The sequence below is a fragment of the Abramis brama genome, assembly GCF_963993115.1.
Source record: "Abramis brama genome assembly, chromosome: 9".
Taxonomy (NCBI): domain Eukaryota; kingdom Metazoa; phylum Chordata; class Actinopteri; order Cypriniformes; family Leuciscidae; genus Abramis; species Abramis brama.
The window spans coordinates 3,480,309-3,552,397 of record NC_139971.1 but is presented as its reverse complement, the minus strand read 5'-3'; the positions used below and the strand labels follow the sequence as shown (position 1 = coordinate 3,552,397).

Genomic DNA, 72,089 nt, shown 5'->3' with positions numbered 1-72,089 from the left:
GTCCTTGCCGGCGTCCACCATGAAGTCGATGTTGACCTGGTCCATGATGATGGTCTCACCTTCAGGGGTGATCGTGGTCCTCAACAGCTTGCCGTAAACCTGACTGCCGATCATCAGGGTCTTGCGCAGGTTGGCCACGCGGATCTGGAGGCAAAGAGTGCCTTTTTTAGGGCAGATAACTGCGGATTCGCTGAACGTTATGGTCTTGGCTCTCTTCTTGGGGAGGGCGATTTTTGTCATGACCACACCGCACCAGAAGCAGTTGATTATGGCACCCATAAGACTCTGAATTATAATCAGAGCCACGGCTCCTGTGCAGGCGTTGGTCACGTACAGATTGCCGTAGCCGATGGTGGTTTGGGTCTCCAGCGAGAAGAGGAAAGCGTAAGTCAGGTCGGTCACACTATAGACGCATGGCGTGTGGTTACTGGCTGGATTCTGCCAAGTTAGATCACCGTTGTCTCTGGCGATCCAGTACCAGATGAGGCCGAAGATGAACCAGCTGAGGGTGAAGGACGCCACGAAGTGCAAGATGACGAAGCGCCATCGGGTCTCTACGAAGGTGGTCCATATGTCGAGCACATAGGCGAAGCGGTTTCTGTGCATCACGTTGCCAAACTCAATGTTGCAGCGGCCATCTTTGGTCACCAGGCGATATTTGCGAACCCTCCGCTCCGACATGTACTCTTTCAACACCTCTCTCACGGAGCGAGTCATTTTCGGGATCTGTCTGGGAAGAGAATCAAGCGATATTTGTTACAAGAATCAAACCAAGATTTAATGCAAAACAGCAGAACTGTGGCTTCATTGTGATCCTCTCCAGTCATTCTGTTGCTAAAGCGTTTCAAAGAGGACAGAGAACGTGTTGTCCAACAGACTGGAGTATTTAGGGATAAACACTTGCTATTGTTATGCATGAGATAAGATAGCCGAATCCGTCCACATACTGTATACGTGCATGTGAACACATATTTTGCAAACAGTAAAGAATTATTTTGAATCTGGATCATTTCAAATAACATTCCCAAGAACACCTTTCAGTTGCATTGTTATTAGCAGCTGATGCTCTTTTTGCATTTTGTGACTTTTTTCTCCAGGACGGCCTGGTTTCACAAACAGGTCTTAGGTTAAGCCAGGATTAGGTTTTAGTTCAATTAGGACATTTAAGTTGCTTTTATAAACGTGATATGGAAGAAAATCAAGCAATACTGATGTGCATCTTGAGATAAAACAATGACACTGACATATTTTAAGATATATCAATGCAAGTTGCTTTCAGTTAAAACAGCTCAAATATGCGTTTTAGTCTTTAATCTAGGCTTAAGCCTTGTCTGTGAAACCGGGGGTATTAGAGTTCATTTGAAACTAGCTATAATTTCCCAGGCTGTGCTTAGTGCAAGAAGCAAAGCATGAGTGAGTGTGTTATCATTAATTAGCCGAAAGCCAATCTCTGAACTCTATGCAGAATGAAATCAACACTGCTGAAGTGTTTTGAGTTCATAACATAGTAATTTGTAAGGAACCGCATGGAAATAAGTCTTAATTAATTATCTGCTACTGTAATCATAGTTTCATTTAAGTGTTCATTTCAGCTGCAGTGAAGCCTATGTTTAGGTAGGTTTTTCCAAAGTCACTTATTTCCAATGAATGGTGTTTAAAAGGCACACTTGCATACCGGTGTTCGAAGATCCTCTTAAAATATGAGCACAATTAAAAAAAGATGAACTATGCATACAAGTGCAAATTAGTTGCATAAATAAGCGAATCCAAGCACTCAAGCAAGAATTTGGTCTCACACCTGACTGTGTTTCGCTGCAGGCTTTGATTCACGATCATTTTACTCCCCTTGACACATTCTGAATGTTTCTTTGTACTTAATTACAACAAAAGCGTTGATAAACGCAGGTGTCGCATGGCAGCGTGTTCAGGGCAGTTAGCTACGGGTAATCTCCGCTTATCTGTCATTTATGAGCGACTGAGTGCTGCTCGGTTTGCTCCAGATCCATTTGTTCCATCTCCGGAGTGTGCTTAATGTTTAATGCAGAGTCTATTAGAATACACATCAACTCTGTGCCGAAGCTCAATTACAGCACAGAATAGCAAGTGTTCAGCCCAGCCAGAGGAACCCGCAGTTCCCATCCACCACCAATCATCTGCTGTGCAGATTTATGAATTTAATGTTCCCAAAATACCATGAGGAATATCGGTGCTGATGACTGAACCAGACCGCACTTCAGATGAGCAGAGATTTACATTACAGACCAGACACACGTACTGTAAGAAAAATGTTCAGCTTACCTAGAGAAGTCTGACCAGGTGCGAATCACAAACTTCTTCAGTCGCTCACCGGCTCTCTTGCTTGTTGTCCTCTCTTTTAAATGTGAGCTAAAGCAGGAAATTGGAAATGAACATGTGTGTTACTCATTAATAAGCTGTGTCCCTCCTCAACTGTTTCACACTCCGCTACTCTCTCTTTCTCTCTCTTTCCATCCAGGTGTCTGTGACAACTCATGCCCAACTCTTCCCTTTTCTAGACTTCCCTCCTACTCACACAGTCATCCATGTTTATGTATACACAAGTCGACGAGTGTATACACACAAATGCTTTACACAAGGGGAGCATGAGGGGGGAACTTACTTTCGCATACTCGAGAAGGAAGTACGCATCAACACACGTACACACTGCCTCATGCTTGATCGGGGCGCCCTGGTACCCCTACAAAATCACTACTTTTTGCTTTACCATAAATATTCATCAGCAGTGATGGTCATGTTTAATTAAGCGATGCGTGCAGTGATAAATCAGGATTCTGGGAATGTTTCGGGTCGCCAGCCGGCTGCAAATCATAAAGGTCACAGGTCACGCTTTGCTGCACCTAAAGAGGATTTGATTTCGGGGATCTATAGATGAATATCTGATGTGTGTATTTGCATTTTTGTACATTTGGATACACACCAAAAGAGTGAAAATTACAAAACCGTTATGAGGGACTCTCATTTGTTAGCAAATGATGTTGAAACGTTTTTTTGATGTGCATATGAACATGCAAAACTATATGTGCGCTAGAAACACCCTTTACTTGTGAATTTTGGCAAATATTAATGAGAACCCGTTTGTATTGCACATCGGATCTGATTCAAAGTCTAGAACAAATAATAATCATTCCATTCGAGTTTAATCAAGTCTCTCAGATATTCAGAATCACACTCTTTCTTCTAGCAGAGCAAATCAGATCAGAAATGTGATTCTCTGATCTTTTGTTCTCTGGACAGAGAGTAAAACATGACGGTGGTTTCAACTGAGAACTCAAAGCATTTCCACAGAGACTGAAGTCTGCTGACATTGATACTGTCCTTTGACATTGAAATGAGGGGCTGATGATGAAATCGCTTCCTAGAAGTCTTCACTTGTTGTTTAATACAATCAAATCATATGATTAAGAGTTACATATTGTATTATGTTATACAAAAGTTAGTTCCTGCACTTAAATCTGATTCTAAATTGAATTGGGCCCTTTCACACCTACCTTGTTTGATCCGGATTTTCGGACTTTTCAGTTTGATCCGAATCAAAATTACAGGTGTGAAACCTAAACATTATATAAAAATATCAGATCTGTCTTCTGCTTCGCCCTGGCCGCCCGATGGACTGTCTTCTGCTTCGCCCTGGCCGCCGGCTAGACCGTCACCCCCTGTTCCGGTTTCCCTTCATGGACCTGGTCCCCCATCCCTCCCCCTGATTCTCCACCGTTCTACCTCCCGCCTGGACTCTTGTTTTGTTTTGTTGTATTTGTCGTCTTGGAGCGTCTGGTAGCCGCTCCGTAGAGGGGGGGTTATGTCACAGTGTTGGGTTTGTGTTCCCCGGGTGTCCAGTAGATGTCCTCCTTCCCCGGTGTCACTTACATCATGAACTACGTTTCCCATCATCCTGTCTGGCTATCACGATCATTGCACTCAGGTTTTCCCCGTCATCACTGCACTGTTTCCCCTCACCTTGTTAGTGTCTGTGTATATATATCCTGTTTGTGTCAGTGTTTGTCACTGAGTCCTTGTATGTATCACACCATTTCCTTAGTTGGTTCTTGTCTGTGGCTTGTTTTGTTCTTTTTGGATTGCTTCTTTGGATTTTGACCTCTGCATGGACTGGATATTGATGTAACGGATTTCCCTTAATAAACACATATTGCATTTGGATCTAAATTACCTCTGTTCTTGTGTGGATCGTGACACAGATGGCCTTCCATAACAAACCTTCAACCAGTCTATTCCAATAAGCGATACAGTTTGGCCTGGTGACAATGTCTTTTTGAAGTAATGAACGAATAGTTTTATTAACATTTACGACTCTGGGAGCAAAACTATTTTTTTCCCAACTGCAGTATCAAATAAATCAAAGGAAGAAAGGGGCGCAATACTGGTTTGGGTATTATCTCTGAATAATGCCAAGACCCCTGTGGGAATCGCATCCAAGACCAAATTGAAAATGTGAAACCAAACCAAAACTTACCGAAAGTATTAAAATGCATCAAAACATGAACTTTGGTTTGGACCTTGGTGCGGACTTTCAGGTGTGAAAAGACACGCGAAAGTTGTTCCTCCATTGTTTGTAACTAAATAGACAAAATAACTTGCAATATTGTTTTTAAGTTTCTAAGAAATGAAAATATGAAATGTATTTTAAATTTATATTACAATAATATTAGACTCACAATTGTGATTAACAGCGATATTCGGATAAAAAATAAATATTAAAGATAGTTCACCCAAAAATTCCATCATCTAACGAATTTTGAAGAATGTTTTGGTGACCATTGACTTTCATGGTAGATATATATATAAAAAATACATTTCTCAAAGTACCTCTTTTGTGTACCACACGACACAAGATTAAAGAAAGCCATACAGGATTGGAATGACATGGTAAGCCATCCCTTTAATCATAAAACTAGCAAAGAACGATATTCAAAGCAATGCAAAAATGCTTTGATTACTATAATGTGAGCTTCCATATGTCATCACAGCTCATTTCATGATTGGATTTCAAATTGGCCTTGTGTTTTCTAGTTAACTGAATCAGTTTAAAGCAATGGTTATTTAGAGTTCAGAGAGCCTCCAGCATAAACACAGATAAATGTTTCTGAAGTATTACCACACTTTTGGTTGTTTTTACATCAGTATTCTGTCTTGTTACAAGGATTACTTTGGGAAGAACTGGGAGAATTTTCCCTTCCGGCAGTGACCAAATGACAAAATTTGATTTAGCCTAAAAGATTATTCACTGGATGTTCACAGCTGTTGTTTAAATCACTATTCTGGAGTGTGTTTCCCGTATAATGACGTAACCCTCTGCTTAGTACGATGCATCGTTGTAAGAAATCAAATAGCTGGTCACGACTGTTTCACGAAACCGTATTCTCCTGTCAGTCATTCGGCTATAATCTTCATTCAGTTCAATACCTTTGTGAGCTTTGACATGCCGAAGACCAAATTTACCTCAGCAAAGCTTTCAATGGAAAATCCATAATAAGCTTTTCAATAATACCAAACCACAACATGTTGCCTTAGGCTGCCATTCAAGATCGCTGATCCAAGAAAGAAGTTTTTCCACACTGACTTTTTGTGTAAACAGCAACAGTTGAAAAGTTTAAAATCCGTTTCTATACAACAATATGCCTGTTACTCTATTTAGAAAATGCTGAGTTTCTATGGCCTGGATGTTTTACTTCACAAATTATTTTGAAATGCATTTCTTTTCATGCATAAAAATTGCCATCAGGACTGAGCAGAACACGTTTTCATGAAAACCTCCCAGCTTATAAAATGTCACCAATAAGCACTGAAAGGACTGTAAACTCTAAACTGGAAAAATGCCTGACTTTTTGAACCTTTCCCTCATTGGAATAATTCACAGAAGCATTGCCCTCTGAGTCGAGGTGGCAAAGTAAAGTTTCTCTTCACCCTTCTGTGATCATAATGATATAATCACCTGTGCCAGGTGGCTGAGGGGGTATTTCACTATTGAAGTGTGAACGTTAATGACCAACTTAGTTCCATTGAACGACTCGAGTGAGTCACACGCTCCGGGCGACGCTCCCACTCATATTTTCTGCTTTTGTTGCCTGCTTTTTTGACTCCTAAATAGTTACCGTAGCTTTTCGAGCCGTCCGGTGGATAATTTGAGCACTCGGTCGGTGGTCGAAAATGAGAGCCAAAAGTCATAAGCATTATTTGTTAAGCTAAAATCTATTTAATAAGTTTTTTATTAAAAATTTTAATAATATGTTTTGTATATCATTTACTTCAAGTCCTGGAAATCATTATCATTCATGGCCAATGTATCATTCTTTGTAAAGGTTTCTATTGGTACATGGTTCGCTCTAATACCAGCAAAAACCTGAATTACTCCATAAACCAACCTTGACCTGACATAAGGGGATCCAAGGAAACAAGTCATGCCTTTAACTGTCATTGAATGATAATGCCTTCATTTATTTTGGTGTTTTGCTAGTGGACTTAAAGGGATAGTCACCCAAAAATGAAAATGGTTTAAGGGTGAGTAAATTATAGGATAATTTGTTTTGTTTTTTGGTGAACTATCCCTTTAAACAAATGACTGTTTAAAATGTGCCAAATTAAAGTTCATTGTTCTCCACTGCTACAGTATTGTGTTGCAGTGTCGTGAAGGGCCTATAGCTGTGGGGTGGAAAGGGTGGGAGGAATCATGCATGAGTCAAACTTTGTGTCATCAAGAACTCATTTCATACCGAACACACAAACTTCCAGATTTAAGAATTGAGCCATCCTGGACTATGCTGTGGACCAAACTGATACTGTACAAATTGTTTCACTACATAACACTGACAGATTTGGGAGACACATTTATCTAAAGCAACGTACTGTACATTGCATTCAAGGTGTACATTTCATCAGTTCATGCCTTTCCGGGGAATCGAACCCATGACTTTGTCTTTGTCAGCAGCATTTATCACTGTTTGAGCTTCAGATCCAGAGAAAATGAACATCAAATGTGTGATCATTTTTGTGTGAATTTGTAGAGAAAACCTAATGTATTTTCACAAATGTATTGTCTTAATAAAACATGCACACAGCTTTGAAACTTAAAATATCCAGTCTCTTTTACAATTGAATTGATTAAAAAATGATTCCGATTCATTTGGAGCAGCACTCATTAGATTATTGCTTATTTAAAAATCTAAGTAGTTTGATGATGTTATCCTATTTGTTTTTGCGCCCAATAATTATTATTTTTTAACTGAAGATATTTCATTTTAAATAATAATCCAGTTCTTTTGTTACACTCTCAGAATTTTTTTTTTACAAAAGCTGTCACTGGGACAGTACCCTACAAAAGGGTTCTTATATGTACACTTTTGGTACCAATATGTACCTTTGAGGGACTAATATGCGCTCTTTAGGTACAAAGGTGTACCTTTTGAAAAGGTACCGCCACAGTGACAGCTTTTGTACCTTTTTTTCTGAGTGTAGAATAGTTTGTAGTGCATTTGACTACTTTTTTTTTTTTAGCTTGAGTATAGCTGAACTACTTTAAATTGCTTTTTGTCCTGACTTAGTTCTAACAAATCTGGCATTTCATCCGTGGATAGAAAAATTTGAGGTAAAAACTGCAACTCACCTTCCTTTAGTGTGGAGAAAACAGCACCTCAGTCAGTCAACACAGGGTCCATTGGCACTTCCTTCTTAAACATTGCGCTGATTCTGCATTTCAAACCTCTTTTTATATTAATACTCAGTTTCTGAGAGTACAAAGAGTTCATAAAATAGATACATAGTACTTTATAATGTGCCAGAACCTGTTCAGATGCTTGGTTGGCTTGATAAACGACAGCAGTCAGAGCTGGTGTCTGGCCAGCAGAAAGCTGTCAGTATAAGCAAGGCCAAGGACGCTTGGCAAACAGCGGCTGTATAGTTGCCAACAGCTCCTTGTTTAATTCAAGAAAGGAAAGCATCTGAGAAAAAGCCTGATTTTCTGCTCTATGTCTTGCATGAAACATCACCTCTTAAGAATATTTATGGAACCTGCAAATGGAACCATTGCAATTCCGGTACTTTCTGAAAGGTGTCACTGCTGAGCAAACACACACGACTGATGCTTGCTAGTTCATTGTTCTCATGAATAATCAGCTTCAAGACTTCAGAGTTGCACATGTCCTCAGTCCTGAATGCAACTGTAATATCTGGATTCTCTGCTGAACAAACCGCTAATGCGACAAACTAATCCTCTCTTCTGATAACAGGACAAGCGTTCGTGTTATACTCTCTTATGTGGGCGCTGAACAGCACTTCAAGCTAAAATGAAACAGTCCAGTGTGATTTATTATCAAACTCAGCTCAGAGGGGGAGTAAAGCGCACTGGATTATTGAACACTATAGTCTGACAATATTCATTAGTAATGTTGTCACCTACAGGAAAGTGAAGAAAATATATTAAAGTGATAGTTTACCAAAAATGAGAACTCATCATGTCATCATTTACTCGCCCTCATGTCGTTTCAGACCTGTATGAATTAACAGTTTTGGTGACCACTGACTTCTGTTGTATAGACAGAAAAAAAAGTTGTCAAAATATAATCTTCCACATTACATACATGTTTGATTCATGCTCCACGGGAGAAAGAAACTTTGGTTTGGAATGACATGAGGTTATTATTGTTAACTAAAACTAAAACCATAAAAAAACAATAAAACATTTTCATTACATTAACTGGTCTCATTTAATTTTTGTTACAAGCTGTTCACACATTGGTTAAAAAAAAAAAGCGATGAATACATGAAAATTATTACGTATAGCCCCTTCGAGCTGAAGTAGGCAACTAAAATAATTAAAAATAAATAAAATAATACTAAAATAATAAATAATAATAATGTCAAAACAGAAAACAAAATTACTAAAACTTTAACAGAAAATATAAGAATAAAATCAATATCAATATATTAACAAAAACTATAACAGCATAGGGTGAGCAAATCATGACTGGATATTCATTATGGGGTGAATTATCCTTTTAAAGCCTGACATGTTCACAAAAGGCATTCAGTGTCAATATAATTGTCCTTGTTCTAAGTAATAGTCTCTTAACAAAGCAAAATACAGACAATAAAGCGTTTTCTGTATGATAGAACATTAGTAAAACGTAGCATTATACAGAGGAAAATGGCAATGCGTATTTATATGCAAAATTATTCATGAAGGTCCTAGTTGTAATTATGATCTGAAGGGATGTTCAGGTGCAACTTTAAAGTTTGCAACTGATAATTATGATATTCTGACAGCATGAAAGCAGCATTAGCCTCCTCCATATAGGACTATTGGGAACATACTGAAAGCACCAATGATGCACTAGAGATAATCCTGTGTTTAACAATGTTTGTTTTTACAGAAAAGCAAATGAATAGCAAATCAGTTGAAATGGTATTACATAAACACTGAAAACTAGCTCAATGCAAAAGACGTCTGCAGTGAACACATCACAAAATTTCAAGGGCATGTTGTAACATAAAATATGACGCATATTTTCGTACTGACGAAGACAAAAATTGGTTGAAAAAAAACCCACCCCAACCTCAAAGTTGTGTTATCACATCAACAATGATGCACATTTCCCTGTTAAGAGAATAAAAGAGATAAAATATGCCATGTCACTCTGGTGACAATAACACTTGCTTCACACACGGACAACAAATGTAACCGAGCCTCAAAGACTGTGGCATTTGCAAATGAATTGTAACACAAGAAATATTTTTTTTTTAAAGTATTCATCCCTATAAATCAATATTTGGTAGAACCACCTTGGGCTGCAATTACAGCTGCAGTTTTTGGGGGGTATCGTGTCAGTTTTAAACATCTGAATCATGCATTTTTTTACCCATTCCTCTTGGCAAAACTGCAATTTAATTAAAGTTGCTCAAGAAATAAATTGTCCAAGCTCTGTCAGTTCACATAGGGACCATTAGTGAATGCTAGTTTTTAAGTCTTGCCATCAGATTGAGGTCTGGCTTTCGACATATAGGTTGCTTTAGGAGCATGTATTAGGGACCGTTTACACAACATCGTTTCAAACTAAAAACTGAAAACTTTTTATGTGTTTGATTTTACACAACAGCAGCGTTTTAGCGGCCTGAAAACGCGAACATTTGGAAACAGGTTTCAAAGTGCAAGTATTTGAAACCACTGCCATTATCTTCTCCTCATAAATTACAAAAAAATTGTGAAAATGGTTTCATCATGCATAAGCATATTACGTGTTCAGTTTATAGGCAGCAGAATACAGCGGTTTAGTCGGTTTCGGATCTGTGTGAACGGGAATAGTTTTGACGGAGGAAGGATTTTGAAGGATTTCTGTTTTTAGTACATCACTGTCGTGTAAACATACCCTAAACGTCATTGTCCTGACATTGTAACTTCCACACCAGTCTCAAGTCTTCTGCAGACTGACATAGGTTTTCTCAAGAATTGGCCCATCTTCCCCTCAGTGACCATCCTGTTTGAGTGTGGGAATAAAGTGATTCATGCATTTGGAAAATGCTTTTATCTAAAGTAACTTTCTGAACATTGCATTCAAATTAGATATTTATCATTTCATGTATGCCTTATTATTATTAATTCATCATTGTCATTAGGATATGTATCAAAAACTTTTAAGCTGGCTGTTTATTAAACCTCTTGATCCTGGAGAATTAGTTAATTACACACTGATATCGAATCTCCATTTTCTGTCAAAAATACTAGAAAAGGCAGTATCCGCACAACTGTGTTCCTTCTTAGAAAGAAATGGTATCGGTGAGGATTTCCAGTCAGGATTCAGACCGTATCGTAGTTTCTGTCTATTAGTGTTACTGGATCTTAGTGCTTTAACCCTCTGGGGTCTGAGGTGTTTTTGGGGTCCTTGAGATGTTCTGACATGCCCTGACATTTGTGCTTTTTACAGTTGCTTATAAACATATTAATGGCAAAGGTGTAATTACACTCTATTTATCACAAATAATATTATCACTACCATAATATGTGAGCAACATGTACTGTATGTACATGTTTGTATTTTTGAGAGAATAATGTTTATGCATGGTTATTGAAAAAACAAAAATAATGTTTCTGAAATAAGGCCACAACACTTTTGACTAATGGATGTTGTCGCCTAGAGTTTTTGCTTCAAAATGATCTGAAAATCATCCTGCCTAATCACTCACACAGAACAATACATTGATTTAAATTTTCTAAGACACTTTTTGTTTAGAAAGGCAATATGTGTGGGGGCGTGAATGATCATGAATAATGCTGTGATTCACACCTGAGAAGACAATGACCCGCATGATGAGCTGCATAATGAGCATTTCGGTCAGGTGTGTCACTGAGAGGGAACTATTAGAAAGAATGCGAGGACAAAATAAATATACATATACATACAGTGAGGAAAATAAGTATTTGAACACCCTGCTATTTTGCAAGTTCTCCCACTTAGAAATCATGGAGGGGTCTGAAATTGTCATCGTAGGTGCATGTCCACTGTGAGAGACATAATCAAAAAAATTGATTATCTATTTATTTGTATGATACAGCTGCAAATAAGTATTTGAACACCTGAGAAAATCAATGTTAATATTTGGTACAGTAGCCTTTGTTTGCAATTACAGAGGTCAAACGTTTCCTGTAGTTTTTCACCAGGTTTGCACACACTGCAGGAGGGATTTTGGCCCACTCCTCCACACAGATCTTCTCTAGATCAGTCAGGTTTCTGGGCTGTCGCTGAGAAACACGGAGTTTGAGCTCCCTCCAAAGATTCTCTATTGGGTTTAGGTCTGGAGACTGGCTAGGCCACGCCAGAACCTTGATATGCTTCTTACAGAGCCACTCCTTGGTTATCCTGGCTGTGTGCTTCGGGTCATTGTCATGTTGGAAGACCCAGCCTCGACCCATCTTCAATGCTCTAACTGAGGGAAGGAGGTTGTTCCCCAAAATCTCGCAATACATGGCCCCGGTCATCCTCTCCTTAATACAGTGCAGTCGCCCTGTCCCATGTGCAGAAAAACACCCCCAAAGCATGATGCTACCACCCCCATGCTTCACAGTAGGGATGGTGTTCTTGGGATGGTACTCATCATTCTTCTTCCTCCAAACACGTTTAGTGGAATTATGACCAAAACGTTCTATTTTGGTCTCATCTGACCACATGACTTTCTCCCATGACTCCTCTGGATCATCCAAATGGTCATTGGCAAACTTAAGACGGGCCTTGACATGTGCTGGTTTAAGCAGGGGAACCTTCCGTGCCATGCATGAATTCAAACCATGACGTCTTAGTGTATTACCAACAGTAACCTTGGAAACGGTGGTCCCAGCTCTTTTCAGGTCATTGACCAGCTCCTCCCGTGTAGTTCTGGGCTGATTTCTCACCTTTCTTAGGATCATTGAGACCCCACGAGGTGAGATCTTGCATGGAGCCCCAGTCCGAGGGAGATTGACAGTCATGTTTAGCTTCTTCCATTTTCTAATGATTGCTCCAACAGTGGACCTTTTTTCACCAAGCTGCTTGGCAATTTCCCCGTAGCCCTTTCCAGCCTTGTGGAGGTGTACAATTTTGTCTCTAGTGTCTTTGGACAGCTCTTTGGTCTTGGCCATGTTAGTAGTTGGATTCTTACTGATTGTATGGGGTGGACAGGTGTCTTTATGCAGCTAACGACCTCAAACAGGTGCATCTAATTTAGGATAATAAATGGAGTGGAGGTGGACATTTTAAAGGCAGACTAACAGGTCTTTGAGGGTCAGAATTCTAGCTGATAGACAGGTGTTCAAATACTTATTTGCAGCTGTATCATACAAATAAATAGTTAAAAAATCATATATTGTGATTCCTGGATTTTTTTTTTTAGATTATGTCTCTCACAGTGGACATGCACCTACGATGACAATTTCAGACCCCTCCATGATTTCTAAGTGGGAGAACTTGCAAAACTTGCAAAATAGCAGGGTGTTCAAATACTTATTTTCCTCACTGTATATACATATTAAACAATCCCCTTTGAAGGCCATCTCAACATGACAGCCATCAGCACAGATCCTCAGCACAGAACACAAGAACTACACACAGGGCCGGTTCTAGACATTAGGAGGCCCTAGGCAAAATTCATGTTGGAGGCCCCCCACCCCCAATAAAAAAACACTTGAAACAAATATGATTCCTAACCTTTTTATTTATACAACATTTAATTTTAAAAGCGGTATATTTTTACTTACACAGTACATAAGTTTGGACACATTACTATTTTTAATGTTTTTGAAAGAAGTCTCTTATGCTCATCAAGCCTGGATTTATTTGATCAAAAATACAGAAAAATTATATAGTGAAATATTATTAAAATTTAAAATAATGGTTTTCTATTTTACTATACTTTATATTTCTGTGATGCAAAGCTGAATTTAGTGTCACGTGATCCTTCAGAAAACTTTATAATATTCTGATTTATTATCAAATGTTAGAAATGGTGCTTAATATTTATTTTATAACCTGTGATACTTTTTTTCAGGATTTTTGATTATTAAAAAGTTTTTAAAAAGTCTTCACTATCACTTTTTATATATTTAACACATCCTTTCTGAATATTCCTGTTTTCTTCTGTATTTTTGATCAAATAAATGCAGGCTTGTAGAGCATAATAATAAACTTCTTTCAAAAACATTAAAAATAGTAATGGGTCCAGACTTTTACCGGTACTGTATGTACATATTAATCAAACTTTATCTAAGGTAATCTCTTTTTTGTTTAATGAAGATGTTATTGTTGTTATTTTGCTGTTTTATTCAATTTATTCACAGTTCCAGAATCCCACTTCAGTAGATGAGCATAAGTGCTTTTATATTGCATTGCTACCTTAGATATGCTATACACAAATCAAGTGGAAGAGAAAGACACGATCGCTACTGAGCAGAAAAAAAATATATAAACTGATATTATTGGCGTAATGTCAGGGTATAATCTAATCATCAGCAGAATTTAGAAGATAGACCCAAGATATGAGATCTTTTATTTGAAACATTTAAAAATGTTGTAGTGTGTTGGCTTTTTAACTTAGAATACAGACGTCTTGTCTTTTAATTTTGTAGCTTTTTTACTGGTCAGCTCCCGACGCGATGTTATTCATTGTACGCGCAAATTCAAAGCGTCGTGTCTGGGCACTAATGACGCTCGCGCTCTTTTAAACTCGTAATAAAGCGGTGAATGATTTTTCCAGAAATGACGCTGATCTACAGTACAAGTTTATAATACATTGTAATCACTCCAAAATAGATGACGACAACTCACACACCTGCATTATGAGCTGTGCTTCTTTGTGTGCTTTTGCCTCGCAGCACCTGATGGATGCGTTCGTTACACATACTTTCAGAAGCCGGCACCCGCTTTGTAACGGACACATTAATTGGTTTAACTGCAGTAATGTAACAGTCTATGGTTAAGATAAACATCGTCACTATTTTTAGTTAATTAATAAATATTGAAATAAATTGTAGATAGGACATTTGTACATTTTTTTTCTTTCTTTTTTTTCTTTCCCTCTGTCTGGGCCCCATGCCGCTGATCGGGCCCTAGGCAAGTGCCTAGTTTGCCTTTGCGTTAATCCGGCTCTGACTACACACATCCTCTGCACACATCGTCTCCATTCCAGAGTGATGAATCCGATCTTCAAGCAGAAGGAACTGGACGAAATATGTTGAATGCTACCGATCCACAATCTGTCTTGTGATGCAGCCTGAATCATAATCACACCATGTCCGTTCATTGGCCAGAGGAGAACTGGCCCTCAACTGACTCTGGTTTCTCCAAAGGTTTTTGTTCTCTATTTCTGTCACTGATAGTTTGGGATCCTTGCCACTGTCGCCTCTGGCTTGCTTAGTTAGAGACACTTAATATTCAGCAATATTACTGACACCATTATATGAGAACTGGACTGAGATGGACGATGATATCACTGTTTTCTGCAGAACTGCTTTATAGATGAATTGAACTCATTTCGTAATTGATGTACTTGATGACGTACAGAGTTATTGAACTGAAATGAATAAACACTGAACTGATTTCAAGTGAATGATGACTGTTTGCTATTGTATATTGTTTTTAGTGCTGCTTTACAGCAGAATTGAATTCTGTTTGCATCATTGAATCTTTATTTTCCAGTTTATCACTGTAAAGCTGCTTTGAAACAATCTGTAGTGTATAGAAATAAAGGTGACTTGACTATTCCATTCAAAACCATGACTTCACCATCACTTTTTTTAAATGAACAAAGAAAGATGTAAATGCCTTTGTTAGTTGGTACTGTACCTTACAATGTCAATAGGAAAATGAACTTTGTATTTGATGTTATAACATTCCCCAGGGCCGTGTTATTTATTTATTTTTCCCCTTCGTGCACTTCAATAGGAAAATATGCATCATAGTTTATGTCAAACATTTGAAATCCTTACCTCAAGGGTTTTTGCCTGCAGACTATTTTTAGTGATGTATTATTTTTGTGTTTATTTTAACCGGCATAATTTTTTCTTCTGAAGTATTGTTTTTATATCTGTTTGCCATGGAATAAAAAAATACTTTTGATGTCACTGTAAGTAGTATCAATGACTTGTTGCACAATTTATTTATAGTTGTTCTTTGCAATAACGTACTAGTGAATCATTTAAAATAAGACCAGGAAAGTGCGTTAAGTAAATAGGGTCAGTTTGAATGTAATATGTTCTCTTTGTTTTCATGTGTTGTCAGATGGCATTATTCGATTTAATGTTAATGTTACAATTAGCTGTTTCATATTAAAAGAGAGAAGTGACAAAAATGAAAAAAATAAACCTGACAAATAACACTCACTTGCTGCACTAGATCTAATAAGACATGGCCAAAGTAAAATTAAACACGTTTTTAACAATTTAGTAGGTCTATATAAATGTGTTTCATTTTGTTCCTGTGATGGCTGAATTTTCAGCAGCCAAAAGAAGAAAAAAACTTCCTGATCCCAAACTTTTGAACAGTAGTGTATATATGTGTAGAGATGTCCCACAACCTCATGATAAATTGATTTCTTTGCAAACCTACAGTCGCTCAACTTGAGGTAAATCCAATCAACTTTGCCAAAAGTGTGTTTCACAGAGGACTATATGAAGGACCTTTAGAAATGTTCCAGAATCACCAGTGATGCACTGGGGGACAAACTGTGCTGTTTTTATCCCACAGCAAAAAAAAACCTTCAGAAAGAAAATGGTAAATATTGCAATAAACAGTGCTGCAAATGACCGCTGACAAAAACACTAAACAATAGGGTTTGAAGGGTATGTTATAACAGCAAATATGATATTTTCCTTTTTGAGGAAGAAAAAAGGAAAAAAATATATATTTAGCATGACCCAAAAGAGTATGTTATAACATCAAATATGAGGCAAACTTTCCTAGTGATGATGCATGAAAAAAAAAAAAAAAAAAAAAAAAAACTAACAAAGATATTAATGTCCTTGGTTCATAAAAAAGAAAAAAAAAACTTGAAATAAATAAATGTTACTAAACAGTATTAAAATATAAAATAACATATTTTAAAAATTAAAAAAATATATTTTACCTAGTTGCCAAAGTTGCCAACATTTCTAATTTTCTTTGATTTAGCTTGATGTACTAAAATAACTTAAACTATAGACATAAAAATAAAAAAACTAACAAAAAACTATATATATATATATATATATATATGTACACACACACATTACATTACATTACATTATTACACATAATTGAGCTATCAAAAATGTATTTAGCTTGGCTAATTGCTCATAAAATATTAAATGTGAGAATAATCTGGTATTATTCTAAGTGTTATAATTAATGACAGAATTTTCATTTTTGGGTGAATATCCCTTTAAGAGAAACTCCTTTAAACTTTAAACAGAATAGTTGACATTAGCAAGCCTGTCATCTTATATTGCACTATTGAATTACAAAGATGGTCAATCCATTTTCTGAAATCACATTTTGCAATTTTACTTGACATTATTTTCTTAATTTTCTAAAAAAAAAAAAAAAAAAATGTTGTTTCAACTTTTAAAAAGTAAGTATTTGTGCTGCCTTAAAATGTTAAGTTTAGTCAACCTAAAATGTGTGTAAAAACTGACAACTTGGATATTTGAGTTGACTTAAAATCGTAAGGCAGTACAAACTTTTGAAACAACATTTTATTTTGACAGTATACTGCAATTTTCACCCTTCACTCAGCTCCAGCTGCAAAACGAGGTGCATGTGTACTTGTTTTACTTACTAAACTAACGGAAAACACATTATTTACTTCTCTTAAATGTGTGAAACAAAATGTTATTTGAAAATAATTTCATAAAAGGCTTTTTAAAAGCCTTTATCTAGTTCAAAAAGTCTTAGAAGACTGTTTTTGGTTCAGGGTTGAATACCATGCATCCTCTTTTTGATATCGTCACCTTCCTAAAATAATTGCCCAAATCATTTTCATTTTCAAATGACTTAGGCAATTATTTTTCGGAGTTCGGAGCAATCATAGAAAAACACTTAAGAAATGTATCCTCACTGACCAATGATTACTTGAAACACTTGGAGAAATGACCAATGGTACTGAGGGCAGATTGACTTGAACGTTAACCAGCTTGTCAGAATCACAACACTGCCATATATTCCACATGCATATTAAGTAGATCAGTCATACATTTAATTTTTAACTAACTATTCATATAATTTTATATATTTGTCCAATGAATACTGTTTGTATTTTATAGATCTACTACACAAATAAGGTGATGTTTTTCCTTATGTAGTGTGTGGGAGTAAATGACAAGATCCTGACCACGAGCAACATTTCTACCTGTACAAAACAAGAACACAAATGTACAAAAAAAAAAGACAAACAGCCCACACAATATGAGCAGTCTGGTGATATGGATTGCATTGCTTCAGTCCTCAACAGTCTTTCTGCTTAAAGCAACTTAACCAACAAGCAGTTCTTGCTGCCTCTTATACATAAAAAGGAGATTCCTAAGTGAGCACTTTCAAGCACTTATATCTGAGGTTCCTCACAGACTCCCTGCATTTACACTCCATTTTCTGCATTCAAATGGTAATTCAATGCTTAGTCAAAGATTCCTTTAGACAAACTCCTGCTGGAAAACAGCTCAAAATGATCTAACAGACTGCATGGTTACACAAAAACTCCACTGTGCGTGTGCGTGTGCGTGTCCCCATACCATTCAGTCAATAAGTTGAATATTTTAGTGGAAATGTATCATTCTTCTGCTTCAAAAGTTACATTTCTCCATATCGCTTCTCCCTCTAAAGCTCCTAATATAAATGTTCACTGCTTTTGCTCACTCAGCTGCTGAATATTCAACACACACTGCATTTGCTTTCCACTGACCCGTCTTGGAGACCAGAAACTCCCCTAACTAAACATCTAGAAACATTAGGATACTGTATTTTGTAAAATTCAAATAAGCTTTACATATGTTTATTGGAAAGGGTTTAAAAGCAATGTTCTTCATGCAACCATAAACTATTATTGCACATGCAATGATTGCATGACAGGCGGTAGACAATTAACTCTTTCACTGCCAGCGTTTTTGTAAAAAGTTGTCAGCCACTTACCAGCATTTTTGATCATTTTCACAAATGTTTCAGTTTTGTTTGAATATCTGAATATGCAATGAATAGAGTAGATGGAGTAGATCGAGTCCATCAACACCTCCAAAGTTTCACAGTCCTGTAGCTCGTCCTGGGTCGACATTTCATTCATTAACATTAGGCACTTTTGATTTATATGCTGTATAATTTTGATCGCGTTATTTTACATATGCATCTGCTTACATATGCTATCGCTTGTTTCTGCTTCTTCTTCACCTGTGTTTTCATCAGGAGATTCAGTACTCTTTCAGAATATGTGTAATAGCGCCCCCTACCGTATAACAGTGAAATTTTCCCCTGTGGGAACGTGCCACTGTCCCGCTGCGTTAGGCATGAGGACTGCAGATGTGAACAGAGATATAAACTGCAATGTCTGTAATGTAAGACGCCTTGTAGGACATTTCTTTTTTCCCCAATGATAGACATGCCATTGTCATTACTGGAAGCTCAGAGGCCGGACTCAATGTGATGGGGTCATGTATAAGTCCGGGACTACATCTCCCATAAGTCTGTGTGGTAGCATAATATTTACTTTGGCACACACTATAAATAAAACAGTAGCCTAGTGTATAGCGCGCTCTAGTCTCATCTCTCATCCATGCATTGGATCTTCAAACAAGCGTGTGCTAGTATCAGGTCACCTTCATTTAATGAGATGTGGGCATGAGGAAGGTATGGGTTTTGTCATTGAGAACTCCTTGATTATTGATGGTGGAAGGCCTGATGACAGTCTTATGAATGATGAACTATGCTCTTTTAAAGAAGAATACCTCTCTTTCTATCTTTTTATTTTATTTTATTTATTTTTTTGTGGTGAATTACCCAGTTCTTTTTGGAGACATTGTGTTGATATTATTGTACATTTTTGATCGATTAGTTTTTTTGATTTCATGGCGGCCGCAGGGTCTCCTCCATGCGTGTGATTGGCACTGGTGATTTGTGCTTCTTTTTGAGCGCTGTAAATTCTGTGCTGGATTGGAGTGTGAATTGTGATTAGTGGTTGTATTTTTTTCTCTTCACACTTACTGCCCTGTTGAAGCCCTGTGGATTGTTGTGAATTTCTGTTTTATTCTCTTTCTCCTTGAATGAGATTTGTATTAGTGTTTTAGACATTTACTATTTTATGCAAAATCTGGTATCTGTTCATTGTAATATAGATTTTACAGTAATTTATTTAAAAAAATGTATTTTACAGTGTAATTGTTACACGTTACGTTTGTAGTAACTATAGTAATAACTATAAATCATGCATAATTACATGCAACTAATCCTTAAACACACAAATGGATGTCAAATGCAAAAGTCAACACATTCATCCAGACAGCAACAAAGTGTCGGCCCAGATCCGGCCCACATCTGGTACATGTGGAATCCTAACCGAACCAGATGTGGACCGGATCTGGACCGACACTATGTTGCTGTCTAGGCTCAGTACATTCTGCAGTTCACTTCAACCATATTTGAAAGAGTATAGAAGTAATTATATAAGTGTGTCAAAAAAGCATGCTTAAGGTTTAATTGCTAACTAATAGCATTTGAAAATTGAAAATATAATTTAATTGCAATTAACATGCAGTGAAATGTCAAAAAAAAAATATTACATTCAGTTTGCACTGAAGTAATATATTATTTTAAGTATATTATTTCCATAATAAGGACTCCTTTATTAAGAAGGATTTGCCAAATTTATAAATGTAAATAGCTTGCTTATTCCATGAACAACTAAAATGAGCAACAGCTCAGAAAAATAAAAGTCACGCAATTCAAAGTCTGAGAGTTGTTCTCAATGCTTAAAGGTTCATTAATTACATTTGTGTTTCGCCAGCTATGAGCGCACAGTTATGAATTACTGCATGTTGACTGATGAGAAAGTTAAATAAATCAAATAAGAAATTCTCTTCAAAATGTCAAAGTTTGATGGTTTGGATTAAATCACTCAAATTACAAAACATGTCTAGACATGTAATTGGCAACAACCCTGACAATTTGTGATTTAATCATTTTTGAGATTTCCCCAGCCTGAAGCCTTCATTTAATGTGTACACTGTTTAAGCATTTGTCAGAAGTAGCTACAATTGATTTATTTAGCTTTAAAAGACACTAAAATAGACCTTTCACATCAAAAATATTGATGGCACCATACCCATGCTGTGCACTTCTGTTCCTCAGAGCCCTGAAACTACAAAATGAAATAAAATCAGGCATTTCAACCAATGCTGTGATTCACTACCATTGCACCCGAGTAGTTAACTGACCCCATGGCACTGGCCAAAGAACTTGTTTCATCCACATTTTCTACTTCACATCATCAGCACTGTGAACAATATCATTCCCTCTCAGCATCCAGGCTATATAGTGCTCCGTGAAGACACTTCAGCATCAGCCAATCATTCTCTGGGCTTTTTCATCTCTGCACTGTTAACATTCCTGAAGTGCAAATGAACAAATAGTACAACCTCCAACAACAAATGACACGGTCTAACCGATGACACCTCAACGCCACCGTAACCCCAGCAGGAGATCTTCAATCGTTTCCATTCTCCTGTTTCAATCGTCACCTTATGTTCACAGCTAATTGAACACCTGGAGCCAAATCCCCACAGTGACACACAATTAACCCTAAAATGCATATGTGCATTTGTTTTTTATTTTTGTCTCTTTGCACATTCCATGAATTCATTAACTATGCCTTTGATCATGTGAGATAATATTTATACATACTCACTGGACACTTTATTAGGTACACCTTGCTATAGCGGGTTGGACCCCCGTGGCCAGTAATAAATAATATATATAGGTAATATCATGTACTTGTTTAGACATATACAAAGAAACAGTAATTAAAGCAATTTACTGCAATTTGCCTTATCTTTACCACTGACACTTTTTTTTAATAATAATAATAATAATAATAATAATTGGCTGTCCCCAATGGGAAGTGTAATCAGATTTACTGGGTAGGGGTGGTGATTTAGCTGTTTTCTTAGGGTTTTAAATGTATGAATATAAAAATGAAAAGGCAAAATAGTTGTGCTAAATAAAGATATCCTCTGAAAACAAATATTCATAGACTTCACATAGAGATCACAGCAAAGCAAATTACTGACAGCCTGATACACGACAACGCTTTTTTTCACTCTCCCTTTCATTCTGTCTCCATCATCTATTCAAATTTATACCAGAGAACAATGATAGAGAAACAGGTCAGAATGTGAAATAAAATAAATGCTGGGACAGTCTTGAATATTACATCTGCTAAACACGTTCAACTCTACATATTACGGAATGGTTCGACTTTATTTAAACATAATTTACACACTGATACACATTGCATTGATTACAGCTGGCCTCATCTAACCAGATTAAATTAAAAATGAAAGATTTAAGACATACTGCATTGACATACTGTCTTTCCTTTCCTACCACCAGCCTTACGTCTATATAACCTTCCTCTCAATACTCTAGTGATCCAGTGAAAAAATAAATAAATAAATTACAAGCTTGGAGTAATGAAGGACCAAGACCTTGATTACACTTAGAGGATTGATAACCCATTGAAAATGTTTATTGATTTTGCAATTACAGGGTCGGTTGACTGATGCAGCATCGCATAATGCTTTATCACACATTTAAAAGAGAGCAAATTAAGTGCTGTAGTGTTTCTTCATTCACAGTTTGTTCTCGAAGCATAATGCTGATCAAAACAGACTGCTATTTTGAGTTTAGAAGTCTCTTAAAAGTGATCCAGGCACAATGTAATGTAAGTCTGCTAACTTCAGAACTTCCTTAAAATCTGCTAAATATCCAGATGTGGCGAGCAGGACGAGGCCGAGGGCGTGATTGATAATGAGTCTCTCATGTCTCTCACGGAGGAGCGGCGACAGTGAAGGACGAGAGAGGACCAGGCCTGGATTTTATTTTTGTTTCTGTTTTATGTGGCAGCAGTCATCCGTGAGGGGCTGTCGCCTTTACTTTCGTTTTCTATTTGTTTATTTATTTATTAAAATATGTTGATTGTTCGCCGGTTCCCGCCTCCTTCTTCCCATAACATCGAACATTGCTACACCAGTGTAGCCATTATGACTAGTGTGCTATCAAAACATTTCTCAGTTTGTTTTGTGCATCCCAAACTTTAACTGCCTATAACTGTCTGTTAGCATTCCCGTTCGTCTCACAGGCAGCCAAATGTGTGCAACCTACTTTTTACCATTCATTCATTCATTCATTCGTTCATTCATTCATTCATTCATTCATTCATTCATTCATTCATTCATTCATTCATTCATTCATTCATTCATTCATTCATTCATTCACTCACTCACTCACTCACTCACTCACTTATTTATTCATTTGTTTACTTATTTATTTGTTTGTTTGCTTGCATGCTTGTAAAAGCATACAACTCTAATTGACAATTTAACAAGACATGACAGCTCACAGTGACCAAAAAGAAATAGACTGAATCATTTTAAACATTGCATCCCTTGTGAAAAAAGTGTGCTTACTTGTACTGAATGTGCACTTATACTGTACTTTAAATCTTAAAAGTTTATATTTATAAAAAAAAAAAAAAACCTAAGTGTCTAAAAACATTGTAAGTGTCCAAAGACATTCAGTTTGCAATTATATTCATTTAAAAAAAAATGTTTAAAGTGTACTTCTTTTTCACAAGGGACATAATGTTCCTTCACATCACAGGCTCCTTTATTCTGCCACTCCGTCATGTCAGTCAGTGCACACTGTATATTCGGTCCTCTGTGCACACGAATCAATAAACAACATTCAAGCTTTGGATTGGATTCCTGGATTCCTGTGTAAGAAGAAGAATTGGAATCCTGTGTAAATGCATTTATGCGACTATGTGCAGCATTTAGAAGTGTGAAAACAATATGTACAAATTAACCACATTATAACGTCAAAAAGGGTCCCACGCACAAATTTCGGGACCCGCCTACACCAGAGTGATGCCCTTTACACCAATGGCCACCATGATCCAATACTGGACTCATTGGTTTTACATTCCCAGCCAACATTTCAAAGTGGAAGCAATGTAGGCACAGGTTTGCAGTGTGTGTGTTTAGGCTCACGGTTTTGGCCCCAAATGGGTTTGTTCCATGTTGACCCATTCTGAATAAATCCTATTAGGGGCCCAAACCTTAAGACCATAGTGTGTCTACACCATGAAAGTTGGCTGGGAATGTAAAACCATCGAGTCCAGTATTGGATCACGGTGGCCAGTGGAGTAAAGGGCATCCCGCTGGTGCCTGCACTGAAACACATGCGTGCGCAGTTTTACTTCCAACAGAAGCTGCAGAATCTACTGGCGTTGGGCGGAGACGGGACATGATGTCGTGTGTGTGACTGCATGTGTTTGTGTGAGACTGCAGAGTCATAAATCAGAGTCCCTTCGCATGTTGGAAGTGCGTGGGGAGACGGCCTCATGTTTAACCTTGCTGTAGTGCTCCCTGCCATCCCGAAACATCTGCTCACCTCAATCTGACGACCTTGCAGAGTAAACGTCCAACTTTATCTCTCGCAACACACTCTCAATCAGTCCTGCCCCTCCTCTCGGCTTCTGTACATACAGTATCTTCCAGAACTGCGCTGTGGTGAATCTCACCCTCAGGCTGTTCTTAAGCAAAAAAAAAAAAAAAATGAGAGGAATTGATTATCCGGCACATCTAGCACGATTCCTTCTCTCCCTCGTCTCGTTTTCACGCAGTTGCGTAAACCTCAGCCTGCAGAATCCAACTCATCACGCACTAGGATGCTTCCACACACACACACACACACACGAGTACGAAAGGACAAATCCTGCGAGGGGGGACGGAGGAACAGGGGGATGTGGGGGAGGAAACATCCTCTCATGCTCACTTTCACATCCCTCCCTCCCTCTCTCTCTCTCGCGCTCTCTCGCTCGCTCGCATCCTCCAGGAGAGCGAGGTAAGGAGGTGGTGGAGCGCTGTGTGTGTGTCGAGTCAGTGAGGCTGTTGAGATGAGCACATCAGAGCTGGAGTCAGAACAGAGCGCAGATGCCCTAACATGACACCGCACAGATACCTCTGCGCTCCGATGAAGGTAAGTCTGAGAGGAGCGAGAGAATAGAGTCCGATTGTGTCACCGTTGAATGGGGTCTCGATGCCATCGTGCCTCTTGAGGAGGATCTGCATGCTGAGAGGAACAGAGAGCCGGCGGGGATCACAGGATTACCCCATCGCCGACCCCTGTCCCATTGATACGCCGAGCGTTTGCTCCTCATCCACAATGCCATGGATCTAAAACGCCTTCCAGCGCGCGAGGTTGTGTGTTTCCCCAGCGTTCCCGGGTTAGAGAGTGAGCACGTGTTTTAGTGCATTGCAGGAGTTTCGCAAGCCTTGTCAGTTGCATTGCAGGAGAACTTGCATGTGAGTGCATGCACGTGTGCGTTTACGTGCGTGTGTGTGTTGCGGCGATCGCACACTTTCTAGAGGAGAACCGAGTGAATGTCTGTCGGCGGGAGTCATATCGATTCTCTCTGATTCTTGCTTACAGGGGTATTAGTCCTCTCGCCTGGGGCTGCGAATACAAACTGAGATTTTCCTCCGTCTAGCCTCTCTGGTCCTGTCACACTTAAGAGTCTCCAGATAACTCAGCTCGGAAAGCAGGGAACAAAGCGGGGGCTGCTCGATAAAGGGGAAGATTATTAAAGCCAGCTCCATCGTGGCTTCAAGCAGAGGGAATGAGTGCGAGATTGTGAATTTTTCATAGTTTGCTTGCAGCTTGCCTAGCTAATGTGTAAAATGTGCTGTTTCACTTTTCCTTCACTCATGTCATGTTTAAATATACATGGAGTTACTAGAAACACAAACATTATGCAAATTTTGTATCCTCTAACCTTACGCTTAAACTTAACTCTCACTCTTCTAGATTTTCCTTAAGACTTTATTTAGTATGTTTACTAAGCAGTTTTTCCCGTGGGGATTGTTGGCTGTTGCTCATAAATGGGAGTGATTTTAGTTTTTACTATCCTCATGGGGATATGTGTTCCCTACATTATAGGCAAAGCCTGATCAACACACACACACACACACACACACCTAAGCACATAAATGCAGTACTGGACTTTTCAGCCTTATCCATTTGCAGAATTGTCAGTGTTTGCCAGAGTTTGCGCATCATTTAAGCCAATGGTCGCCATGGCACAGTTGATTCTGATGGAGTGACCTTTGACCTCTTTGACTTTACGAGAATTCCCTAAACTCTGAGCAAAACAGCTGCGTCACACACACCAAAGGCCTTACTCAATTACCTTCTGCCAATTTTACTGCCAGTGTGAATTACTAAAGGGAGAATTATTTACTGACCCAAACTAGTATGACTTGAATTTATCTGTGAATTGCAAAGGAAGAAATTTGTTTTCAGTGCAACTACAATTAATGTGGGATGAAATTATGTTCCTCACACAGAGCTATGTTATGGCTTCAGAATATAGTGCATGTCACATGGAATATTTCTTATAATGCGTTTGTGTTCTTTTTGAAGCTTGAAAGCCTCAGCAAGCTGTTTCACTTGTTGTTCCATAAAAAATAAGTTGAGCTTTATTTATTATTTTTGTTTAATGTGGTGTTCCATGAAAGAAGCCACCGATTTGGAATGGCATGAGGATGAGTGCATAATGGCATCATTTAAATTCAGAGCTGGGCATAACATATTCAGCAAACTGAGCACAGAAAACACTTGCAATCCTGACCATGCAGCAGAAATACGCTTCTCTGAAGTCACGGTCAGGCTAATTGTTGAGTGATCTTACACTTCACATTTGTGGAAGTCCCAACTGTCACTGAGTTACCTTGAAAGAAACCGACTTCGCACACACACCGCGTAACTGTGTTTGTGTTGATGTGTGTGTGGACGTGCATCAAATAGTAAGTTGCACCTCATTTGCTCCCAAAGTCCGTGCTCCATTTGTATTGTGTTAGGTGAGATCCGAGCAGAAAAGTCCTCAAGCGCAATCCATCTCCTTGTTCATAATTAGATCAAACTTCTGTCTAATACATTCAGAGTATCTTCGCATCTGCTGCAGTTTGAGAGGAATTCTATTTCCTGCTGCATTGATCCGTATGCTCTGAAAGGCTAGCGGTTTAAAGGACAGGTCTTTAAATTAAATCTTATGGTGGGTCATTCATCTTATGCTGTACTTTTTCAACTTTGCTCAGGTAATTCAACTTTATTACTTACAGCTTAATTATTAAGAGAAAATAAACAGGATGGAAATAAAGAGCTGAAGTCAATGGTCAAAATTCTGATATGATCATACTGATTTATGTTTATCAAACAGAATACAGTGTTTTGCAGTTATAACAACTAATTCCACGGAATATCACCGAATCCATTGAACTTACTGATGTTTGTTTTGGCGGTTGTTTTCACATCAACTGATGTCACTTCCTGACAGATGATGTCATTGAGGAAATAACTCTTGTTAAAGAGATATTACAAAGGATTTTAAGGATGGAAATTGAAATTGAAGACAAAATATCCTTTAAATTGATAACAAAAATACATTCGTAGTATACCAACAACATTGTCAAAACAGTGTTTTGCAAATAACATTTTGATTATAGAAAGTAACAAGGGAAGAAACACCTGTTTTTCTTAGAATTTTAGCAAATATTGGGAAATAAACTGAAAAAAAAAATGGCAACATACAAGTGAAATATATTTTCTCTTATGTATTATTTAGTTCTACCTCATGATATTGTGATAACAATAAACTCTCTTGACAATACATAAAATACATCATTATAATTATAACAAATTATGCATATACATAGAAAATAACGAGGTAACAAGTCTATTCAGCCTGAACAAATCAGACAAGACTTAAGAAGACAAATAAACCAACGAAAGACTAGAATACACAAGGAAACCAAGAAATAAAAGACATGAACTACACCGTTAAGACATAATAAAATAAAAGACATGAAACTCTGCAAGTAACTTTGTTCAAATGAGAAATAGTTAACCATTCCCATCTTTGTCAGACATATCAAGTTGGACTTTTAATGAAAGCTTCAGCGTCTCCTGCATGTGACCTCATGTAAAAACACCCGAACGACTCCAGCATTTAAAGGTGTTATAACCACTTTTAATCTTGTTCCTCCACTTTTTTTGCAAGAGAATATAAAGGTATGAATTGCAGAGAATTGAGTTAATTGAGTGATTAGTTACTTTGAAGCTCTTTCGGTGTTGTGAGTGTTGCCATAGAAACGAGTCATTTCTGAGTCTGAGGATGCGAACAGCTCAGCGTAGACGTTATGGTAATTCTCAGATATGTGAAAGCAGCATCACATTTGAATGTAGATCTTCTTTTTACACTCCAGCCTGTCACCGCAGCTCTGTGACTTATAGAGCTGACGTGAGCAACACAGTGGGAAGTATCGGCACTCGTAAAACAGACGATCCGCTCTGTGCCGTAACAGAGAATCACTCCTTCACCTTCTGCCTCATAAACACGGCAGGCCTTACGGTTGTGTGTGCCTGTGTGAAACTGACAGCGTGCAATAAAAGCAGACATAACAGATAATGAAAAGGCAAGGTGAAGGAACAAAAGGTGTGGCTAAACGGCAGATTTATAGTTACATTCAGGCCTGGTTTCTGCATCGAGATGCATTGCGCACGATGCTGCCGACACACTTACGCAAACAAATCAGAGATGCATCACAACATCTGATGTGTATCTGAAAGAAAACAAGCTCAAGCCTTCGCTAAATATAGCAGGTATTGATTTTTAAGCATGAAAAGATGTGCTTGGAGAAATATTACAACAAACACAATCAAAAGTTTTCCAGACGCTTTATTTTAGCTGCATCCAATCTCTGCAATAAATAGGACATCTTTGGCTGTGAAAGACTGCAGTGTGTACATGTGTGTGTACTTGTATAGTTATCTTTGTGAGGACCAGTTTGGGTTTTAAACCATCAGAGTGAGCTCCCCAATTTCTGACAGCCTTTACAGGGATTTTTGAGGGTTAAGGTTAGAGTCGGGATAAGGTTAGGGATTGCATTATGTCAATGAATGTCCTCACAAAGATCAATGTCCTCACATCATACAAACGTGTGTGTGTGTGTGTGTGTGTGTGTGTGTGTGTGTGTGTGTGCATGAGATTGCATCAGTCATTCAGAAGTCAAGAAGGTGATCAATGTCAAATCGATGAAGCACCATATACATTGTTATAGATGTATATTACATTGGTATACATTGTTGCAACATTAGAAATGTGAGACATTTGTTCTGTGATGCTTTTAAAGACAGAAGAGTTTCAGGCCTTTTCCAGTTTCTCCCAATCGTGTGAATTCCTAGTGAGATGACTGGATTTTACCCACAAAAAATATCACCTTTTTGTTACAAGATAAGGTTGAGGAATAATTTATTTTTGTAAAAGAATTTTTTTTTTTTTACTTTAACAACAAAATATATATTTAAACTGAATACATCCTTCAGGGCCAGATTTACCAACACAAACCCGATTTTGACATTAAAAAACTACTGTTTAAATTTACTAAAGACATGCAGTGAAACATTAGCACTGAAAAGGCTTTATTTTTGCGTCTGATGTAGTTGCATATGCATTTGTAGGAGTTTCCCTTTCAGACGCCAAATCTATGGGAGGAGAGTATTTAAATGAATCACGCAAGGTGATTTACTAAGGTTTGCGCTATAGTCAATTTACTGGTATATGCGACATTATTTACCGCCCAAAAAAGCACGTCTTAAACCAGACGCTAATTTACGCCGCAGTAAATCAAGCGCAGAACTTTCCACCCCCATTGGCGCTTTTATGGAATTGCGCTCTCAAGCTAATTTGCCCTGTTTAGTAAATCTGGCCCTTTGTATATAATGAGGCATATATTTCAACAAAAAAAAAAATGTTTTTCCTTTTTCGCAATACTGTTTTCTGTTATTGAGCCGTGAATGGAAATCCAAACAGATTGCATCATATAGGTATCCTGCTTGCTCAGTGTAGAGAATAAGAGCTTTGATTTCCAGTACAGTGAACTCTGATGTACAGTGTGTTTGTGCAGAACAGATGGTCTGTCTTCGGGAGGATCTGCCGGCGAGTGAATGCGCTGCACCAATCATTTCACGTGTGCTGACATTTTGAATATTTCCCAGAGATTCCCCAGAGATCCCAGTCCATTATCACTGGATTACAAGTGTTCCCAAAAGAAAAGGATTTAGCAGTTTCTGTTTGCGCACCACTTTATCGACAGACTTAAGGTGTTTAAGTGGCCTCGTTGAGGCTGTGATTCAGTGATCGAGGAATGCTAATTAGGGCAGTTGGACACGGCGCTCACTTTGGCAGACCCGATGCTGCAAATCACTTCAGGGAGCTGACAGGCCATCTGATAAACACGGGAGAGAGTGTTGAAGAGCCTGTTCTCTACTTAACACAACCCACCCCCAGCAAACACACACGTACACATCCAGTCAGGACCGCCTAGAGAGCACGGCCTTGTTAGCACTCTTGAGTGAGTGTCATTGGACCAGGGATGTATGCATTCATGCACACCCTATAAAGCCTTTTGGAGTGGGTGTGATTTGGCCACCGATGTGAACTTCCCGAAGCATCACTTGCGTTGGTGTGGGACGGCGAGGAAGGTCGCTGTCATGGCGCCAGTGCCGGCTTAGTTTCAGCCACTGCTATTCCTGTCACTGATAGGACGCTCTCTCTGAGACGCACTCCTTTCATTAGGCTAATTGTCCTTAGTGTGGACAGGATGTCTTCTTGAAGGCTTGGTGTCATTCAGAGTGATAGGGACACTAATACACACTTGCACGGCTGAACACACACTCGCAGGCGAGTGAATGTGGAGCTGGCAGCAAGCCGCGCTGGATGCTGTTCGTTCCAGGGGCATTTTAACTCATTTGCCCCGACTAACCTCAAAGTGTCATAACAGTTTCAGATATAGACAGCCGAGCCATCATCCGCTGTGTGTGTGTGTGTGTGTGTGTGTGTGTGTGTGTGTGTGTGTGTGTGTGTGTGCATGCACGTTCAAACACATTCGCACTCACACCAAAGACGACGCTGCAACAAGGACATTGACGAAGTGTCCGAACGCAGGGTATGTTCCAATCTCTCATAAAGTAGACTTTGTTTTTTAGGTCCCGCTGACCTGAAGTTACGACACATTTGCATGTTTGTGGTTCTCATTATATGCAGGTAAACAAATAAACTAATTGTTTTCTAATAAGTGTATTATTTCGACTTAAATCATTTCAGTTTTATATTTTAGGATTTAAAATATAACCCGCTGAAGATCCTTTTTTTAAAGGGATGGTTCATCCGAAAATCTACTTTTTATCATAATTTGCTCACCCTCAAGTCATCGCAAATCTATATGAATTTCTTTTTTCTGTGAGACACAAAATTGTGCAGTTATTCTTTTCAATGCAATTTCAATGCAAGAGGACTAGTACGGTGAGCGGGAGGGGACATGTTCCGATCACTTACTTTTGTCGTGGCCACAAGATATTAATTTGTAGGAACGTCACATTAACTCATGGGAACGTGATAATAAGTCGTGGTTGCGAGATCATTTTTTCGAGGTAACGTCGTCTTTATGTTGTGGCCACACGATGTAAAGTCGTGGCCTTGAAATCCTAAAGGAACGACATATCTTTCTAGTGGCCATGACTTCATATGTTGAGGGAACAAAATCTATTTCTCGTAGCCACGAGTTAAATGCATAAACAACCTGCGTGACCTTAGAAACCTGGAATTGTCAGAAATGGATAGGCCTATAATAAGATTTATTTTTAATTAAGAATGACAAAATAAGGGCGGAATTAAGAAATAATTATATTAATATATTAATGCCTATAGTCTATAGGCAACATCGGACGTAATATAATAGGCAACATGTTAAAATAATAATTTCTTAATTATTATAGGCCTATCCATTTCTAATAATTCCAGGTTGCTATGGTCACCCATGTTGTTTACGTATTTAACTCGTGGACAAGAGAAATAGATTTCGTTCCTTCAACACATGAAGTCATGGCCACGAGAAAAATATGTTGTTCTCTCATCATATGATCGCAAGGCCACAACTTTACATCGCGTGGCCACGACTTAAGGATGTCGTTCCCACGACTTATTATCACGTTCCCACAAATTAATATCTTGTGGCCATGACAAAACTAAGTGAACCGAACATGTCCCCTCCCGCTCACTATAGACTATAGCTTTTAAGCTTATAAGCTTCAAAAAAGGATGCATAAGTATCATAAAAGTTTTCCATGACAAACTATATTTTACATTTTTGGATAATGCCTTTTCCACTTGTGTGCATGACTCCCCTTTAAAGCTTGACAGCTTAATATTTGTTCATTATGAAATTATTCGTTCAGGCAACTGCGTTTGACTAGTTGGGGCAACATCTGGGGGAATTCTTTTAATCTATTTGTGACAGTGCCATTATTATGACCCTAGGTTATCAAACACTGAAAAAAATTATAGATTTTTTTTTTTTTTACGCATTAAAGCTTCACTGTGATGTTGCAGGGCATTCCAATGAATTTTTTAATTTCATCTTCTACAAAAGGCCTTATGAAGTGTGTAGGCAGCAGTGATTTGCACAGGGACTGTGTGGATTGTGACACTGCTACAGAAATGCTATGTTGAAGAGTCGAGAGAGGAAGCTCTACGCTGTTTGTTTTGATGACTCTTCAGAATTGCTTACTCCTGCGAAATAAAAAGGGAAGAGAGCAAAAAGCGCAACCCCTCACTGCAGGACATGGATGAATGAACTCATCTCTGAGTAGTAAAACGCTCCGCCGCAGCGTGAGCTCGATTCCTCCTCCAGCAGTCATTGCTGTCCCATGTGTTTGAGTAGATCGGGTTGTTGGACATCTCTGGGACTGCAGTGTGTTGTTGACAAAAACACGTGGGTCATTCCCCAGACATTGCAGGAAATGTCTCTCTTTGCGATAAAGCAGCTGGTCCTATTTGTTTAGGGAGGTTTCAACAGCCCTGCAGTCTGATGACAAATCTGCAGGTCTAGCGCATGAAGTGTTTCCCAGCATGTTGCGCTGATCTCCTCTAAGAGGCAATGATGAAGGGGTGAGAGCGTGTGTGAGAATCCTCCCACTAAACCCTGCCATTCAAACACTAATTAGTATTGATACAAGTGCACGCCTGGAGTGTCTCACTCACGGGACAGAGATCACCTTTCAGACTGAAAAGAAGCTGATGTTGACAAATTATGCGGCGGCTTTTTTTTCCAGTGCAATTAAAGCAGTCTGACAGCCAAAACTGTTGCTGTACAAACATAATTTCAGCCACTTAGAGATGTTGATGCCGGTCTGAAAGCAATAGAGCATTCGAGAGCTGACTTTTTTTTTTTTTTTAAAGCCTGCATTCTCCACCATATAAATATCTCACCAGAATAAGTTTCCATGAACAGATGTCGCATGTGTTTTGATCCAGTGATGCAGACAGAACTTTGAATTAGAATACGCTTAAAGTACGATTCCTGAACGAATGATTCATTCGGTTGATTTGAAATATTCAGAAACACACAGCACAACCAGTGTAGTCCTATTCCTGAACATATGACTCTGATAAAACAGTTCTGTTTGGTGAATCAAACGCATACAAGTGTAGTCTGATTCTTTGGCAAATGACTCTTATGAATCAGTGAACACGCCGACTTTTTGGGACTTCAGCTTATTCACCGTATCCCCCAGAGTTAGATAAGTCCATACATACCCTTCTCATCTCCGTGCGTGCCGTTGCTCTGTCTGACGCACCCACCGCTAGCCTAGCTTAGCACAAAGACTGGAGGTAAATGGCTCCAGCTAGCATACTGCTCCCAATAAGTGACAAAATAACACCATTTACATCAACATTACAACATTTTCCTATTTACATGTTGTGATTTGTATAGTCACAGCGTGTACAAATAACAAGGTCACATGAGACAGCCATCTTCTTACCGTTGACATACTGGGAACTATATTCTCAGAAGGCGAAGCACTGCTACTTGGGCGGAGTGATTTGCTTGCAACGTGAGCTTGTGTCTTTGTCCATTTCTCTCTCTCTCTCTCTCTCGTCTTTGTCCATCTCTCTCTCTCTCTCTCTCTCTCTCTCTCTCACTCACTCTCTCTCTGTCTCTCGTGTCTTTGTCCATCTCTCTCTCTCTCTCTCTCTCTCATCTGGCTTGCAACCAGACTCCAAAATCACAAAAAGCATTGCTCCTCTAAGAGCTCGATAAGGAGCTTGTTACCTCCTCAGAACAGCCAGATAAGCAGGAGGGAACAGTCTCTGCTCTGGCTCACTTCACCGGCGTGCAACCATCATGGAGCTGCACAGGGACCGTTTTGTCATGAAATGTGGAAATGGCAGAGGACAGAATGTTGTGGAGGCCTGCCGTCTGTCTGTGATGTATTCTCCATGTGCATTCGGATGCAGGTCACGTCAGTGTGCCCTTTCACTGCAGACCTGTCAGTCAACACTGTATTCCTGAGTGGATGGCAGCTCTGACGTGCCATCTGCGCGCAAGCAGGGCCGAGCAAATAGAGATGAGTGATGTAACTGCGGTGGAGTGGAATTAGACAAATAAGAACAAGGGTCAAACAAAGGACTTGAATCTCTAGTGAGGCCGGCCTTCAAATTCCTGTAAAAGTACAAATTGTGTGTAAATGTACAAATTGAATTTAGCTCTATTTACGAGAGGCTTTCTATCTAGGGTGCACTAATTAGTCAGAGATCAGCTGTTGGCCAATGCATATAACACCAGGTTTTGTGTGTTTAGCTCTACGCGGTGCTGATTATCTCATTCCCGACTGTGAGGGTTATTTTCTCTGAGCTCAAGCTGTGTGTGTGGCCATTACAAGCCATTGAAGAAAAATATGCACTAGCATTTTGTGGTAATTTGCTCCCGGGGTTCATCGGTTCACCTGATTACTCTACATTGATTTACTCTCCTAGATGATCAATACCTATTTTAAGGTCTTTTTTTTAAGTAATGGGGGATTTGAAAAATATCCCCCTAAATAGAGTGTATTCTCTCTCTCTCTCTCTCTCTCTCTGGTTCTCACTCTCTTCCTTTTTTACACTGTGTTTCAGAGGAAAATATATATATGCCATTACTTAACTAATATCCTAAACAGCTTTCAGATCACTTAGCGAGTGAACATGACTAGCATGACTTGCAGATATGCTGCCGGGGATCAATTTTTTGCTATCATTAGTCATCTTATGTAAGCGATTAGCATAGACAACGCTGTGTGACATTACCGACGGGAGCACAGGTGCAGTGTGGGAGTGACCAGGATCTGGAGCTGAATGATTGCTTAATGCACCACGTCATAACATCTGAACTAGAAGTTAAACTAACAGAAATCCAGTTTTCCATAACAATGACCCGTTAATGGAAACAAAACAGTACTGTAAGATGTAACGTAAAACTTACTCCAAAACCTGGTGAACGTAGGCAGGGGTGTCCAAACCTCGCAGGACAGTGGTCCTCCAGGAGCTGGATCGGACACCCCTGTGTTAATGCAGGTTGATCCTGGAACAACAAAAAAATAAAAAATAAATAGAGTGAATAAATGAACATTCCAATCAACCTGAGTTTGGCTTACAACCAGGGTTAGATGTTTCTACATCAGTGTAACATCCCACTGATGTTAGGGATGAGTTATGGCTAGGGTTAGGTTTAGGGGTAGGGATAGGATTAGGGCTAAATTTTCTGACAGAAATATGTTGATCCAGGAACACATCTTACTTGGCAAAATCACAGTGTATCGTAGACACTCCATTTGCTTAAACTTTTTTTTTATTATTATTATTTTCTGTCCAGATCATAGACACACTATTTGCTTAAACTTTTTTATTCTATTTTACAATTTTATTATTATAATATGTTATTATTATTATTATTCATTATATCCAGATCATAGACACTCCATTTGCTTTAACTATTTTATTTTATTTTATTCAGTTTGTCCAAATCATAGGCACTACATTTGCTAAAACTGTTTTTTTTTTTTTTTTTGTTTTTTTTTACTTCTTTCTTCTAACTACAGAAAAGTCTCAATAAATTGGCTCATTTAAAGGTGCTCTAAGCGATGTCATGCGTTTTTTAGGATTTTTTGTCACATCCAGCAAACATCTCCTCACTATCTGCTAGCTGCCTGTCCCCTGAACACACTGTAAAAAAAACGCAGTCTCTGTAGACAGCCCAGGCTCCACAAACGGCAAGAAAAACAAATGGCCCAGCCTGGACCACGAAACATAACAAACAGTGTTCCAGCCAATAACCGACAACAATGATTTGGTGGTGAGGGTTGGGGGGTTAGTGCGCGTGCACATGAAGGGGGGTGTGGGGGGTGGAGGAGAGAGAAGCATGAAGAGGGAAGTTAGCTAGAGGAGAGATGTCCTAGACAACGACTAACGTTAAAAATGTATATTCTTGAGAATGTTTATATGGCCGACACACGACCAAAGAGACGATGTTCCAATGAACAAATAACAAAGAATAGGGAAAGGAGAAGGAACACGCAAAGTCCCGAATTTACATCGGAAAAGCTTTCAAAAGGTGGCGAAAATTCAGGTGGCTCTGTTTTTGCTGGACAGGCGGGTAAATCCAGTTTAGTTTTTCTAAATGGTTCATGACTGTTTCAGGAAGCACGGAAGGGAGGGGGAGGGGATGAGGAGGAGGGAGGGTCGAGCTAGCTTCCGTTTTGTTTGGCAATACTTTGAACGTCAACAAGAAGTGACGTCACCCAACATGAATCTTAAAAAAAGATTGATCAAAAGGATTCGGGATATCATCTTTTTGTCCTACACTACAGCAGCACTTTCTGTTCAGGCCGTATCAGCTCAGAGTGTAGCTCAATATATTTGACAGGTGAACACTAAAAGTGTCAGAATAGAGATAGCGAGCTGCCAGGAGCGAGGAGTACGCAGAGGTGCTCACCCAGGTTGGCGTAACTTCTGTGTTAGTGTGACGGAGTGCTTGACTGGATGATGGAGACAGCAGCAGCTTTCATGGCGTGGCGGTGCTGATGCAGTCGGTCTTTAGGGAGCAGGGAACAGCTGAGACTGCCAGTCTGTTTTAGGCACAAATTAAACTCAATCCGCACACTCAGAAAGTACATCTCCCTTGTGAGCTTTGATTTAATCCTTCAAGTTACCATCGAAGATGTTCTCCCAAAGGTGTCCGTGTGTGTGCGTCTTGTTCCGTCTTATGTCATGTCACATTTAAAAAAACACTCTATTTAATGTGAGAACCTGAGCAGTCAGGTTAAGTTATTCTGTTTGCCCATTAGAGAGTCAAACAGCCATGGTTGAACAGCTTTTCCCGAGGTGTCTGACATGATAAATCTGTTTATTCACCTCATTGAGAGAGGGTGAGACAGTGAGTGAGATATTAGCTGATCAGATTAACCCTGATTTTGAATGAGCCGTGTTTCCTCATGTGAATCTGTAAACAGTGGTAATCCTAAAACCAACCATTCCATATTCCCATAGGACACAATAAATCCATGTAATGACATTTGTCCATCCAAAAGCAATAATGGTAATGTATCAAGGTTTAGCTCATGCTCAGACTAGTAAATCTCTAAGTTCATTGACTATTCATTAATATTGTTTTCCCCTATTTAAAAGTTTGACACTCAAGAAAACATGTTTAAAATCATAGTGTGCATTGGTTATTTCCTAAGCAATAAGCATGGGCGATTATGTTGTTTTATTCTTTTGAGTTATCTCTCTCTGTTTCAGGTTTGCAGTCGAAGCTGAGGATGGCAGGAGATTCTCGCGTCCACATGGACCACGACATGGAGATAGGAGTGACTCCGAGAGAGGTCAGCCGGCCCCATATCACTGTCAGCTTCAGTAGTTGTGTAAAATAAACATCTACTGTAGTAGATCACCCAGCCTACCTGCATGCAAACCATGCAAATATGCATATTATACAATACAGATAAGAGGAATGTTTATTTATTCATGTTTTCAGTATATTTGAATCATTAATAAATGATTGAACAAAAGACCTTGGCCTTCAAATATATATAATTAATAATGTGGGAGCAACAATTCAGGCAACAATTGCCAATAATCTGCATTGTGTGCTGTTCTTACATTATCATTGTCAGGTCATTGTATAATGGTCATTATATTATGTTGTGGTTATTAAATAAAATCGCTGGTTACACATTCAGAGTATTCAGAGATTTGTGTAATAATCTAAATATATAAAAAAAATTATGTTTATAAAGTTATGTATGTTGTGTGAATATTGTACATGTTATGAATTTAAATAATTGGTCTAAGTGTATTTAATATGTAATAATTAATGCATATTTTTATATTAATCCTATAATTTATATCATTAATGCATATTTCATTTATGACTTGAATACTGGATGTAATATCTATCTTGATGTACAAAGTTGGAGGCACACCAAATACTGAAAATTGGCACTTCTTGTAGATATTTATTTTGCGATGTTTACAAAAAGTGTCTGTTTTATTTATTTTTTTATTTTTTTGCCCAAGATCTGGCTTTGTTTTACAGAAAATTGAGGGACGCAGGTGTGTGTGCAGCATGAGGTCTCTGTTTGTGCCAGTTTTTTTCATAAGCATTTTAAGGCTTGCCTATAATTGGCTGCCACCACCTTAACATGATACCACGTTTCAATTAACAACCAAGTACAATCTTCCACAAATGGAGAGACAATGTGCCAAAGCGTCCTTGTCTCATGTGGAGGACACTGTACTGTTGAATTGGGGGGGGGGGGGGGCAAGGATTCTTATCCGGGCTTGCCAGTGTCCCATAGGGAAGAGGAAGGTAATGTGGGAAGTGTCCCATTGAGCTGTCGTAGAACAAAAAAAAAAAAAAAAAAAAAAAAAAAAGGACTGGGGCCAAGGATAAAGAACGAAAGAGAGTCATGGGGATAAAAAGAGCAGCAATAGTAAAAAAAGAAAAAGACACCAGTGCTTTTACAATGCTGCAGTAATCTGCATGTGCTGTGTGTGCCGAGCGTACTGTGAAAATGCCATGACAGTAGCAAAGATCAGAGCACTTACGTTGTTAGGAAGGAACAGCGGGAACGTACCTCTGCTTGATGTTGGCAACTATGTGATCCACGGCTGTCATTGCCTGGCTTATAGCAGCCAAGTGAAGAGATAGGACTGAGGCATATGGGAGCTGTTGACCTGGCATGCAAAATATGCTATATGATTCTGGTGGGACTAGATTGCAACACCATGTGTTGGAGGCATCACATCCTGCATGTATTATTCCTCAACAAACCAACGGTCTCCCTAGAACTCCCTTACAGTGATGCTTAATATAGGTTTACAGGTTCAGACTTGCTGATATTGTAGCCCGTTTTATCATCATCATCATTATTTTGAATCAGTTCCTTACTCTGGAAGGAAAAGCTCAGCAAAGATTTCTATGTCACATTGATCCTGTTACCCAAGAATGAATTTGTTACTTTTCTCTCTCTTGCAGCAGGTGAAGAAACTCCCCAAGCACCTGAGGGAATCACAAATCCCTACGGATCGCACCCACCTCATCTCAGATCCTGTTAAGAAACCCCGCCAGCGCTACGTACAGAAAGACGGCAAGTGCAATGTCCATCATGGAAACGTTCAAGAGACATATCGCTATCTCAGCGACCTCTTCACAACACTGGTCGACTTACGTTGGCGCCTCAGTTTCTTTATTTTCACCTTGGTCTATGTGGTCAACTGGCTCTTCTTTGGGTTTTTGTGGTGGCTTATTGCGCTCATACGAGGAGATCTCCTACACGGCGATGAGGAGGGCTGGACCCCATGTGTGGAAAACCTCAACAGCTTTGTCTCGGCTTTCCTCTTTTCCATTGAAACTGAGACCACCATTGGCTACGGCTACCGTGTCATCACGGAGAAGTGCCCAGAAGGGATCATACTTCTACTGATACAGGCCATCTTGGGGTCCATTGTCAACGCCATGATGGTGGGCTGCATGTTCGTAAAGATCTCGCAACCCAAGAACCGAGCAGAGACGCTGATGTTCTCCCACAAGGCCGTGATATCTGTGAGGGACAACAAGATGTGCCTGATGTTTAGAGTGGGTGACCTGAGGAATTCCCACATTGTGGAAGCATCAATCCGTGCCAAACTCATTCGTTCGCAGCAGACCAAGGAGGGAGAGTTCATTCCGCTCAACCAGACGGATATCAACATTGGCTTTGACACAGGAGACGATCGCCTCTTCCTGGTGTCGCCTCTCATTATCTCACACGAGATCAATGAGAAGAGTCCTTTCTGGGAGATGTCCCGGGCACAGATAGAAAAGGAAGAGTTTGAGATTGTCGTCATCTTGGAGGGCATGGTCGAAGCTACAGGTATGTTCTACTTGACACCAAGCAATTCAGCTCTTGACCTGTAAGTGTCACAGTCTCCATGAGTGAGAAATGACATAAATAAAGCTTTACATTAACCCTCTATACTATCAGTCATTTGGAATGGCTTCAAGGAGCAAGTTGTGCATTAACTGCCAAGCTCTGTAGAGCAGTTGACCTCAATGAATTTTCCATTATTTTTTTTGTGGTAAGCGAGAAACTTAAAGGTCAGTCATTTAAATATACAAAACTGCTCCGGCATTATTCATTTGCTGACAGTGCTGAGTCATCCCTTCCATAAGCATGCTGACTACACGAAATAACATTCAAAAACTGACAAGAAGATAAATGTTTTGATATTGATGCTGTATTTCCTACACATGAGATGGGTTGGATCTGAGAACCTCTTGTGGTCTGGCTTGCCATGTCCTTGCAAACCTGTCCAGGCTGGAGTTGTGGAAAGAGGTGAAAGGTGATGAAAGTACTCCGGGTATGTTCCACTCTGCTGGAGGGGATCCTTTGGAAAGCTTATTGGAGCAAAAAAAGTTTCTTTTTCCACTCTTCATTTTAATTAACATTGTTCCAGTTCTTAGGTCAGTGAAACTCAATAACAGTCAGGCAGTTCAATGAGAAAACTGCTTTTAAAATGTCTTTGAGAGCACAGTATTATACCTTAAGACATCAGTAGGCTACACTCAGACTGCAGGCGAAAGTGGCCCAAATCCGATTTTGTTGCACAGATCAGATTTTTTTTTTTTATAACGGTGAGAACAGCGCAACCCTTGTGGAATATGATCTTTTCGATTCTGATTTGGGCCACTTCTATATGTGGTCCTACAGCATGATCTCATGAAATGCGCTCTCTATAGCACGCATTGTATTTATCATGCAATTTATACGCAAAAATTAGTTTTTATGTGCATGATAAGCAGTTTTCCTGTGCATATGAAACGCACTTTATGGCGTGTAATACGCACATACCCCACACCATTAATCCTACCCAAGGGGTTTACAGTGCATATATGCACGTAAAAAAAGAATTACGTTAAAAAAAAACTTTGCATATAAATTGCACGATAAATACAATGCGTGCTATAGAGACACATTTCATGAGATCGGGTTGGGTCCTAAATCAGATGTAGGTCGGATGTTTTGCAATGCGACCTCGGTCTGAACAGTCATATCGGAATTCATGCGACTTTTACGTCACTCTAGATCGACATTCGTCACAATTCTGTGCTGATGGGATGGTGAGCTGTTATACTCATCATCGCCTGCGTCCTCCTCATCGCCTGTGCACAAATTTGCTGGCTTCTGTGGCACATCACCTATATATAAATAAACACGTAAATGCTGACTTCAGTTACCTCTGTTTTTACTTCCGTATGACAGTGTGCTGCGTGCCGTTATCGTTCTTGTGTGCATGCGGGTCAGTTCAGGACCATAACCAATTAAAGCAACATTAAAGAACTTTTCCTCTTCGGTCCCCCTACAGGTTGCAAGCGGAATTGTCCATTACCGCTGTCGTAAAAATAATTTCAAAAGCAAGCAAGTTACCAGTAAACAAGTTCACCAAGCTCCCGCGATCTCATTCCACATCACTGAATCCATTGAATTTTCTTCATATGGTGTCGCTTCTGAATAACTGCCAACTAGAGCGCCCTCTCGCGGCTGTAGACGGTAATGTTTTCTCTTGGTTCATCTCAGTCTGAATTAATTTTGATATATAAGTCGCACCTGAATATAAGTCGCAGGACCAGCCAAACTATGAAAAAAAGTGCGACTTATAGTCCGGAAAATACGGTATTAATAATGCTATTAATGGGGAGGAACTGTAGCAGTCCTGAGACAGTTTGTTCAGTTTTCAGGGCCATCTAATTTTTAGTCCATTACTTAAAAAATGTGTCATAGTCTGCTTAACGCAATCAATGTAATATTATTTAGGAACAGTCTTTACTAGGTTAAGCATTACCAGTTTAATACCTAGGCTTTAGCAGCAAACATATGCAATCTGAATATATGAAAGTGGATGGATTTATCTAGAGATCTCTTCTCAACTACTTCGTTAACCTTGCAGAACACTGTGTGCAAGAAGATTTCTTTATTCTTGGAGCTGTTTGGGGAATAAAGAGGCCTGTATTGTCTAATTGCAGATTCATTCCCAGGCTGAAACATTTCCCATGGTTTATCAGATATATCAGGTGAATGTTTGCAATTCAAATTACTTATTGGGCCTTTGTCCAAAAAGAACTTACACTGCTAATCTAAATCCAATTCATTATACATGCTTCCCCGTGAAGGCATCCAATTTTTTTTGCTTGTTTTGCAGTGAATACCAATGAGGATTCAGCAAAGAAAAGGTGAAAAGCAATGTATGATTTCATGCATTCATAATGCAAAAATTTGCAAGTTTGGAGGTTTTTATACCACAAACATGCAATTCTTATTGATTGATTTATCCAAGGATCTAATGGGGAGAATTTAATCTTACACTAACCTTGCTGTGGGCCCTAGACGCCATATGACATATCAGCAGTCTCCTCAACCTTCCTGTCACTTTGAAATGTTTTCCACTTTCCCCTGTAGAGATGTGCCTACGTAAGCGCATGTCAATAGCCATGTGCCATGATGCCTTTGATCTACTGAAGCAGGGGCGTAATTTGTGGGGGGGTTGGGGGGGAGATAACCCCCCCAATATTTAAATCTATGCATTACAACCCCCCCAATATTTATACCATGATCACATGAAAAATATGCAGACCCAAGCTTCAACCCCCCCAATGTTCAAACCAAATCTACGCCCTTGTACTGAAGTATGTGTAAATTACGCCTTTGACAGATCACCAGGTATAGATCAGGGTGCTGTTGGCCAGGATAAGCCTATACAAATAGGCTCGCTGACCAGATCGAAGTCATTGCTAATGAGGGATGATGGCTTCCTTTAGATGTGCAGTACAGAGAGCTAATGACCTGGTGAGTGTAATAAGGTCACAAACAACCAGGTGTCTGATTTGTCAAATTTAGCAATGCTTTAATTCAGCCCTGGCATGTGTCAGAGATGATGGATAGCCGCTTTGGTCTAGTCTATTATTTTTCCAGTAGTGAGGGTCAGGAGTTCTATAGTGAGTCTCTCGAGTGCTGCTTGCAATTTGCATGAACGTGACAAGACTGTAATGATGGTTAGTCAGATGTAATTTGCATCATATAATTGTTGCTTCATAAGCATTTTCATTTTAGAAATGTGCTTGATCCTGAACGATACAATCGGGAACAACAGCTTTTCCCTGATGAAAGATTCATCACACTGCAGAACAAGACATGCAAACATATTTGAGACACTCTGTTCCAAAAGCTATTGTGAGCCGACATAGGCAGCAGTTTAAAGGATTAGTTCATTTCAGAATAAAAATTTCCTGATGATTTACTCACCCCCATGTCATCCAAGATGTTCATGTCTTTCATTCTTCATTCGAAAAGAAATTAAGGTTCCCTTTCAAGGGAACTCGCGTTGCGTCGAGTTTGACGCTATGGGAACGCTTTGCGTGATGACGTCTTGAAGCACATGTAAAATCAGTCCAATGGTGTGGCGGAACGTCAGAGGCGGGTGACGTCACGTACCAGGAAGCTATAAAAACCGGCCCGAAACAGAAAACGAAAGCTTTCTGAGTCTTCAGTTGCGCTCTGTGTGAAATCTGTCTGTATATTTGGTGTTGTCTGTCTATATCATATATATATATATTCAGTATGGCGAGCGAGCAGCAGTTTAGAGTGTGTGTCCATCCCTGCCCGCGTTATTTAACGGGAGGTGACACACACACTCTTTGTGTTGTTTGTTTGGGAGAGGAGCATGCCCAGTCAGCACTCGAGGGTGGTGACTGTGTGCATTGCTGTGCGCTTCCATTGCGTACGCTCCGATCCCGCTTGGCTCGGTTCAATCCCGACCACGCTCCCCAGGGCTCGGGTCCCGCCGCTGCCGAGGCACGGCGTCGATCTCAGACCTGGGGTTCACAGATGGATTTATCAGTGGATGTTGAGACGGGCTCTGCCTTATCTCAGCATCCGTCTGATAGATCCAGTGCCTCTTATCAGGGTGTGGAAGCACGCGCTGCGGTTTCTTCCCCCCCGATAGAGGTACCAGTACTGCAACTATCCAGCTCTGAGGAGTTGGATGTTGTGAGTATTGTAGCTGAGTCTGAGGATTCGCCACCTCAGTCTCATGCGTTTGAGGAACTGCTCGATGTCATTACTAGAGCTGTTGACAGACTGTCTATTGAGTGGCCAGAAGATAGGCAGGACGTTCGTTCGAAAAGTAAGCTCGACGAACGCTTCCTGCCATCTCGTGCGCAGCCCCAGCGCAGGAGCCTGCCGTTTTTCCCCGATCTCCACACCGAGGTGTCGAGATCGTGGGCGAAACCAGTGTCATATCGAGTGTATACTGCACAAACATCACACTATTCATCCATTCACAATTATAAAGAGCATGGTTATGGGGAGATGCCGAAGGTGGAAGAGACGCTCGCGAGCTATCTCTCTCCAGCAACGGCATTTTCTCTGAAGGCTCCTGCACTTCCATCCAAGCCAGTAAAAGTTACTTCTTCCCTGGTTCATAAAGCTTATGCCGCCGCCGGTCAAGCTGCAGCGTGTTTACATACAATGTCCATAATGCAGGCTTACCAGGCTGAGTTATTGGGTGATTTTGAGGAGGGCGGGGGTATTAGTGCTGATACGGTGTCTGAACTGCGTAGAGCCACGGATTTGTCTCTCAGGGCCACCAAGGAGACGGCTAAATCCATCGGCCGCTCTATGGCAGCCCTGGTGGCCACTGAGAGGCATCTGTGGCTTAACTTAAGTGACATAAAGGACAAAGAAAAACATGTTCTTTTAGATGCACCAGTATCTACGCAAGGGTTATTTGGAGACGCAGTTAATAGTGCTGTAGCGAAGTCACAAGAAGCTTCAAAACAGGCAGCTGCACTTCAGAAACTTCTCCCCCGCCGTTCTTTCTATGAGGCTGCTGAGCGGGAGCAGCCTCACTCCTCTAAAAAGAGCGTTGTGCACCGCGCCACTCAGAAACAGAGCGTTTCCTCCCGTGCTCCCCCACAAAAATCTCGGGGACACGGAGGGCGCTCTCAAACCCAGCAGTCTTCGAGGGGTAAAACGGATCTGCGGACCGTTATTACCGCCAAGAAGGCTGCTGGGAAAAAGTCCTGATGTCTGAGGGCTCAGGACAAATGAGGGTAGTCCCCCCGAAGCAGAGCGGTTAACACCTCTTTTCACGGTGCCCGTCTCTCTTCGGTGCCCTCAGGGGACCGTTCTGCCAACCCTGCCGCCTCCGGCGTTACAGGGCGCAGCGGTCTCCGGCGAGCACATATCTCAAGGTCCACCCGGAAACGTAGTGGCCTCGGGATGCCCGCCCCCTCTGAGGAGGGTGCTAGAGCAGTCTGTTTGGTCGTTCCCTGCTGGTGCGCCGTTACAGGGCGACGAACCGACTGCTCAACAGCAGGAGAAAAATACGGTGCCGTCTCTCTTCGGTGCCCTCAGGGGACCGTTCTGCCAACCCTGCCGCCTCCGGTGTTACAGGGCGCAGCGGTCTCCGGCGAGCACATATCTCAAGGTCCACCCGGAAACGTAGTGGCCTCGGGATGCCCGCCCCCTCTGAGGAGGGTGCTAGAGCAGTCTGTTTGGTCGTTCCCTGCCGGTGCGCCGTTACAGGGCGACGAACCGACTACTCAACAGCAACAAAATCCAGAAACCAGTCTCGAGAGACTGGTACCTCTAGTAGAATCTTTGACAGCGTGGAAGCTACTGTCAAATGTTTCTCGTTGGGTCCTGCAGACCGTGGAAAAAGGGTATTAGATACAATTCTAGTAACGCCCACCGCGGTTTATGGGGGTCCTGCCCACAATGGTGGGCCCCGAGCAGGTTCTGGTTATGGAACAGGAAGTAAACACTCTGTTAGAGAAAGGGGCCATAGAATATGTACCTCCCTCCAACAGGGAAACCGGGTTTTACAGCCGGTACTTCATAGTTCCAAAGTAGGACGGGGGATTGCGTCCCATTTTAGGTCTTCGAGTTGTCATGCAGCTCAAGTTCGAAATGTTAACATTGAGACAATCGTGCCACAGATTAGTCCGAGGACTGGTTTGTCACGATAGACCTCAAGGACGCATATTTCCATCCGTCCGTGTCATTGGAAGTTCCTGAGGTTTGCTTTCGGGGGCAAAGCATACCAATATCGAGTTCTTCCATTCGGCCTGGCTTTATCACCCCGCACTTTCACCAAATGCGTGGATGCAGCTCTGGCGCCTCTGCGCCTCCGGGGTATTCGCATCACGAACTACATCGACGATTGGTTGATTTTAGCTCAGTCGCATTAGATGGCGGTTCAACATCGAGATGTTGTTCTCGCCCATATGAAAGAGTTGGGGTTACGGCTGAACGCCAAGAAGAGTGTGCTTCTCTATTTTAGAGGACCACTTTTTTAGGCGTGGTTTGGGCCTGTCATCGCCACGCTTCGATCCTGGCAGCTGTGAGAAGTGTAAAGCTAGGCCAGCTACTCACTGTCAAACAGTTCCAGAGACTGTTGGGTCTCATGGCAGCAGCTTCCAACGGGATACCTTTTGGACTGCTGCACATGAGGCCCCTGCAGTGGTGGCTCAGGACCAGAGGGTTTTTCCCCGAGGGGCAACCCATTTCGCACAATCAAGGTCACGCGGTGATGCCTACGTGCCTTGGTTATGTGGAAGAAACCTTGGTTCCTGTCCCAGGGCCCAGTGCTGGGAGCTCCTTGTCGTCGCAAACTGCTAACGACGGATGCTTCCCTCACGGGTTGGGGAGCGATCCTGTGGGTCGCTCATCTCAAGGTCTGTGGGAAGACCATCATCGTTCCTGGCATTCTATAGCCTAGAGATGTTAGCTGTCTTCCGGGCTCTGAGGAGCTTTATCACAGGTCTCAGGGGACACCATGTGTAGTACATACGGACAACATGTCGGTAGTCGCCTATATCAAGGGGGGTTTGCGCTGGCACGCCATATCCTCTTGTGGTCCCAGGGGAAGTTGCTGTCACTCAAGGCAGCCTACATCCCCGGGGTCCAGAATATAGGAGCAGACACTCTGTCGAGACAGGGGCCGAGGCCCGGGGAATGGTGGCTCCACCCCCGAGGTGGTGGAGCTGATATGGAAATTATAAGTGGGTCTGTTTGCGTCTCGAGAGACGTCCACTTTGGTTCTCCCTCACGCATCCAGCTCCTTTGGACTGGATGCTATGGTGCAGACGTGGCCGAGGCTACGTCTGTACGCTTTTCCCCCAGTTGCTCTGCTCCCAGGAGTTCTGGAGAGAGTTCGCAGGGACCGGGTTTGCCTGCTTCTTATAGCCCCGCGCTGGCCGGGCAGAGTATGGTTTCCCGATCTTGTGTCGCTCCTCGACGGGCCTCCTCTGGAGCTACCCGTCAGGAGGGACCTTCTGTCCCAGGCGGAGGGCTCGATATTTCACCCCCGCCCAGAACTGTGGAACCTGTGGGCTTGGCCTCTGAGGGGGCCCAGCTCATAGAGTCAGGTCTCTCAACTGAGGTTGTTGAGACCATTCTACAGTCCAGAGCTCCCTCCACGAGGAAACTTTATGCCCTGAACTGGAGAGTATTCACCTCTTCATGTAGTGACCGTCGGTTGGATCCAGTCAACTGCCCAATTGGTACAGTTCTGGAGTTCCTGCAGGACTGGTTCACTGCAGGTCTGACCCCTCCACCTTAAAGGTTTATGTGGCGGCCATAGGTGCTTACCACATTCCTTTGAGTGGAATGTCTGTGGGGAAAGACCCCTTTGGTATCTCGTTTCCCTCGTGGCACTTGGAGGTCCTCCTCCCTTTCGAAATCGGACCAGGAGGCTAATAATTTGCTTTGCCCTGTTCGGGCGTTAGACGCGTATGTCCACAGAGCTGCCCTGTGGCGTAAAAGTGACATTTGCTCCCCTAATAAGGGAGGTCCAGTGTCTAAGCAAAGGATGAGCAGTGGGTGGTTGAGACTATCTCACTTGCTTATGAGGCGGCTGGACAGCCTTCTCCTTTGGCTGTCCGGTCGCACTCTACGAGGAGTATGGCGGCCTCTAAGGCCCTTATATCAGGAGTTTCATTACAGGACGTTTGTGATGCGGCAGGCTGGTCCTCACCGCACACTTTCGTCAGGTTCTACTCTCTGGATCTAGACTCTGCTCCAGGGTCTCATGTTTTGTCTTCCTAGTGCTGCTCACCAGATTTCACACAGGACAGACATTTGTAGCTATGGAGGCGTTGGTATAGACGTTCCCATAGCGTCAAACTCGACGCAACGCGAGTTCCCTTGAAAGGGAACGCCTCGGTTACGACTGTAACCTCGGTTCCCTGAAGAGGGAACGAGCGTTGCGTCACCTTGCCATATCTCCTTCATGCCTGTCAACACGACTTCAGACTTTACGAAGCTTTCGTTTTCTGTTTCGGGCCGGTTTTTATAGCTTCCTGGTACGTGACGTCACCCGCCTCTGACGTTCCGCCACACCATTGGACTGATTTTACATGTGCTTCAAGACGTCATCACGCAAAGCGTTCCCATAGCGTCAAACTCGACGCAACGCTCGTTCCCTCTTCAGGGAACCGAGGTTACAGTCGTAACCGAGGCGTTTTTGAGTAAAACATTCCAGGATTTTTGTCCATATAGTGGACTTGAAGGTCCAAATTGCAGTTTCAACGCAGCTTCAAAGTCTCTACACGATCCCAGCTGAGGAATAAGGGTTTTATCTAGCCAAACCATCACTCACTTTCTAAAAAAAATAAACATTTATATATGTTTTAACCACAAATGCTGTTCTTGCACGTCCACAACCTGACGGAATTTTCTCCTCCAACTTCAAAATCGTCTGTCATCGTTTTACCTTTTATGTATTCTTTTATTTTGTAAAGGGCGTTTGACTTGGTCTTTGCACGTTCTCTTTGTAAAAACTAGGTCTGTACTTCCGCTTATGTCACACTTGACCTTTCAACGTGATTACATAATGTGTGGCTCATCACAGCTAGTGCAAGACGAGCATTTGTGGCTCAAAAGTATATAAATGTGTGTGTTTTTGATGGTTTGTCTAGATAAGACCCTTACTCCTCGGCTGGGATCGTGTCGAGACTTTGAAGCTGCACTGAAACTCACATTTGGACCTTCAACCAGTTGGTTCCCATTGAAGTCCACTATATGTAGAAAAATCCTGAAATGTTTTCCTCAAAAACCTTAATTTATTTTCGACTGAAGAAAGAAAGACATAATCATCTTGGATGACGTGGGGGTGAGTAAATTATCAGGAAATTTTAATTCTGAAGTAATCCTTTAAAGCTTCATTTGCAACATTTTGATTATGCTACCTCTTAAGATGTCTTCTTTTAGAAGCATTGCATACGTTATTTGCTGAGAAGAAAAAAGCATTGCTATGAAATGTTAATTATATAAACAATTCTTCAGAAAAATAGTTCAAACTGACTGTTCTACCACATGTGCTTGCTATGATATTTTAGAAACATTAAGCCAAACTCTTTTCAAATAAATGCGCTCTGGTGCACTTCATGTGAGGAGCGCTATGTATTAGTACTTGATGCCTACATAGGGCATTTAAAATTGGTCATTGGTATTGCTTCTGAACTGGCTATTATGCAGTACAATTAACACTGAAAGTTTAGAAGCAGATCACAGATGTCTAACAATATGGATTTAAAATCAATCGGGTTTATTACCTATTAGAGAAAAATAACCTGCCATTGAATGCTTGTCTTCTCATCAGCATAATAAATGCCTAAAACACAGCAGCCCATTGAGTGCTCATAACCAGCCAGCATCTACTAAATATGTCCGATGGCATTAAGATATAGGCCTCTCTGAGTTTTAAGTAGAGCCCATTAACTTTCCATTCATTTTGCTATTAATGAGTCTCAAAACCACAGAAAAAAAAATTGCTTTGAATTAATGTTCTATAACTAATATAGATTTTTAAAGGCTGACTTTATGAGGTGTTGTGTTGATTAAGGGAGGAACTGCGGAGGCATTTTAAAGGTTATTGATGTGTGCTTGAACAGTTTACATTTTAACGCTGACTATTAGTGCTGGATTTTCATTTAAAGCTCAGACAAACCTGTGGAGAATTCTGGCGTCCTCTGAAGGCGGTGATTTTCACTTCTCATGTCTTTGCCACTCATGAACAATAAGATAAGTGAATACAGATTTGTTTAATTACCCAGGTGAGTTACATTTCTTTTAGTAGTGTACTAATCCAAGCACACAGAGAAGAATAATTATAATATAATTCAAATAGTATGTTAAAGTGAAATGATGAAAATGGCAAAGACAACAGCAGCTCCTATATTGGTGCTTCTTATCAGAAGAGAAATGATAGTACTCATATGTGTCAGTAGCTTTCAGTGTCACCGTTGTTCTCCACAAATAGGCATAGGAACTCCTGGCCTTGAGGTGCTGTGCCCTTATTTATAGATTTGAAAAGCATCTTCGTGCATGAAACCGGCCTTTGCTAGGTTACTGAGATCAACACAGCCTCTCCATGTCTTTCTCATTCACTCAAACACACACACACACACACACACATACGCAGAGAAAAAGAGAGTCAACTACAATGCTAAATGAGTTACACCCACTCCCACACACTCTTGCTGCTCTAAAACATGTGAAGTAAAAGCAGGGGGAGTCAGAGACTCTCAGAGCGTTACGTTCATTTACGTTTCAATCAATGCAACATTGTAGATCAGTGGTTTTCAATTGGTTTTGCTTCAGGAGCCAGATTTTACATCAAGTGGAGACCCAACACAGTACTAAGTTTGTTTATACAAAAGTAGGTAAAAATTTACTTGTAGAACTTAGAGATGAATTTGCACCAATCTTTTAAAAGTACCTTTTTATTTTTTTTTACCAATGCATGATTATATTATTAATTGCTGATTTCTTTTTTGCAGTTAGCATTCAGTGATCTTTTCAGAACGGGCCTGCAACCCATCTTGGGGTTTTGACGCACCAGTTGAGAACCACTGACGCAGATTGTGACACTGTTGGCTTTATATGCTGGTGTGCTTTAATTCTCTATAATCTGTAATTACAGTTTTATCTATGATATGTGACATCACTGAGTATTATACCTGTAATCATGAGGTTTTAGTCTATTATTCTTAATGTTTTGCAAAAACATAAATGCAGTGATTAACAACTTGGACTTTTTCCGTAATTACAGGTCTACACTAAAAGTACTGCATGATTTTGAGTTTCTGATCCCATTAAGGCAAAACATAAATTGCTGAGGTGATGCAAGACATGCATACAAATTTAGGGAATTTCCTTTTATCCTCTAGCTGTTTTAGAGGGTGTGTATGAGGTCACGTGAAAGAATAATGATCATCTTGAGGTTTTGTTTTTTGTGTTTTGCATCCTGTCTTCTGTGTATGAAAAATGGACGTGATGGATATGGAAGTGGGAAGCACACAGCACATTAACTCAGGTTAATGTCAATTTAGCGATATGGGCCAACAATTCTGTTTCAAGCTGTTTTCAAATAACCGTAACTGAAGACACACACTGCACCAAATAGTAAATGAAATATGCCGTTTGATCACTGTAATGCCTTCGGCTTCCAGCTCATGCTACATTATTTCACACCCAAAACCTTTCAGGAAAGGAAATGTACAACAATCCGCTTTACAAGTAAACTCCACTTCCCTTGGGCACAAACCCACAATTGGTGACGAGTCTGAGAACTCCTGTGCAAAATTACTCACTCATTTACTATACGTGTATTGAATTACGTTTTATTTTGCAGTGGAATGTCATTCTTTTTTTGCTTGTTATACAAGAATTAATAAATTTGAACAAAAACAAAAGTCTAATAATTAACAATCCAATTCCCCTGTTCAATTTTGCTGCTTTTTATTTGCATTTTCAGAAACCATGCAGCAAAGTTTCAATTATATTCCAGGATGCGTGGTAATAAAAATAAAGTTAACATAATAACACACATCCTGAAATATAATTGAGATTAATTTGATTTAATTATTCTTACCACCATTTCCTGTTGCCCAGAAGACAACATAAAGCAAGTGAAAACTGGCACATCTTACCCCCATGCCAATACGTTGATGGAATTCGATTCGATTTTATTACAGAAAGAAGAGAACATTGTGTCATTGAAATAAAAAACGATTGAAAGACAGAAAATAAAAGCAATGTTGTGATGTGACAGACGTTACGGACCTTCTGAGCTCTATTCTTTTCTTGGCTCTAAAATGGGAACGTGATGTGAAATGCAGCTCACAAACTGATACGGCCCATATCTCACCGCAAAAGCTTGTAACTCCACTATCATCTGGCCGGTACAGCTACTGTAAACATTGAGAGCCTGTCTCATAAATAATTGATTTCTCTCCCTCTCTCCCCTTTTTCTTTCCTCTGTGCGTGTGTGTGTGTGTATACATAACCATGCGCACGTGTTCATGTGTCTCTGTATGTACCTGCATGTGTGCGTGTCTGCGCCCATATTTCCCTCCATGTATCCAGGCATGACGTGCCAGGCGCGCAGCTCCTACCTGGACTCGGAAGTGCTGTGGGGCTACCGCTTCACCCCGGTGCTTTCCCTGGAAAAGGGCTTCTACGAAGTCGACTACAACAACTTTCACGACATATACGAGACCAACACCCCCACCTGTAGCGCTAAAGAACTGTCCGCTCGATTAAAAGAGAGCCCACTCCTCCCTCACCTGCCTCTCCTCAGCCCCGACCTCAGGCAACACACGCCAGACCCCTTCTCCACCCAAACCTCACGGGACGACACGGAGAAGGACGCCGAGAAGCCGGCGGAGACAAACAATGGCTCCGCCAACCGTTTAGAGGAGAACCCTTGAGGGAAACCCTTCTCTGAACAGACTCAAGGACTTTGTAGTGACTGGCAAGCTTCTTTCCCCTTGCATGGAGAGATATCCTTGCAGAATCCATGCAATACGACCCTCTAGAGAGCCGAGCTGATGTGTAGATCAAGGTTAGACGCACAAACAGATGAGAATCCGTATATTTATACCGCACACGTTATTGACGCCTACACATACTCTATTTTAGCTTTATAAACTTTGTCGTGCAGATTTTCATGGTATCGATCAACGCCCTGTACCTCAAGGACGAAATAGTAGCCATATATTGTACACATCAGTCCCACCGCAAATGAACGACCCGGAGGTCAAACCTCTTAATCGAACCGTAACAGAAAAGCAGCTTTAATAGAATCCCGATGCAAAGACTCTTACGAGAAATATGAAGCCAAACGCAACGCTTGTGTATTTAACCACGGCGAAGGCCCGCGGTGTCGGTTTCTTTAAGCTATTCTATTGTATGTTTTATCTGCATTATAATGATCAGTTTCCCCTGAAGGCCCGTTCACACCAAGACAAATAACTATGATGATAACTATATTAGCATCCACGCATGTTCTGTTTATTATAAGCGCACATGCAGTTATGTAGTTTGCTGCTTTAAAAGCGTGAGCTCTCTAAACTCAAGTGGATTCTGATTGGCTGTCGATGATTTCATCATTCATTACCTGAAAAAAAATATATATTGGTTATTTTTATAATAGTTTTATAATAGTTATCGTCTTTGGTGTGAACGGGCCTTGACTCTCATTGAAGTGCATTATTGCATGTGTTTCGGCTTGAATTTGAGACAATTTGAAGGCTGGAAAATGTTTGCTGGTGCACCAGACATAAGCACAACCGCTGCAGTGGCAGACGCACAGTATGTAAACCTGCAGTACACTAAAATAACGGCGAAGAATGGAAAAATTGCACATGCATTGTCTCTGTGAAAGATTGGTTGACCTGCTGAGTTCAGTCTTGCCCTGTCCGCACTCATATTTTGTCTCTATCACATTTGATTTGTGTGCAAGTTTGAGGCCACGCGCGTGAGACTGTCAGTCCTATTTCCAAGCGGTCCGAAGAACTGCTTTAAAGCATGAACCCTAACGCAAGTTCTATACACTTTCTGAACAGGGTATTTTCTATAAGGCATGCAGACTTCAAAAACACAAATGCTTTCTACAAAAACTGTACAACTAAATTATGGATGAAGGTGAGAGGAAAGAGACTTTAAAGAAGACTTCACCCCCTGCTGAGAGTTTATCTGCAGTTTAGAGGGATCTCACCAATGACAAGTCATTTTCACTGAATAAAATTATATGCAGGCAATTTACATAAATAAAATGAATAAAGAAACGTATAATTGAATACTGGTTTTGTTGTTTGTACATGGGGAATAAACTAAATTCCCCCATTGCAAGATGCAATGTGTGTGGTTACATTTGTAGGGCAGTTGATTAATGATGATGATGATTTATAGGCGAGAATATCATTGAATAAACAAGTGGCTTTGAATATATACACTTTGTTCTTCCATATCGTCGAACAGGACACACATTTAGGTTCTTTGTGCTGTTTGTTTTTATATAATTTCCCGCCTTTTGTTGCATTATCTGAATACATTTACTTGAAGGTTTCAAATGTCACGGCATTTGTGCTAACCACTTTTTTTTTCATTTATTTTTTTTATTTTTTTTATTTATTACTAACTTATTACTGCTTGCTTAGTTTCTTGTTTGTTTGTTTGTTTGTGTAATGGATTCAGGACTACACTTTTTTTTGTTTACAGCCGCAGATGCTGAGAGTTTTTCTGCTTGTTTCTGAGAAGTTTTGTTCCCTTAATTATCTTTAACAATATGCTTTGTTCTAGCCATATGTTGCGAGCCGGTGCTCCTTCTGCCCACGTACATATGCATTATTCAAAGATGAGAGGAAATTAGTTATCTGCAGAAATTGGGTCACATAAAAGTTACTTACATTTCTCTAAATGTATCGCACATCAAGTTCTGATGAGGAAAATGCCCTAGTGTGCCTGATACAGCTGACTGCGTTGGGAACATATCAATTCATAATACCTCCGAGTTTAACTGATGCGTACTAGGGCATGTTCCTCATCATCCGTCTTCATGCTCCCTTAAAGTTGCTTAACGACAAATAAAATAGTTTAATAAGAACAACATGCAACGGTTCAAATACCAGACGGCTTACAGTTTTGTCACATTGCGTCTAAAATAGGGTGATATTTCATCTCTGTGCAATACAAGTGATATTGCTTGTGAAACTCAAATAAGCAGCGTAATCCCTCAGTAAAATGCATTTTTGCGTTACAATGATTTTACCATTGTAAGAAAGCCTAAAATCCTCCAGACTATGATATTTCTTTAATACATGTCCACAAGGGTTGTGTTTATAAAATGTGGCCACAGCAATATGATTAAAGACACCCATGTCTAATAATTATAGGGATGTCCTGAGCCGGTCAAAGGATGGTATCGGGGATGTTTAAGCATTTTTAACTGATCGGTATTGGCTATCCTAAGCCTGATTCATTATTTTCCGTCAGCTGTCACCAGTGTTCATTTTGAGAGCAAATTTTAATTTAGTTTTAGTTATTATCTTTTGACTAGTCATCTGAATTGTTTTAGTTTTAGTTGACTAAAATTGAATTGGTTTAGTTCAACTGTAAAGTATCAATTAAGCATTTCTCTAAAATGTCTGAACTCATAATATACTCCTGGAGATAACATCTATTAACCTGTTAATATTAATGATATTATTACAGACACAGATTTTAACTGCTGTGACATATAACATGTCTTTATCTTAAAATGAAATAAAACCACTTCTCACACAAAAACAAGAACATGGTCTTCTTTTTAATTAATTATATATGCATTCTTTATAACAACTCGCATTCAACAATCTTTCTTTTAAGCAGATATATATTTTTGTATAAGTTAAATATATTTTAATCCTTATTAAAGTTATTCAGTCAAGAGCATTGAGTGATTTTCTCTTTTGTTGTTTGATTAACATTAACGACGGACAGCAGCAGCCGGCTTCGTTACTTTAAGGTCAAATACACAGATCCAGACTGATAAACTAATACACATCCTCCCAACGGTTTACGTTCACTTATGACATAACCGACTGTGTTTACGTGAATACTGGCCAAAACTGACATTTTGACATAATTTTGTAAGTATTTGTCCAGTCAAGCGCATAAAGACGCGAAAGAGCTCCAGTCAGTGCTCGTGCGCTGACGTCTTTCTGTCGGCGCACAGAAAACCAGACTGAATTGAGCTCTCCTTCGCATCGTCACGCTTTTTCAGATTTATCCAAATGTCCACTCTTCTCTTTCTCCCAGACGTTTACATTTTTGAACGTTTTATGAGACATGCAGCAAGTTTGTGGCAACTTATGTCCTGTCGGATAGATAAGCACGTTACAACATTAATTATATACAACATCATACATTTTACAGACTGTGAACAGGGCCACCACACATATGTCCAGATGTATATATTTATATGTAAACATGCGGTCCAATGGTATCAGGATGTACGTATTTATACAATCAATAAGTTGGTCTTCCTTTCTCTTCTCATTGTTTCAAAACAAATATCAGACCAGCGACTAGGGCTGTTCCCAATTCCCAGTTCATTACCATATTTGGCAATGAGAAATGGATAATGAATACTCCTGAATAACATAAATAATATTCATTCAACTGATTATAAAATGCACACATTTGAATTGTAACGTGCTTATCTATCCGACAGGACATAAGTTGCCACAAACTTGCTGCATGTCTCATAAAACGTTCAAAAATGTAAACGTCTGGGAGAAAGAGAAGAGTGGACATTTGGATAAATCTGAAAAAGCGTGACGATGCGAAAGAGAGCTCAATTCAGTCTGGTTTTCTGTGCGCCGACAGAAAGACGTCAGCGCACGAGCACTGACTGGAGCTCTTTCGCGTCTTTATGCGCTTGACTGGACAAATACTCACAAAATTATGTCAAAATGTATCTATCCTGTCAAATAGATAAGCACGTTACAATTCAAATGTGCGCATCATCTTCCAGACATCAGTTCTGACTGGATCTCTTCCCAAATCATCTCTCCCTTACATTTTTATCAATAGTGTCAAAAATGTCAATAGATTTTCATTATAGTGTTTGTCGATCAAAAAGTTTAGTTATCGTCTCATTTTTTCGTCAGTGAATTTTTTTTAAGAAATGACAGTTATTCGTCAACAGTTAACCCTGGCTGTCACGCAGGTGTCGTGCAGTAGGTGGCAGTGTGCAGTGGGTTTGCCAACTGCCATTAAAAGGAATAGAAGGTCAAAGCAATGCGCTATGAAAGTCCGATTGCAGTTGAAAATAAGAAGTAAATAAATGATTTTCGAGCAATTTGTTACAAAGGTGTAGATCAAATATGCTAAACGTGGCAATGCCATAACACATTGTTATGGGTTGTGTCTGGCTTCGGACTGACAGACTGGCATTCTGCCACCACAAGCTTCAAGCTTTCTAACCTTATCTCCACTTTTTTCTCTTTTTGTTGCAGTTATTCTGTTTATTCAACATATAAAATACAAGAAGTGTGCACCAAGCATATCGGATCAGGACTCAGTATGACCTGACCGGGACATCCCTGGATAAAATGTATTATTAATAATAATCACAATAAACACTTTAATACTATAATACGCAGTTTTAGAGTTTATTAGCCTCCTGGTTACAGTTGTCAAAGCTGTTATACACCTCAAGCTCCTCAAAAAGATTAAAAACGTCCGATTATCACTGTATTCTGGAAAATAAATCTTTAACTCAAGCGACATCTAAACAAATGCAAAGAAATATATATTTTTTAACAATAGGCCTATATCATTTGTTTGATCAATTCAAGCCTAACTTTTTTTGTGTGTGGAATACTTATCTTTCTTTAAAATAAGTTGCATGGTTTGAAATTGTGTTATATAATGCATTCATTTATAAATGTAAATAGCTTTTGGAGACATTGAGTCTTCTGGAAGTGATGTTCACCCAACAAATAGGCCTATATACTCCACTAGACTGAGAACAGGGCCACCACACATATGTCCGCTGGTTTTCAGAGGTATATATTTATATGTAAACATGCGGTCCTATGGTATCAGGATCTACGTATTTATACAATCAATAAGTTGGTCTTCCTTTCTCTTCTCATTGTTTCAAAACAAATATCAGACCAGCGACTAGGGCTGTTCCCGATTCCCAGTTCATTACCATATTTGGCAATGAGAAAGGGATAATGAATACAACTGAATAACATAAATAATATTCATTCAACTGATTATAAAATTAGCAATATAACAGTCGAAACATTATGTCCAATAGAAATTATATTTTCCTTGTAAATTCCTAACATGCAACACTTTGAAATTTCTTTTCTAAGAGGATTCAAATGAAAAGAAAGAGCACAGACTGCGGTGTTGTCAAGAAGTCATGCACTATTAAGAAATGCAATGAAACGCAGAGAACAGACTTGTTATTGCTGTTTGTTTGTGCAAATTTAAGCTAGCAAGGGAGAGAAATGCACTGCCGAGAGCCAGTGATTCTGCATCGGATTGAGAGAGAAATATCTGGGATCATTACAAAGTCAGTAATACACGACTTAGGCTTCTTTACACCTGCAGTTAACATGCATTTACAATGATTGGATCACAGTCAAATGGCACTTGACCTCAGTAAAAGTCAGATAAGGTATAAAAGACACATTACTAAAACACATTCGGTGTTGGTCATGGATGGATTCTGTCCACATTTGAAGTAGATGCTAATGTGTTTTTCTTAATCATACAGAGATGTGCAAGTAATGGGCCTATATGTGAGTAGCCTCTGTATCTGATTTAATTCTGACATAAAAGAGAACACTATAAAGGTATTAGCAAACATTATGAGTTCCGTTGTCTGTTTCATCACAATTTTAATTATACATCTCAGCAGCAATTACATTCATGCATTTGGGAGACATTTTTATCCAAAATAATTGACAGTGCTTTTAATCAGGATTTTTACCAGCATTGGTGTTCCCTGAGAATTGAACCCGATTGGTTTCTCTATCAGAGGTTTGCAGAATCAGTCTAGTATGCATCAAATAATCATGTGTTAGACTTATACAACAGTCCTAGATCAAATCCCTTGGTCAAGTCTAACCCTCCCACATTGAAAAGTTTCTTCTGCAGTCCTCCAGACATTTCTGATGCTGCAATCTATTTGAGAGTCTAGAAAACAGACTAGAAAACAAGACTCCTTCAAATGAATCACACAACAAGCCTTAAAGCAACCATTGTTTTCCATGAAGAGCTCAGAAAACTGCTCAGTCACAGGGCATTCAAGAGATTTTAGCCAATTATTATAGACAAAGAACAAAAAACTTCCCACAGACCATACTGCAGAAAAATCTATAATATTATGAACTAATTTGAAATAAGCAAACTCAATATTAATTCGAGCAGCCACCATCCCTTTCAGAACTCTTTCTGCATCGACTGAACCAGGACCCAAGATCTTATGTGTCCGTGTCCTCCAAATTGCCATCTTGGCTGATCCCAAAAGGTAATTTAGCAAAACCACTTTTCTTCATTCATCCCCCAGGAAGTGGAGGTGGCCCATCATTTTCCCACTGAACCACAATAAAACCATTACTTTTTTCCCAATTGACTTTAGCCGAAGACGCTTTCTCGTAAACATCCAAACTCTCACATAGTATTTGCATATCTTCTTGCCCAGTAACAAAAATAGTAACATCATCAGCATAAGCCATAAATTTGCCTTGACCAGTGCTCCTTGCAAGATTTCTGATAGAGTGAAAAGAATTATCAGAAGAGACTCTATTCCTATCTAAAAGAAAATGTGTTGTGCAATTCCAATCACCACCCATTATTATGCAAGAATCATTATCACATTTTCTTACTGCACTCTGCAACTTTCTGAACAATTCAACACGATCTGATCCATTGTTTGGAGCATAAACATTTATGAAAAGAAATTTTAACTCATTTATTTCTCCTGTGACCATTCGAACTCTACCCTTTTCTATTTCTTCAGTTGACAAAATGTTCAAGTTCAAATTCTTTGAAAAGAGAATAGCTACTATTAAAACACTCTCCCCCTCCCACCATCCACACCACTCTACCTCATTTTTACAATCTGTACGTGTTTCTTGCGAAAAAGAAACTTTTACATTCTTAATATTAATCAATTCTGTCACCATTGCTCTCTTGCTCCCGTCTCTCCCCCGTTAATATTTAAAGAGGCTACCCTTATCATCTCCATAGAATATATAAAGAGACAAAAAAGAGAGACAGAGAGAAATAAAGAGTATATTAAAGTCACCCTGAGTGATATGTAAAACATAGAATCAATTATTTGAATTTACTTTTTATAGGGGTTTTATCCCTTCGCAGTTTTGCATGACACTTTTTTAAACTAAATCTTTTTCTCTGACTGAGTTCAACTTCTCCAACCTTCCTCTGCCAGTAACGAACAGAAGTCTCAAACCTCTTCAGATCAGAAAAATAATTCCACACATCAAGATTTTCATCCAAGAATTTATTTATTTCATCTAGTGAATAAACCTGCTCACAGCTTATTTGCGAAACATCTGACACATCTGAGAAATCAGACATTCCACCACCATTATCATCATCGTCGTCATCATCATCATCCATTTTTGATAATCGAAGATACTATCCTTCCTCTTTCCAAAACTTCACCTTTCAAACCATTCGCATCCTCATTCGTCTGGCCTATATTCTCTGACCTCTCCACGGCATCACCCTGCTCAGACCCCTGTACCACAGTGCTTCTCTCAACACTCACATCAGTCCCAACATTAACTTTGTTCCCATTTTATTTTTCCGTTTTGTCTCACTACCAGAAACTTCCTCGGTAACTTTTACATTATTAGGGGACGAATCTTTTATCATCATTCCCTCCTTCAAATGTGAATCCACATTCTGATCCTCATTATTCACCATTGCTGCTTCATTTGATACATTACTCTTTTGCACATTGTTGTCCTTACTCTTATCTGAAGTATTGCTAGGGCCTGCTGCTTCATTCTCAGATTCAACTCTATGAGGACATGCAGCCTCACATGTCCAATTAGTGCTCGCATACATCATGTACGACTTGCCCTCAAAAACACAGCGAAAGGAGATACTCAGCATTGGTTCATTTAGAAACATGTACACCTGTCGCCTAAACGATACATGTTTTAAAGCGGCATGTTTACAACCAAGTGAAACTGTTAATTCCACTGGCAAGTTTTCCAAAACGAGAAAGCTCTCTTTTTTCTGTTATAAACAGTCACTTTCATCGTAATTGAAACTAATGGTTGAACAGGAACAAATGTGGCACTTACCAAAATCCCGCTCTCGATCAAGCCATTAATCATATTTTCTTACTTCAAAAATATCACTATATATGGCCTTGTTCATCCGAGACGGCGAGATGATTCGCTCTGCCACATCCAGCCGACGGGCAGTTTTTGAGGTCGGCCGACTGTAGTTTTCTCAGTGTTTCGCACCATCGGCTGAAACAACACATTCCTCGTCTGCTTTTTTTCGGCCGATTCGACATGTTGAATCGGCGTCGGGCCGTCAGTGAGAGAGGGAACTCTGGTTGGCTGTTCAGTTTAGTGAAGGAGTCAGTGTACGAGAATAATAGCAAAACAATGAGCAAAGAAGTCAACCCGGTACAGATAGAAGGCTGTTCTAATGTTACGTCATCTTACCCAAGTGTTCCTTGGCGATTCCTTTTTCAATATTAACACGAGCAGAGTGGAATAAAGTGTTTAGCAGGATTAGACTTGTAGTCAAGACCGCCTAAACTGAGACCAAGACACTACCAAGACCAGAGGGTATCGAGACCAAGACCAAGACCAAGACCAAGACCAAGTCGAGACCAAGACCGAGACCAAGTCGAGACCGGAGGGGAAAAAAACAGACTAGTGTTGAAGCTAAGCAATAACTTGTATGAATTCAAGAACAGCAGCATAGGGTTCAGCCGCAATTTACATTTAATGCATATTAGATGGTATTACTTCAACTACACAGGCAGAACAATACAGAGACAGACCATGTCATGTGTGTGACTGTGAGCTCACTGTAAATGTTTTTGCAGACTGGGTGAGATCAACTATGTGTAGCAATTGCATGACGGCTGTTACTGCACTATTAGAGGATTGAGACTCCCTTAACTTTTGTGTAGGCTACTGTTGAGGACTGACATGACTGGTACTGACTGGTTCATCTGACAAAACATCAAACACCTCCAACACCATCTTGCTCCTCCAACAACTGTCTAAAGAATGAGAAATATGTAACCAATTGAAATTATAATTAATGTGTAGATGAAAACGTATAACATCAAATTAAAGATACACAATTATAATCTTGGATTAGGCCTAATGTTTAGTCAACACAACGGAGATATGCAGATGATATTTAAAAGACCATTTATTTAGTCTAACACCAACAACACAACATACACACACACACACACACACACACACACAGATATCAAAGACACAAATTCATCTAAGCAAATGCCTGCCTATCTCTGCCGATTTCGGAGTCTCAGACTCCAAATGAACCCATTCTGCAACTTTTAAATACTTAATTACATTTTTAAAAACGAAATTATAGGCTTAAGTGCGGGATCCGAAAGTTGGTCGTTTTGTCGCTATGGTTACACGCACACACAGCACACACACACACACACACCGTTGGCGGTGCGCTCAAAGTCATCTGTCAGTTGTGTAGTTGTGCAGTTACCCAAAATGAATGACTCCTGAATGAAGTTAAAACCCATCATGTTACTGATATGTGTTTTTTAAACCAAGTGATCAAAGTGCTCGTTGCCGCTGCGATCAGTGGCCGCGGATAAAGTGTTTTCTCGTGTGGCTCGAGCACACGCCGCACTGTCAGCACTTGGACGCGCGCTTCAATCCGTTCCGTTGCGGATAATAATGTTGCATTATCGAACGTTGTGTCGTCGTGGATATTGTAGTATTGTATTCAGTAACGTGCGGTGAAATCTTGTCATGGGTAGGCTGTGACCAAGCGGCAACCTCCCCGTCTCTCTCTTGAAACCAACACGGAAGTGAGTTAAACTGCAATTCGTTGACTGGCCGCTTGAGGCTGTTGTCAGAAGTGAGTGAAATCTGTATCTCCCCCATGTTAAAATGCCAAATTTTACAGCAGAAAAAAACGTGTTTAAAGCCTGGTGTCTGTATGTGGATTTGGTCTATACAGCTAATTTTGCCCTTCATAACAACTGTGAGGGGGGTGAATTATTTTATAACTCGTCCGTTTAGTTGATTAATATTTAAATTTAAGGGTGTGGCCAAGCCACTTGAGTGACAGATGGATTGCCGCTGTCAGTGCTAGCCGTTTGTCTGCTGTTACTAGCCGTCACTTCACCTCAGCAATGTTAGCTGCTGAACTTGCCATCTCTGCAGTGTTTGTGCTTTTTTTCGGGATTATTATTTCATACAATTTAATACTTGGGTAACGTTACAAAGCCGACGTCTTTGGATTCCGTCGTTATCGTTCGAGAGAACAACCAGCGCTGTATTTCAGTTGTTTTCCTCTGTGAACATGCACTAATGGATGTCTGACCATTTCGTTGCTTTTTGGGGTTTTCAAATTTAAAACGTCAATAAATGCTTGTTCGTTCTGCTCCCATGGAACAGATGGATTATAATATGCTTATGTAAGTTACCGTCAGATGAAATCATGCAGGCGTCGGCGCTTTCTCCGTCCGTGCAATAAATGCACATGAATGAGCGCGGATTTTCTAGAGCATTTATTTGCACTTCAAAGGCAATATATCTATGGTTTAACGGTTAAACCATAACCCATTTGAGAGACGGCCAACATCAGAATTTAAAATGGACTGAATAAGCTCTCTACGAACTTGAGCGATGCCGCGCTGACGGACCACGAAAGAGTGACGGACATGTATGCACATAAATCACTGTCATACACAAACACTCTCGAAGTAATACACAGTCTCACTTGTAGCCATGTCTTTTAACTATTATAATATTTCGAAGGGCAAAAATAGGAACGTTTAATTGGCTTTACATCATCAGCTAACTCAGATAGCCAGGCTCCTCAGCTCCACTCACGCCCCGCCTGTTTGTCTATTTTCTGTTATCCGGGAGTGACGCAAGGCCAAGATGGCGACGGCCGGCTCCGCCCACTTTAGGCTTCAAAAATGCTCTTCAGAAACCTACGGGTGACGTCACGGACACTACGTCCATATTTTTTTACAGTCTATGGCTGTGACCTATCAATGTGGCATATATTCATTCAGTTAATGTAGCAACCCAAGTTCATATCAGGCATCATCACATCGCTGCCTGCATACAGCAAAGTCAGTCATATGTGAGGCTAATGCACAATCAAATCTAATAATCAAATTAATGGACACATCTATCTTATGACTTATGCAACAAACAAATGTTTTGTGCGGGACACAGTAAGAGGGAGGCGGCGCGGTGTCAGCGAACCGACAAGCAGCCTAGTCACTATTGTGTAGTTTGTATTAATGCCATGGTTCAACAAATAATGTAAAGGTTAAATAATAATTCACTTAGACTTTATAAGAAGCAATTGCGACTTTATTTCACACAATTCTGACTTTATATCTCGCAATTCTGACTTTATAACACGTAATTGCGACTTTATTTCACGCAATTCTGAGAAATAATGACAGAATTCATTGTGAGATAAAAAGTCGCAATTATCTTTTAAAATGTTTTATTCTGTGGCGGAAACAAGCTTCCATACCTCCTGGCCTCTTCCTCCCATCCATCCTCCCTGACGCATAGCTACCGGGCCGGCCCAGCTATCGGTAGGCGCCGGCGGTGCCGCGGTAGTTACCTGAGAAAACGTTTTGGAAAAGACGGGCTATGGACCCAACCAACTCTATAGGAGGGGAGGGGAGAACTCCCTCACATGGCACAACCTATGCAGAGGCTGCGCGCTGCGGTGTCAGAATGCGGAACGTGTGTAGCCTAATGTAACTAACGTGACAAATGTGGAAAAAAAAAATCCTCGACCGGCCCAAAAGTGAAGCGGCCCACCGGGAATTCTCCCGATTACCCACCCCGGGCCTGTTGACAGCCAACGCTAGGCGCCGCTAGATCGGGAAGCACGGATTGAGTGAGAGTGAGTGGATCACGTGACATGAAGCAAGCTCGGTCTCTGCCTCAATGTTGATAATTCAAGACAGCATGAGAACTGACTGCGCATGCGCAAACCTACGTAAACTACGTTCTATGGACCAAAGAGGCACTGCTAACCTCTGCCTCAATGGCCATGGCCTTGAATTTCCTGCATGAAACAATGGTTTTAGGAGCAAACAATGGCAAAATTTGTATATTATATGTGTATTCCTGAGAATTTGTTACAAAAATTAATATTTGGAATAAAATAAATCATAATGTGGTGAATTAATAAAGTTCTTGGAATTAATAAATGTAATGTCAACATTTCCTTTGGTGAGGCACTGCCTACCCTGCCTACCCTGACCGCACGTGCCTGATTGTATTGCTAAATCCCCCGACCACTATGTCGGTCTGAGACAGCGAGACCTAGACAAGACCGAGAGGTCCGAGACCAAGACAAGACCAAGACCAAAGACCGTCAAGGCCGTGACAAGACCGAGACCACGTAAAAGTGGTCTCGAGACATACATCACTAAGCAGGATTGATATTCAAAACGGTAAGCACGCGCTGCTTTGTTTACTATTTGTGTATCTGCAGCATGCAGCGTCGGTTTCCCTTTTTGAATGACGAATATATACGAATATATCTGCAGAAATGTCTGCATGCTAGCTGACAGTCGGCAGTAGTTCCCTCGGTGTGTTCAAGTGCATCTTTTTACCCTGACGCAGGCGACTCGAGGCGACAACACAGTCGGCTTTCATCAGCGCTAGTTCGTCGGCGTCGGCTTGGTGTGTCCAGGGCTTAAACACGTCTTCAACAGGCACACCTGCTCGGGTCACACTGACTCACACACGGCGATCCCATGCCGGAGCGACACTCGTGTGAGACGCCATCCCTACCTCCGACACCAGACAACTCTCACGGAGAAAACTACGTTTTTTTTCTTCTTCCTTTTCCAATTTAAATATTCTCCTTTAAATATTAATATTAAATATTTTCCTTTTCCATTCATTTCACTCTATTTCACTTATAGGGCTTGGGCGTCGTGACGTCATACTTGGCGTGGCGGCCATGTTGATGGCCTCGCGAATGTAAACATACAGCAAGTCGAACGAGGAGAAGCAGAGTTGGGAGAAAGAAAAAAGATATTAAAGTCCCGAAAAGGATGTGGAATTTACGGGGATACGTTAAATAGGGAAGCCAGGGACCAGTAACATTATGTGGACAAAAAAGTGTAGTTAGTAGCTGTCAACCCTCCCGTTTTTTCCGGGTTTCTCACGTATTTGAGCTCTTTTCCTGCTGTCTTCCTGTTTTAGTATTTTCCTATAAAATATCCCGAAAAATTAAAATTTCAGTTGCGAGTTGTGAAGCTAGGTCTAACGTGACTTTGTTTACAGATTGGCGTGAAATCGTGCTTTCACAACAACCACGCTGTTATCTTAAAAAGGCCAATATCAAGCTAAGGTTGCCTTCAAGTAAGCAAAACGATGCTTTGAAAACATCTGTTTCGCTGGAAGGGCAAGGGGGTAGCAACAGGACAACAGTACAGAGACTGACAGGTCCGATGGAAGGGCTAACATTAATGTTATGAGAGTAAGTTATTAAAATACGGGATATTTTACAGGAAAATTTGTCCACATGGTCCCTGGTTTCCCTATTTAACGTATCCCGGTAAATTCCACATCCTTTTCGGGATTTTAACATCTTTTTTCTTTCTTTTCTTTCTCCCAACTCTGCTTCTCCTCGTTCGACTTGCTGTATGTTTACATTCGCGAGGCCATCAACATGGCCGCCACGCCAAGTATGACGTCACGACGCCCAAGCCCTATTTGCATTAAATTTTTAATTAGACTTATTGTTAGTGAATCTCAAACACATCAGGGATGTAGTGGAGGCTAAACGCACGTAAACGCCGTTTATGCACCTCCCAAAATTCGGAAATAGCGTTTGCCCACCTCCAAAGTGCGTTTATCCACCTCTATATTTCACGTTATTTGAGCGGACTTTGTTTTTCCAGTGCGTTATCGCCGATCGGTACATGATTCGAGCATTTGAGCCGTTAACGACAGAGCAGAAGGCGTAGCACAAACACGGAGCAGAGAGCGCAGCGCGCCGACACACACACACACACACACACACACGGAACAAAGAGAACGGCGCACACACGTAGCAGAAAACACTCGTGAAGTTACTAAACAAGCTGCGCGAGAATGAAACTTGATCGCAGCCGCAACAGGAAATCATTAAAACAATGCAAAAAAGGGATTTTTTAATTTCATTACAGGCAGCTGGTTTAATGTAGGGAGCATGTCAAAACCCAACTGTACAAGAGATTCAGAAGGAGTCAAGCCTGCACCATGGTTTAAGACTTTTCCCTCTACAGCAGGGATAGGCAACTCCGGTCCTGGAGGGCCACTGTACTGCAGAGTTTAGCTCCAACCCTAATTAAACACACCTGAACAAGGCAATCAGTGTTTTCAGGATTACTAGATAGATACAGGCAGGTGAGTTTTTATCAGGGCTGAAGCTAAACTCTGCAGGACAGTGGCCCTCCAGGACTGGAGTTGCCTATCCCTGCTCTACAGGGAAACTCTGATCCACATTTTTCTGATAGACCCAAAAATTAATCAATTAATCGAGGAAATATTCAACAGATTAATCGACTATGAAAATAATCCCAAATCACTAATCATTATGCACAAGTGCATTGCATTGGAAGCCCTGGATATAAGCCTCCCTCTCGATCTCTCATAAATATTTTTGATCTCTCTGTTTTGTCTTTTAGTAAACTTTATAGATTTCAACCATATTATTACTTTTTGAGTCTCTTTAACAAGAACTTAGATTAATGTATGAATTGAATAGTGATTGTGTGACCTATGATGAGGGAACAACCAGTGATACCCTTGGTAGTACCATCAAATGATAGCCTATAGCGATGTCATCAGGATACACGTCGTGGTCCACCAGAATTTATAGTTTACCCAGCTCTTTTTTTACCACTACACCACTGATCATTATGATGCAGCGAGGATGTGTTTGTTATGGATGAGCATTTATAAGTTTATCTACTGAGTGAAAGTAATCTGACACCCACAGCAGTTTTCTGCTGGAACATGATTTCTCAGTCTTAGCACGAAAAACATGCATTTTTAAGGCCACATCTGTACAGAAAAGCTGCTAACAGAGATCTGGTGCTCCTTCTCTGGTTACAGCCCCAAAATAGGTCTCAGGTCTGTTCTGATAGCATTAAAAACATGCTTGATGCAAACAACACAGTTTATATAACAGAGCACAGATTGACTGGATTAAAATCCTAAACCACTGAAATAAAGACTGCTCATTTGAACATCCATTATGGTTAATTGAGTGTTGAAAGAGACAGGTACTCTTAAATCTGACTGCCAAAATTGATGGATTTCAAGCACCACAGAATTATGCAACATTTCCATCCATGAGTTGATCCGTCGCAGAGATGGTTTTCACACTGTGCAGAGGACAAAAGCATCTGTGGAAAATGGCTGCACTAAACAGAAAATGTGGATGATTTTCAGGGTTTCTCTTGCAGCTCCATCAATCTTGGAACAAGAACATATGGCTGAGCTGAGAAGGAAAACCTCCATCAATAGTGCGGCAATAATCTCTCAGAAGAAAGCAGAGCGATAAGAGAGGATGAGCAGGGGGTTTGAGTCTACCTCCTTGTGTTTGCTGGTACGGACTTCATGAGTTTTCTCCAAAACAATGTGAGGGGAAGGACGTGTATAGAAGCGGATGGCTGGAAGGAGTGAGAGAGAAAACTAGCTATGGATGAAAGATCAGAGCCCTGAGCCCAAACAGAGTCCAGGATCCATGCAGAGCTGCGGGGAGAGAGAGAGAGAGAGAGAGAGAGAGAGAGAGAGAGAGAGAGAGAGAGAGAGAGAGAGAGAGAGAGAGAGAGAGAGAGAGAGAGAGAATATTACAACAACTGCAGAACATCTGAAGGATTTTAGCATCTTTGTCTGGATCTGTTTAGTATTATTGAATTTTTAATTTTATGTTTCCCTTTTTCGTTTTAATTTAAGTTTAAGATTTAGTAATTTTGTTGTGTGTTTATGTCACTTTTATTAATTTTTATAAGTTTAGTACATCAAGTATAAAACTAAACAACTTTGGCATAGGTTTTTCTTTTTCTGTTAACATTTTATTTCAAGTAGCCTAACTAAAAGTTTTTTTTTTTTTAGTTTTTTTTTTTAAAGGTTTTAGTTTTATAACTTAAACCTTTAACTATAATAAGCCCAATCTGGATCTTTATTCAAAAATACATCTTTTTTTAGGGCCATAACATGTCAAAATTGTCAAGATTATTTCTGTCCTGATCATAATCATCTTGTGTGTGGATGCAAGGTTCTTTCTTTCTTTCTTTCTTTCTTTCTTTCTTTCTTTCTTTCTTTCTTTAACATTTATTTCAGACCTATTTCATTTTGTTTTACACGTTTTTGTTACTATTATGTATTTGTTATTATTATATATATTGCAGGATGGTTCAGAACATGGAATAGAAACATGAGTGTATTCTGAGAGAGAGAGTGTGTGTGTGTGTGTGTGTGTGTGTGTGTGTGTGTGTGTGTGTGTGTGTGTGTGTGTGTGTGTGTGTGTGTGTGTGTGTGTGTGTGTGTGTGTGTGTGTGCGTGTGTGTGCGCGCGCGTGTGTGTGTGTGTGTGTGTGTGTGTGTGTGTGTGTGTGTGTGTAGGGCTATTATAAACACAAAAGTTGTGGACCGCCAGATGCAGTTTGGGCTCAGAGAGCATGAGTCAGACCGTTTATAAGAGTGTGTGTGTGTGTGTGTGTTTGTGTGTGTAGTGTAGTGTATTATGAAAGTTGTTTTGGATACTGTACGTGGGAGTGGGTTAGGCAGACCTCTACACCTCGGCTAAAGGGACTAAGAGCCTTATTTATGAATAAAAATATCTCTCTAAAAGGCCTCTCTCGTCGAGTGGGTCCCTCGTTTCCTCACTATCTATATATAAGTATCCATGAAAAGGCTGAATCTCAGAGGAGCAGAGTGACATTTACAAATAATCATTCTCATACGGTTACGTTTTCTTGCATTAGAAACCATGCAACTGTACACTAAAGGGAAATCTTACAGATTCCAGAAGAATCCCGAATATCGCTTATTAATTCGAATTTTTGGTAACACTTTATTTTACAGTGTCCTTGTTACATATGTTACATGTACTTACCATAGCAGTAAATTATGCATAATTACATACAACTAACCCTAAACCAAACCCTAACCCTATAGTAAGTACATGCAGTTGCTTAATATTACTCAGTACTTAAATATATAATTACACTGTAACAATGACACCTTAAAATAAAGTGTAACCGAAGTTTCATTATAATATACATATTAATTTTTCTTCTTGCTGAAGTGTAAATATGTTTCTAGAACATGTTAAAGGAATAGTTCACATTTTGATTTAAGATTATTGATTCTGTCTATGACTCTATCATTTACTAATGTACTACCCACCCACCTGTATCTTAATAGGATGATTTGGTCTATGTTGGACAAATTTACCAAAATTGAAGTTGGCAGCTGCATGCCCTAACTCTCATTATTTATGAGAGTTCATCAGAGAAGAATAGGTCTGAGGTTCATAAATGAATCATTATTTTGAGTTGGATCTTTTCAGTGAATCACTTTATTTGGTTCAAATCTGGTCTGAACGATTTGTTCATCTGGATCTCGATTTTACCTCACAGAAAATGTCCCAAAAAAAGTGAACAATTACATTTCGATCTGTTTCTCAAAAATACTGAATTGAATGGCTTCAGAAGACTTAGAATATAGTGAATTACTTTAATGGTGCTTTTGTGTCCTTTTTTGAAGCAAACAGCACAGTCTAAGCAGATTTTGTGTTCAACAGAAGAAAATAATAGTCATAGGTTCGGTGGGTAAAAAAAATGTGCTGACATTATTATACACGATTATACAATACAGGGTAAATGTGAAATAAGGATATGTTATATTACATAGGCTATATGGCTCAAAAAGTTAATTAAAAGATGTGCAGAATTAACTCTCAGAATGAAAAAGAAAATCACATATGGCTTTTTTTAATTGGCTGCCTGGAAGACATACTCTACACAACTAAAATAGTTCAGACTACAGCTGTGAGAGATTTCTGAAAAATTCACTCCACCAAGAAATGTGCAGCTGCAATTTATGTTTTCTAAGATCTCACATTGCTGTTGTATTTCTGTAAAGTCCTTAGAGACTTAGTTCCTCCTGTCACAAAAGAATCGCCTTGTTAGACCCTTAAAGACCATAAATGTTCTTCACCTATGGCTATCTTTGACCTCGGTCTCACAGACATTACCTATTCATTGGCAGGAAGGTAATTAAATTCAGCTGAGATCTTCATGGTCGGGGGTTAGTGTGCAAAATCTGCGCTCCACACTTACTATCCTTCCTTCAGCTCTTCAGATGAATCCACAGATCACAGTTATTTTTAAAACACAGTAGAGGTTACTTATTTGTGGTAATGGACTCTTTTGGGGATGAATGAACAAAGAAAAGGAAACGAAAGAGACCTAGACTGATTTGCTGTGCTGCCAGCCCTTTAGTCTCGGTTTCTTTGTTTTCACAGTTTTTATAGAGAGATCTAATCTCTTCTGTGGCTTCTGAGTTATGCAATACCATATGCCTTATCCAAGACAGTGATTATGGAACATAAGCCATTCCTACATTCACTGTAAGCACTGAACTGAAATGATGAGACTATCCCAGATCTAGAAATTAAGAGAACTGTCCAGTTTATTATATATATAAAAAAAAAAAAGTATATATATATATATATATATATATATATATATATATAT

General features: G+C 40.1%; 2 protein-coding genes and 1 long non-coding RNA gene across 3 annotated transcripts in view; 1 reads left to right on the top strand and 2 right to left on the bottom strand.

Moving 5' to 3' along the window:
- Positions 1-2,502, bottom strand: part of LOC311089832 (ATP-sensitive inward rectifier potassium channel 1-like) — a 3,482-nt gene extending 980 nt beyond the window's left edge. Inside the window, exons 1-2 of the mRNA XM_084124825.1 lie at positions 2,299-2,502; positions 1-730 (exon numbers count right to left, since the gene is read on the bottom strand). The exon at positions 1-730 is cut by the window's left edge and continues 980 nt beyond it. Of these exons, the coding sequence (XP_083980951.1) occupies positions 1-717 (717 nt within the window). The 5' untranslated portion in view covers positions 718-730; positions 2,299-2,502. The remainder of the gene's footprint in view (positions 731-2,298) is intronic.
- A 21,700-nt stretch (positions 2,503-24,202) lies between these two features.
- On the top strand, positions 24,203-52,990 carry kcnj5 (potassium inwardly rectifying channel subfamily J member 5; the record flags this gene model as incomplete). Its single annotated transcript, XM_084124020.1, has 4 exons — positions 24,203-24,782; positions 37,477-37,559; positions 39,215-40,091; positions 52,647-52,990. The coding sequence occupies exons 2-4, from the start codon at positions 37,497-37,499 to the stop codon at positions 52,988-52,990; spliced, it is 1,284 nt and encodes a 427-aa protein (XP_083980146.1). The 5' UTR covers positions 24,203-24,782; positions 37,477-37,496.
- On the bottom strand, positions 39,368-54,506 carry LOC311089373. The gene is made up of 3 exons (XR_014607678.1): positions 53,751-54,506; positions 52,654-53,504; positions 39,368-40,098 (listed from the first exon to the last, which is right to left on the bottom strand). It is a non-coding gene; the product is annotated as an uncharacterized lncRNA (long non-coding RNA).
- Positions 54,507-72,089: the final 17,583 nt, after the last annotated feature.